This window comes from Polyodon spathula, chromosome 22 (genome assembly GCF_017654505.1).
Source record: "Polyodon spathula isolate WHYD16114869_AA chromosome 22, ASM1765450v1, whole genome shotgun sequence".
Classification (NCBI taxonomy): Eukaryota; Metazoa; Chordata; class Actinopteri; order Acipenseriformes; family Polyodontidae; genus Polyodon; species Polyodon spathula.
The window spans coordinates 2,511,568-2,583,656 of NC_054555.1; positions in this window are offsets into that span (position 1 = coordinate 2,511,568).

The window sequence follows — 72,089 nt, forward strand, 5'->3', positions numbered from 1 at the left end:
CATTGAATTACAATCCATTAACCCCCACTTCTCATGCTGCTTGCAAGGACATGTTGTCTTTTTCTGTCTTTCTGCTTTGTGACAGCAGCTATGCTATTCAAAGGTCAAAAGGATGAAAATGGATATTGTGAAAGACAGCAAAGTTGTTTTTCATTTTTTCTCTCAACGGGATATAGGGATCTCTCTGTGCCAGACAGCTTTTATCTCTGTGACAGAAACGTTTGACAAATATAATTCATCTGAATGCAAGTGGTCTCCAAGGCTATGACTTGGTGAAGCTGGAATATGAGCAGTGGAATGCAAAGCGCAGGCAGCACCGGAGTCCTTATACCTGAAGAACAAGGCTAGACCACAACTAGTCACGTTGCTTTCTGTCAAAACTCTCTGTCTGGTTTGAAAACGAACCTGTATAAAAGGGGGAAAAAAAAACATCATCTAATTTCTAGCCAAAAGCATTTCTGGAAAAAGAATCGTCAAGGCTAATCATGGGGAAGGATATGGGAGTTGCACTTTGCTCTTGTGCTCTGAAGCATGACATTCTTCCCCATTAGAAGTATTTAGTTTAGTTTAGTCTATTCACTTTGTGCCTGCAGGGGCAGCACAGGTACATCTCAGTAGTGCAGCATCAATACAAAGAGAGAGCTAAGTAAATCATACGCAATAAAATAACAGTACAAGAATAAAATAATTCCAAAACAATTACTATATATATATATATATATACACACACACACACACACACACACAAGCATACATATATATATATATATATATATATATATATATATATATATATATATATATATAGGATATACTATATATATATATATATATATATATATATATATATATATATATATATATATATTTATAGTTGAGGAGACATTCCTCCCCGTAATGTTTTGGCTACACAAACCGGGATTTTAATGTCATTCGTCCGTACAACCTATTATGTTATGTTTGTTTCTTGTTACACCCTTATGTGGGAAAAGGGTATAATGCCACGGTACTTTGTATTTGCAGTCATTTCTTGGAATAAGGAACTACAGTACCTCCATAAAGCAAGTAAAGGTGAAGAGTTAGCTTAATAACAGGATAATCGAAAGGAAATAATATCGGTATGTATATATATCATTTCCTCGTTACATACGAATATATATATATATATATATATATATATATATATATATATATATATATATATATATATATATATATATATATATATATATCCTGGTACATGTCATATATACTAATGTACGGTATACAGTTGCTTTTCATTTTCTTCCTTGCTTTTGTATTTCCGATTTGGCTCTCACATACTCCTCAAATAAGTTAAGGTGTGATAGATTGATCAGCATTGTTGGTACTGCAGTTATTCAATTTACTCCTTCGGCATCAATAACATGAATGATAAGGGCATCTTATTCTTGGCTTATCTATAAAATGCTCGGTAGTTCTAAAGTTAGAAAGGTTGAAAGAAAGATCTTTCGACGATAGTTTCTTTTCTATTGGAGACTTGTGTCATTGATGTAATTACGTTTTTGTTTCAGCGTTTCTTTGTTATGGGGCTGGTGCTTAGATTTTTAGAGTGGTGTCTTTGCATTTCTGGGTGCACGCTGCTGCCATGGAAAAGATGCTAACATTTTGGCAATACCATTTATGATCTGACAACCAACCGAGCAATGTGACTCCCTGCTGGTTATTTAGTTATTCCAAATATTTTACCGGTATTTACATTGGGTATCCTACTGCCTTGACAAACCACAACATTTAAAAATCTCAGTTAGCTCAGAAACACACACGCACACACAGATTCCGTCTGCCAGCATTGGGAGGCTAGTGTTGTCCAGTTGTTAAAGTCTAGGGCTTGTAACCAGAAGGCCACTGTTTCAAATCCCATCTCTGCCACTGACTCACTTACTGTGTGACCCTGAGCAAGTCACTTAACCTCCTTGAGCTCCATCCTGTGGAATAGATGTTAAATCAATGTCCTATTGTAAGTTACTCTGCATATAATGCACAGTTCACAGCCTACCTCTGTAAAGTGCTTTTTGATAGTGGTCTACTATGAAAGGCTCTATATAAAAATTAAGATATATTATATTTAAGATACTGAATTAAGATATTGGCTGGCTGTCTGAAATAATGAATCTCAATCTTAAAAAAAAAAACATTTTAAAAAACTTTTTTTTTTTTTTAAACAATCTCGTGCTTATTTTGTTGCTGCTTCTTCCTTGACTTACATGATCACCATAATTTTAAATAAACTTGAAATGTGTTTCCTTGGAGTGCAAATATATAAAAAGACAGATGCAACATATCTGCTGTAATATATACTATGCGTTGTAGTTGTTTATCAGGCTTATGCCATACAAAGGCGCCATGGAAAACACCTTGTAGGTTGAAGTAAAAGACTTGTTGACTGCATGTGCGTCTAAGCCAGCTGCATCTCAAGAAGCTGTACCATGACCTCCACTCCAGACTAGTGCCCAATCTCTCTCTGCATGATTGCTGAAAGGAGCTCGTAACTCATGCAGTCACTGAAGAAAGTATACAGCAGCTCATCATAACAGCTTGGCTTGAAACATAGCAGCTTGCCAGCTTTAAGAACCAGACACCTCACCAGGATGAGCATCATTCAAAACTGGCAGCTTTCGACGTTATCTCTAGGCAGCCATCATTCATTGTCAGTTTTCTTCTAGGGTAAAAAGTTCAGCTCTATATTGCAAGTCCAATAATTGTCCTTCTTGGTGTTTATTGCTGACAGAAAAACAGCTTTTTGAGCACACCCTACAGTTGGGTCCTTTCAACAGTCGCAAAGCAAGCCAGACTGAAAACCCATGCGGTCCCAGCGTCCTGTGATAGATCCATCTATTGTTGTTTACTTGGGCTTTCCTTTTTTGTTTAACTGTAGCTCAGAGGAGTGTCTGGGATATTGGGCTTTTTGGAGGAAATCCCCTGGCCGTATGGTATACTGTCAAAAACTGGTTCTCTCTCCTGGTCCCTGCATGGCTATACATAATAATAAACCTTACAGATTATCCAAGACAGATTTCATTCAGGAAACAACTAGCCAAAACCTTTACACTAACTCTAATCATTACCCTAACCCCAACCTTAGCCCTAACCCTAACCCTAACCCTAGCCATAGGCTTACTCGTAACTCTAACCCAACCCCAATTCCAACTCTAACCAACCAACACAAACTTCTACCCTAACTCAAAATAACTTGAACTCTAGCTTTAGGGTTATATCGTGCAAAACAATGTACATGTTAAGGACATTGTAACTATGCATAATAACATTGTAATTATGTGTGAGTAGATGTGTATTTACTAAGTAATTACTATGTAAATACACAGTAATTAGAGGCACTCCATGTAGTGTTACCGAAAACAGTCACAACCATTTTTGACAAAATCTTAATCAACAACCAGCACAATAAACCCCTGTATCCGAGGCGCAGGAAAATACATTTAAATAGAATGGGCATGCATGCTGCACTCATTTTCACTCAATATGGGATTCCTTTTAAATATCTTTATTGCATACTTCATAAGAGGCAAACAAAAGGACGATACAAAACACAGATGCATGTTTTCAAAAGCAGCTCAGTTTAGCTAACAGTAAAACTGATCTAAAATGTTGTGGCCTGCTGCTAAGATAAATTGAACAGACCCCAACTGAACACACTCCCCTCCCGTCTCATCAGCAACAGCATCTCTGGACACTAAATAAATTGGGAAATGTACCAAAGAAGAACAAGTTTGCCTCGTTTAACTACAAAGCAACTGTTGGCACACTGCGATCTGCGACAGTAGTTAAAATGGCTCTCTCAGCTATCCTTGGTGTCAGAACTCACCCCAGGAACATAGCTCAGAGATTGCGGAGAGAGCTGGCAGATGGCTACTTGAGATATTTACATCCAAATGTATTCTCCCAGTGGTATTCATTTTTTCCAATGAAAATTAAAATCTCAGCACTTACACATGTGATCAGGATGGTGAAAGAAAGCTAGCTGTAGGCTAAGGCTTTGACTTGAATCAAGGGTAAGGAAGTGAGTGCAGAGTGTATTGTTCAGTCCAGCATGAGTGTAGCTCGAGGCAGAATATCACACAGTGGAATAGGTGCCTGTCAGTGGCCAAGATACCCTCTTAACTCCAGCTCAACAAAGCTGAAGTGTTGAAATCTGCCCTTTCTGTCAAGATGAGATTTGATCACTTAAGATTGTACATTACCTACCTACAGCTCTTACAGTACAGGGTTTGATATATACAGTAGTCAATTATCTTTGACCTGTAATCAAGTGATGAATTGCATTTGGTGTATTACCCACACAGCTTCTGCTACTAAAATGTCTATGAGATTTAGCTGCCAGAAAAAACACCAGCAGACTGAGGCAAATGAAAGTTACAGAATTATTCAGACCACCAAAGCCTTAGATGGAGCATTGTGTGCTTTAAATTGTTGCAGTTAAGCAAATTAAAACAGCCACCTCGTTCTTGATTTTTCTTCTGTTTCATCAGTAAGGGCTGCAGATCATGTCTGTTATTGAACAGCTAGACCTTTTATTTTATTCATTTCAATTGCACGTTAGTACAATGTCTTAACAGCAACTCTCAAAGTATATAAACATTTTACTGAATTTTTCAAGATTAATAAAGTTCTGTAATGTATCAGTTGTACTGAATTACATTCTTTGGTATATGGTATGTTTAATTACAGTGTTTCATTACCTCAGCTGTAGGTGTTAAAGTTTTACTGAATTGCATGAATTTAATGATTTGTAATTTTGTATGCTTAATGTGATAGAACAGGTTATTAGCTATATATCATCTGTAGGTACTTGTGTATGTTAACTTTATTCTATACGTTATTAATAATAATCTTTATATAATGCCTTTCAAAGTGGACCACCATCACAAATACAAATGCAGTCAACTACAATAGGACATTGATTTATCATTTCATCTGTAGGATGGAGCACAAGGAGACTTGCTCAGGGTCACACAGTGAGTCAGTCAGTGACATAGGTGGGATTTAAATTTGTGACTTTCTAGTTACAAGTCCTGGACTTCAACCACTGGACCACACTGCCGCCTATTAAAGGATGCAGGATGCAGAATATGACAAATCTAATACTCGCACCATTAGCCCAGACAGCAACTCGTTCCATTGTGATCAAAATGGAGCTCATAGCACTCTCTAATAGAAATAATCCAGCTATGGGTTTGTGTTTTAGTTAGAAACGACAACCTTGAAGAGTTTATGCAGGAGCAGCACCTGGTGAATTCATTCTTATTGCTTCAACCCGGTGAACAAACACCCGGGCCCCTGCTAACCCCAATCTGGTGACGCATTAGAGAAGGCGGCGCATTGTTGTTTATGATACATGCTCACACATAAATATATCATTAAACCTACACTAGGACATGTATTAGGCAAACCATATTTCATGAACTGTAAGGAGTCATGGAACTGTAAATCTCTCTAAAGATCTGTTTCACATTTCCAATGCCTCCGTCATTCTGCATGCACATTATGAAAAGCAAACATATGGTGCTGTTCTAATTAGAAGCAGGAATCTGCTTCAATTATTTATTTAATGTTTGAGTACATGGCTTTAAATGTGTCATCTTGTTCAACTATCAATCAGACTAATAGATGAGAGACTACCCAACGAGAATGAATGCGAATGCTATAGCTGGACTGCTACAGCTGTGTTTGCTATGACCTTCTCTATCTTAAGAAATAAGAACATAAAACATTTTATGAATGAGTCAATTTGGCAGTGGTTGCCCGGTTCCTAGTAGCTGGTTAATGGTAGAATGAAATGATGAAATTGGGTTTTAAAGGATCCCAAGGATTCCTCATCATGGTCTACACCTACCTATTTATATTGCATGAAAATAAGAAGATGCACACTCTTTATAGATCCTGTTAGAAGAACACTACGGGATGGATCTATGATATATATGACAGCAGGCCACAGTCTGCCTGCATGTTAAAATCAACACTAACTCCAGATAGATTACTGTACAGTCTATGAAGTAGAATAGTTAATAGTCACAGCAACAATTTCCATGAGGTGTTTCTATCACACGCTGTTAATACAAAATGAATTAAACATGTTGTTGCATTGTAACCAACACAGCCATATGACAACTGCTGCGGTGCTACAGCACAGTCATGGTGTAGTGTTATTGTATTCACAATTATCATAAGATTTTCCAGCTTTTAATCAGTCTCTACTATGTAGCATTTTACCAGGGATGTTTAGACTTGATGTAAGGCTTTAATTTACATTGGGCTTCAATGATTTCATTTGCAAGTCAAAAAACATTACATAAGGAGTGAAAACACCTTTTCAAGGAAGGAGCTTTTTCAGGGATTTATTGCCCTGTATCACTAATGAACAAGGTAAAGCTTTATTGTTTTCTTTACCGGCAGAGGTGGGGTGGCTTATGCTCCATGATTAATGGGGGCGTGCGCATTGTGTGCCTGAGCACTTTGTCTTCTTCTACAATCTAACAAATCTACCTTTGTGAAATACTGAAATAGTATTATAAATCTATCAAATCCTTTTTTTTTAAATAAGTTGTTAAACTGTGTGAACAGCTTTCACATTTTGACAAAATAAATAAATAAATAAATAAATAAATAAATGACTAGGAATCTCACAGATAATATAAACAAAAGTATGAGTTCTGAGGCAGAGGACAGACCTCAGATTAAACAATCATTCAGCAAGCATGCTGGCTGCAGAGGCTATTAAGGCTCTAATGATCTTATTTATTTATTTATATTTGGATGTTTAGGCTGCTGGTAGAGACGAAAAGCTTAAATATATAAATTTATCTCCCATGAATAGCTGATCGACAGTTATCACCAAAGACAGGTGGCAAAGATGAGATAACAGTATAGGATTTACTACAAGAGGAGTTTTTGCCAGATGCGCCTGCTATTACCTTCTCCAAGAACAGCAGATAATGATAAATGGTTTACTCGAGTTTCAATAATGGAACATTAGTTAACTGATGGAAGGAGTCTTGTATGCTTTTAATGAAATGGTTACTGGGGTCAGTTAATTTTGAAGCGTCTGTACATTGCTGATATTCGTCTAATTTTGAATGCAGTGGAAGCTATTCATATGCAAAGCTTATAAATCAAGACCAGGAGTTAATGATGTTGCTGTGTACACTCAGGCAAGAACAGGCTTTCCTGGTTAATATTACTGTCCCTCGAGCATGCCCTTACGTGCAAGTTTTGTTAATTAGATTAGATCAGTTTTTTTTTCCTCTCAGATATGTTATTTTTGTATTTTGTTTGTGCTTTTTCAAATGCATTAATAAACACTTTCCAACTCAGAGGCGCTGCAGTCTGTCTGCTAAAACAAGCGATTATTCCAACCATATGCCAGTCCCCCTATTTATTTTCTGCATTTGTTCCAGCCTACTGACTTCTGACTCGATAAAACAGAGATGATTTACTTCTGTTGATTATTGAAAGCTGAAAACACATTAGGCTTGCCGATGTGCAGCAGCTGAGTTTTAATTAAGTTGAGACAGAAATTGGTCTACCCTCAGCCCATTTATAAAATTGACCTTCATAATAAATTACAGTAATGAAATATGAAGAGCCAGTGCTAGTTGCAAAGGTGCAGCTACAGGTAGGGGAACGCTTATCTGAGCTCTGGGGGAGTTTGACTTTGTCATTGCCGATGCTTGTTTAATTGGGGTGCAGATAAGAACCACACTGTGTCGAGCAGGTAAAAGCTTCACTGACGTGTTTGATCAATTCATCTTTGGAGCATTCGTTTCAGTCTAACAATCCAATAGAAGGATTCAGCACACCACTTTTAACACAGGGCTTTTGCTGATGAGGAGGCACATCTTAGGCAGTTGTTGTTGAAGCTATTTCTCTGCAAGATTTTGGAAAGATTTCTCCTGCAGAATCAGTCAAGTGTTTAATACATTACTAGACTAGTACAATTTCTTGCCACAGAATGTTTGCTAGCTACAGATCTGCATTTGATTCTTCGGCTGTGAAAAACGTGTTTGACTTATTTGATATAATTAGAACTTTTGCTCACAGGGGTAAATTCTGTTTAAATTTTCACTGCTGCTATTAGAACATTGTATTGAATTATTTTAACTGAAAAGCATGGCTTACTTTCAGCGAATGTTAGCATCTTAACTTTGAAGTCAACTCTGCGGCTGATGCATAGCTCACACACCCTAGTATCTATAAATCACCTTTTATAAAGGTGCCTGCTAAATAAACAAATAATAATAAATAATATATTTAATAAGAAAAGCCTTGATCATAACACTGCCATCCCATTGTTTTCTGTGTAATCTCCTTTGGATTATTACCAGCTTCAGGTTGACTTGAACTTGAATGTGAAGAGAGTAACACATCTCTAGTGTCTCTAATTACTATGTATTGACATAGTACTTACTGATATCTGTTTATTTATATAGCGCCTTTTATACAAAAGTATTGCAAAGCACTGAACAGTACATAGCAGAAAAAAAGAACAAACCACAATCCATTTGTATATCCATTTGTACACCATTTAAATAACAGTATACACATAATAATACAAAAGCAGCAATTTTAAAGTTACGGTAAAACCCACTAAGATAAGAAAGACATTTATAAAAGTGAGTTTTTAGTCTTGGCTTGAAAACTATAACGGTCACATCTTCCCTGACAAATGAAGGTACATTCCATAATTTACGAGTTTTAATAGGGGGTGTCAATACTAATGGGCACAGCTGAGTGCATTTTTCAATGGAGTGAAGGCTTAGAAAACCAGGACCTGAATGTTTTTCTGGGGATATGGATCTGTTCCCAGTATTACTTTTTGACCTTGGGCAACACAAGCATAGATAGATGAGTAGCCTTAATAAGTTGCACTGAATAAAACAGTAGCAGGTGCTTTGCATCTTTTGTTGATGTGTACACTGACCCTTGGCCAGGATCAACTAGATCAGGTTGATTGATAGCCTGGGCCCCATGTCCAATAAATAAAAATAACAAACTACCCCATACTGTGTAAACACACCTGCAATTTGAACACAGCAAAGAAGGGGCACACATTTCAACGAGACAGACTGTCCTTCATACCACTTCCAAGAAGACTGTAGGGTATAAAATCAGAAATAAAAATACTGTAGATAAAATAGATGTTATTAACTACAGGATTTTCCAGAACTGTTATACTTACTTTATAATCATTACCCCACTTTACCCCCTCTATTCATTAAACCCTTACATTATATAATATTCCATCATTTGTATTTTGAAAGCTTCATGTTAACATGTCTGCTGAACAAAATTGATTTCTGTGCAGCACAGTCCAGTATATCAGTGATATACAGTGCGTGTGTGCGTGTGTGTGCGTGTGTGTGTGTGTGTGTGTGTGTGTGTGTGTGTGTTGGCTGCTGGTGATATAAAAGGGCATTTCTTTGGGATTATTCTGTGCTTGGGACAGTGCAATACTCTAGAAACTGGTCCCTGGGGAGCTTTGTGTCTTCTTATCAGGAATCTCAGGATCTCTCCACCCTGCACACGTCAGTCTCCTGCTACAAGGATCTTTAACTGAGTGACTCATCCCTGGGACAAGATACATGAGCTGAAACATCAGCATGCAAGGGTCTAGATGGCCCTTTTTTACTTTTCCTGAATGGAATGCCTCTTGGCGTGTCGCAGCTGTATCTTTATTTTATTATTGACTAAGCTTCAGCCCTTGATTTATTTTAAAGGTAAATATTCATGGCAGTGCCCTAAACCGCTGTTGGACTTCACTGATAACAGTCAAGAACAGTTTCACAAATATTTTTTAAATAACTTGGAGACATGCTTGTCATTTGTCTGCTGTGGCTGCTGCAGATGGCTCGCAATACACAGCATGCTGACTTTGCGGGAACGGACAGTAAACACGCACAACGAGGTCCAGGTGGTTTCCGAGTATCGCAATTCATTTTTCACATTTTCACACAGCCTTATATTACACAGTCATTTATTCCTGGCTGTAGCTGACTCACCCGTCAGATACAATCGTTCAATCGTTGCTTTCTTCATAGATAAGCCTTTGTCAAGGTTAGCCAATGTCCAGGCATTCCTAAATTCATTTATTCCAAAAGGCTTGTTTAACCTGAAAGCTATTTTTGTATTCTGACCTTTCTTTCATTGCATTTACCTGGGGCATGCCCTGCCAAGTACCAGCTGTGCCTGATGCTTCATTGAACACCTTCCTGGAGGATCGTCAGCAGTCAACCCTGAAACATGCTCCTGCTGGCCATGCATAGCACTGTAATCCTTCTGCACAGTTCAAATTAGCAGCAGCCAGGCTCACCTCGTCCCACCATCTCGAATCATTAGACTCAAATCAAGCTCAAATTTGTTTCTTAAATCATACCATCTTCTCTCTGTTTTCCAGATTAATACAACCTGCACATTTAAGAGGTATGCAGGTTTTGTGGTTCTGTCATTAGAATATTTTATTGTAATTGTAAGGTGTAACTACAGGCTTTGTTATCAGAAGTTAAAACCGGATCCTAATTTTACCATTTTCAATCCATTCTTTCTCAGAAAGGTATTTTGCCTGAGAGTCAGTTGCACAGAGCGGTCATTATCACAGTATGAAAAGAAGGCACTGAATTATCTAGTGAATTTGCTTGATTTCTTTACTTTTACCCTCGACACTACCTAGATAATGCATGATCAACATTCTAATGCAACTACATTGTGCACTGTGAGTGACAGTGCAAAATATTTTTTGTTATTGAAAATCCTGTCGAGGGCTTAGAAAATCAACCCCTTTTTGTCCATTCATAATTAAATGTATTTTTTCCACTATTCACCCTTCCTACATTAAATTATTTGCAAACATCACATGCCTGAAACAGGGTTACGAATGAAGTTAATGACAACCACAAGTCTGTTGACGTGTGTGGATAATAAAACTTAATTTAGCAACATTTCCTTTCCAGTGTAGTTCTACTTATCATTTTATTTGTAGTTCATTTGATTTTAGACAACTATATTCCTTGGTTATATACAGACAGCATCTGTAAAATTTATATCTGTCTGCATGTGGCAAGGTGTATATTGTGAGATTTAAAAGCTTCTTGCCATCTTGTCTAAACACTGAATAACTTGACTAATTTCTGGTAAGATAAATAGTGTCTTAATTAAATGTGGTTAAATAAATAGCTGGCTGCAATTAGGAGGAAGTATTCAAGTTATCTTGATAAATGCTTTAATTAAACTGCAAAACATGCTTGGCGTAAGACCATCAATCTAATCTGAATTGGTTTGCTTTTAAAAAAAGGAAATGAAAAGGAATGTATGTGGAAAAGGAGCGAGACACAAAATTATCCTTTAGAGAAATATAGTATGGCATTCGGCACAATTGCAATTAAGTTTTCTGAATAAACATGTAGCCACTACCGCAGATTTGTTTAATTCTGAATCAAGTTACCAAATTTGTAATACCTTTACTGGCTTATTATATTTAGGGCTTCTGATAAAAACCGATAAAAACTGATAAAACAAAATACAAAAAAAAATGTATTCATTGGATAGCCAATAAACATTGGAAACCACCAGAAAAACAGTGGGAATCGTTAATCAATTCACACTGACCACTCCTTTCCCATTAAAAAATAAAACCTACTACAAATAATAAAAAAATACATTTCCCAGCGCAGTTGAGCAGTGTCCCGCGTTCCTGCACAATATATGTCTGTCTAGACATTTTTACATATAGCCAGACGTACACCGGTCCACATATAACACTCAAATTGTCGAGAACGGTAGAACAGATTTGTTACTTCTTTGAACCTTATAAAGACCATCTATTTATCACAGAATTATTTACACACTTATTTATCGACCACGTTAATCCCTCCTTCATAAGTGTCAAGTAGAACTATTACGAAATTAATTTACGTTTTGTACGCACCGCATTCCTGGTAGTTATATTAGACTTAACCAACTGAAAATTTTTTTCCTTTACCGTTTTTCCTTACAACTACCTTTCCTCGCTCTAGTGTTTTTAATAGGAATCTCTTTATATCATACCTTAAGCCGTGGTAACTGTTAATCAAAAGACTTATTTGTACATCTGTGGCGTCTAACAAATTAAGATTAGTTCAATGGTTTAACCATTATGGACATGACCAATAATATACACCCGAAGACGATTTTTTGCTATGTTTTGACTATTGTGTTATGTTTTTTTTTACATAAGTAAACCTATCTTTCTTGGTACCTTTGTGGGTCCTTTTGTTACCCTGAGCATTAGTGAAGGTGTTCTGGTGAGGAAAGGCAGAACATAAAGCTTGTATCTATCATTGATTTGTTCTGAGTAATTTAATCCCGCCCCTGCTACTGAGTGACAGCACATTCCTACATTTCTATTAGAGACTCTGCTTGCGAGATTTAAAATGAGATTACAATTAGGAATAAGGAGTTGTTAGCTGGATTTAAAGCTGTATTATAATTAAAATACAGAGGGTTTAAAACAGCATTGCAAATTGTGGCAAAATGTTCAAAAACAAAACCCCAGAAGAATGTGCCCGTGAAGGATTTTGTTGTGGAAGACAACAAAGTAAAGAAGGTTCAACTACTGTACTGTCGAGTTACTACTATACATATTTTGACAGAAAAAAAATAACCTCTCAAGAATTTTAGAAAGTAACCGAAAACACGAATTTCATGCAGTATATAAAAAATGAAAGTCCCCCCAAAAAACGATCTGCATAAAACTTAAAATTAGCTCAAAGTAAGCACTGAAAAATAAATTGTTATTATTATTATCTAGGAACATTCGACACATGATGTCAGAAGTGTCCTTGGAGACAGAGAGGCCAAAGCAAATTGACAAAACAATTTGAAAAGAACTGGACAATACATCAAAGACTTGAGTAGCATCCTCCAGTACCTTCCCCATATGGGTGTTCTACCTGATGGAGTTATTATACAATACTGTTTGCCTCTCTCTCTCTCTCTCTCTCTCTCTCTCTCTCTCTCTCTCTCTCTCTCTCTCTCTCTCTCTCTCTCTCTGCATGTATTGCATCTTTATCATTGTGTATGGTTCAGTACTGTATATATAAATGTAGCAGTTATGCTGTTATATTTAAATCTGAAACAAATGGTCCAAGTGCTGAAATGAGAAACACAGCATATATTCCTTATCAATTATGCTTGGTTTAATTATCAGTTTAATCATTTTTATAGTATAAATCCAGTCTGGTGTTATATGCCACCCATGTGTTTAAGACAGATTACCAAAGCACACTGACACAGTAGTTCAACTACATGCAGTTCTTTCTTACCATTTTTTGACTTTTTCTCCCATAGCTGCATAATGTTGTTGACAGAAATAAGGCTTTATGCTGTATTTGTGGTTTATCGTTTTATATTTAGGCAATTACAAATTCTAAGAATGTGGTAATATTTGCAATTTGGGAAAATGTTTTATTTGTAGATTTAAAAAAAAAAAAGACTAATGTGATTAAAAAAAAAAAAAAAACATAATTTTGTTTCGCCAGAAATTATTCCCTGACTCTGCAATTAGCCTGACACAATGTTAATGGTTACATTTAATAGGTGTTATTAGGACTTTCTAAATAGGTTTGCTTTAAAATGTTAGGTAAGGAAAATGAATTGCAATCGTTTGCATAAAAGCATTTCTGTAAAAGAAAGAAAGGGGGTGGCACTTGTTTGCTAAATAAATAACACTGAGTGCATATTATCCCATATTATCCCATGCGATCTTCAGTTTAATTCACACATTTATCAGCAGTTTACCAGTTTATTCCCAGTTTGCCCAGACGTTTTCTGTTGCTTCGTTCTTCTCACTGGATAATGTAAGCCACATCATAGACATATTTAGAAAGCAGCAGTTTGAACTTTGAATCCATATCAATGTATCTGAAAGTTAAAATCTAATGGTGTTAGGTACATTGTCGGGGGGAGGGGGGGAGTGATAAGGTTGAAAAGGCTATTACGAGGTATTGTAATATGAAGAGACAGAGATAGGCATCCAAGAAGAAAATAAATCAGACCCCGAGGCAAGTTTAAAGCATCTTAAATAGCTGCATGACCCAGTTAGGATATGCGGCAGGGTCTACAATAAAAATGATTTCACACATTCTCGAACTCCACTAAAATCTCATGTTTCAAAGCACTGTCTAAAAACACAGATTCTCAAATCTATTTACTCCAGAATGTCATTAGTGCACATGTATTTCTGGGGAAAAAAATCTCCATACACAAGTCTAAACCAAGTTAGTAACAATGTAAAACTACTTATAAACCCCTAACTGAAACTAACTGAAAGTTTGGTAACTTAAGTGTTTTTTTTCCATTCTGAAAAAAAAAAACAATTGTGCGCTTGATGATTTGAAGCAAAGCTTTCATAATCTAATCCCATACTTAAAAATGTTTCTACTCAAATATCGCTATGTTAAAATCTGTTCATTGAATGAATGAACATTATGTTCACTTTACTGTGAACTATGTTTATACATTACACAGGCTTGGGCAGCATTTCTTTCCAGAGTTTTGAAGTGCCTCCCAGCTATCATCCATAAAATGCCTTGAAACACAGCAGGACGCTGATTATAAATTTGTATGTATTCAGGTCACAGAACAGTCACATACCTAAAATCTCACCTGCAATTCCTCTGCCAGGATAGATGACATTCTTCTACGCTTAGCTGCACATGTCTTGCAGGAGTTCACATCACTGTTATTTGTTTGGAAAAGTTACTTTGGATTTAAATTCAGGTAGCTTGTGGATGCCAGCAGGAGATTTTGACTCAGCAGATAAAGAGTTGTTTTAATAGTTCTGACAAAACACTTCTGCAGTAGATTGTGGGTTGTTCTCGTTCCAGTGGAAGTTCGAATGTATTTATTTTTTTTAATGGTATGCGTAATTTTACCATTTACCTTGCTCACTGAAGCGACCTAATCTGTGAATCATCCTGCAAAAAATAACAGCTAAGTAATGAAAATGTTCACTAACTTATGACACTTTTCTGTATGTTGTGTCAAGAACATTTTGCTTTGAACTAATTATTTTTTAACATATCTGTGTAGTAGTATAATAGGGGTTCAAAAGAGCTGTTTAATACACTTCAACTTCAATTCAAGGCAAATTCTTTTTTTTATTTAAATGTTTTTTTTTCCTTTTTTTCTTATATATTGCTTCCTTAAATTGAACAAACCTTTTTTACTAGATAAATTTTAATAGCAGGTAAGCAGGGATACAACAATGACACTTTAGAGTTATAATCTAAGCAGGGAGCAAACTTGGCAAAGGGAGCAGTTCCCATACTGTCCTGCACCTGCAATATATACACATATTATACAGAATCTTCTTTAGAAAATCAATACAGATTCAAGGCTCAGGAATCATCACAGACACAGTTACAGTTTGGACGGAATTATTTTACAGCACGGACCTAAAAGCCTCTTGGAATTCAGAAAGGAGACATCCACTTATGAGTTGAATTGCGGGTTACTGAATTAACATGCTTAATAAATACAATGACATAATTTGGCCCGTGGCCTTGTCCATTGGGACTCGGTAGTTGTCCAACACTGGCCGACATAGACTGAGAGGCCAGCCAGCAGGCAGAGCAAGTGGTCTACTGGGCCACCTTCCCCCCTTGGACAAGGCACGCTGCAAGCTGCAAGGCGGGGAGGAGGAGGAAACAAGGATCAAAAACAAAGTGAAACTGAGGCATAGAATGCTATTTGTAGAATGTATGACAATTATGTAATTGGTAGGTAGAGTCTCCTATCAGAAAAACAATCAAGTTTCTAATTAAAGAGCACTTCTCTCCTTTTCTTTCTTTGTTATATAATCACTGTACAATTGAGCCACTTAAAGATGGTGTATAATTGGATTTTATGATGCTTCATTACTTTATTTCATTACTTAGACCAAATGCCTGAGGAGCCCATATCTGAAGGACATCCTAATTGTTCATTAAAGAAGTATTGAGGTGTTAAAGAACCCCCTGTGGTACGATGGCTCAGTGAGGACATGGTGAAAAAAGGTGTTATGTTGAGATCCTAAAATCATTTATTTTGTGATCTTGACATAACGGTTTAAAATGACGAGATCCTAAAATAATCTGTCTTGTGATCTCTTCATAAGAGTTTAAATTGACGAGATCCTGAGATAATCTATCTTGTGATCTTGACATAACACATTTCTAGATATTTTTTTTCCACTGTTCTTAATGAGCTGCTACACTGAGGTGTTATTTTGCTATTTTTAGCTATTTTTAATGGTACAATACAGTCTCTTTTAAGTATTTCAGTGTGTATGGATTGTAAGTATGTAAGTCAACGCACATACAATTTAGCCATATAAAAAAGTCAACTCAACCAAGAACTAAGCACAAAAGTGAAGAGATATGAACCAGAAGCACATTAAAGAATCAATGTAGATGAGTTTTTAGGAAAGTATGATAAAAGTATTTGCATTGTGTGTGATGGAAATGGATATCTAATTTTGGACAGAAGCCAGTTCCATTGACTTAGTTTAGCAGTAGACCAAATAGATTTTGTGGTTGCTCTAATTATTATTCAGCCCATTTCTTGGTCTTAACATTATAGTAAATATTGGCTCTGTCATGGATGAAAAAGCCATTGTATTTGCAAAGTGCCTGTTAGCTTGAGCAACACGCAAATGGACTTACTAGGCAATGGTTGGCATAGCTGTCTGCCTACCTATTAAATACGTTCCACATGTGTTGAATTGAATTAGTGACTTTTTCAGCTTGTTTAAGATCTTCAGAGTTATAAAGCAATGGGACAGCAGATACTATACCTTGACTGTAGAAAGACTCGAGCTTCTTGTCCTCAGGAATATGCTGACCATCACCACTATGAACTTAGCAGGGCTATTTTTTTTTTCCCCCACATCAATCAAAGTGATATTCATCTGCACTACGATTTGGATGTTAAGTAGCATTTTATCTCCCACTTCATGGACAGCCATGTGAATTCATTGTAATACCTGGGTTACTACCAATGGTTCCTGTTCTTACATGGTAACTACTGTGTAATTACATGGGAATAGTGAGCTGATGCACCAGAAACTATATCAGTGCAACAACGCCCTTGCTGGCTATTATCACAATAGCCTTGAAGCAACTTTAGAATATAAAGCATTTCAATAGCTGTGCCCCATTCAGTCTCTGAATCTTTTCACGGCAACAGCATTCTATGCTAATGCCACAGCCCCTCTCCCCACAGCACATCCACTATAACTGATAGCTCTATAAGGTCATTACACATCCTTTCTACGACAGCCTCCCTCTGTGCCTGAAATGACTGGCAATTCCATTAATATTACCTTTGTGAAGTGGAAATGTATGTTCTCAGATCATGATAATATACAAATTGGTATCTTAAGTAATATTAAATAAATAAACACATGCGTAGAAAATAAGTGATCAATTATCAAACCTAAGAACTGGTTTGGTACATATAAAAATCAAAATCAAATGCTTTTCATTACTCTCAGAGAGTCTTCTGGATGTTGTACATTGAAGTCTTAGTTATTTTAAGCAGGAACTAATACTGTTTGCAAATGCATGAACACTAACACCGGCACCCAAAAAAAACCCCAAAAATACATGAATGAAATGGGATGGCAATTGTACCCAAGACTAGTATTATCTTTAACTGTCCCACACTCAATTTGTAAACCATGCATTCACAGAATCGTTGACTGCAGATCGTGTTATGTCAACTGTCTCTGGTTACCGAACCACTGGTATGTTATTTATACACACAGTGTTAACTAATGCAAATCCTAAATGCATTATGCAAAAATTTGCTGGTAACCTTGGTTCCAGTCCGGAATTCATACTCCCAGATCATATTTTGTTAATGATTTTTTCCCTACAAAAATATGCATTTACTTGATGAGATCACAGTTTCTGCTCCACATTCCTTAGTGGGCTGAAATTCTATAGAGAGGCACTCCCATTAATAATATTAAAACACTAATAGTAATTGAAGGGATTTAATTCATAGTCCACTTTCCAAAACCCATTCATTATCTTACCAGTAATTGCCAGATGTTGATTAAAGAACACGATTTCAAACATTTCCTTTATCGCTTTAGTCATTAATGAGGGGGGATGGGGTTACTTTGCATTTGTAGATTAGCCTCAAGATAGTAAAGACACCGAAAAGCTGCACTTGACAAAATGTAATAGATTAAAAGGATAATCCTCAACCATTAAAAACTGAGAGAAGATGGAACGTGTAACAAGTGTTAATAATGAATATACATTCGACAAGGTTTTAAGATTAGAAGTGCAGTGTACAGGCAGGTTTATTTTAGTAGTTCAGTGCTTCAGATCATGAAGCTCCACAGTTCCATTCTATAGAAAAGCAAACTATGAAGGTATGAAACAGAGACTAACAGAAGTAGACTGGAGTAAAATAGAGAAAACACCCACAGAAGAAGGATGGTTGTTCTTCAAAAATGTAGTACTAGAGGTGCAAAACAATTACATCCCTAAAGTAGACAAATCTAAATGTAAAACTAAATTGCCAAAATGGTTTAATAGATCAATTAAAAAAAATATTCAGCGAAAAAAGACACTTTATAGAGCATTAAAAAAGGACCAAAAAGAAAGTAAGCAGAAAGAGTACACGGAACTGCAAACGCAAGTCAAAAAGGAAGTTAGAAAGGCCAAGAGAGAAATAGAAATGAACATTGCTAAGGGAGCTAAAACCAATTCCAAAATGTTTTTCCAATATTACAACAGCAATAGAACATTCAAAGAGGAGATTAAATGTTTAAGAGATACAAATGGCAAAATCGTAGATGAAGAAAAAAAAAATAGCAAATATATTAAATGATTACTTTTCACAAGTTTTTACAAAGGAAGATACTGACAACATGCCCCACATGTCATCCAGTTCCTATCCAGTTTTAAATAACTTTAGCATAACTGAGGCAGAAGTGTTAAAGGGACTAGGAGCGCTTAAAATAAACAAATCCCCTGGGCTGGATGAGATCCTCCCAGTAGTACTCAAAGAAATGAAAGCAGTAATTTACAAACCGCTAACCAAGATCATGCAGCAGTCTCTTGACAGAGGGGTGGTACCGACAGACTGGAAAATTGCAAACGTAATACCGATCCACAAAAAGGGAAACAAAACTGAACCAGGTAACTACAGACCAGTAAGCCTGACTTCTATTATATGCAAACTTATGGAAACTATAATAAGATCCAAAATGGAAAATTACCTATATGGTAACAGGGTCCTGGGAGACAGTCAACATGGTTTTAGGAAAGGGAGATCGTGTCTAACTAACTTGCTTGATTTTTTTGAGGATGCAACATCGATAATGGATAATTGCAAAGCATATGACATGGTTTATTTAGATTTCCAGAAAGCTTTTGACAAAGTCCCGCACAAAAGATTAATTCTCAAACTGAACGCAGTTGGGATTCAAGGAAACACATGTACATGGATTAGGGAGTGGTTAACATGTAGAAAACAGAAAGTACTGATTAGAGGAAAAACCTCAGAATGGAGTGTGGTAACCAGTGGTGTACCACAGGGATCAATATTAGGTCCTCTGCTATTCCTGATCTACATTAATGATTTAGATTCTGGTATAGTAAGCAAACTTGTTAAATTTGCAGACGACACAAAAGTAGGAGGAGTGGCAAACACTGTTGCAGCAGCAAAGGTCATTCAAAATGATCTAGACAAGATTCAGAACTGGGCAGACACATGGCAAATGACATTTAATAGAGAAAAGTGTAAGGTACTGCACGCAGGAAATAAAAATGTACATTATAAATATCATATGGGAGATACTGAAATTGGAGAAGGAATCTATGGAAAAGACCTAGGAGTTTTTATTGACTCAGAAATGTCTTCATTTAGACAATGTGGGGAAGCTATAAAAAAGGCTAACAAGATGCTCGGATACATTGTGAAAAGTGTTGAATTTAAATCAAGGGAAGTAATGTTAAAACTGTACAATGCACTAGTAAGACCTCATCTTGAATATTGTGTGCAGTTCTGGTCACCTCGCTATAAAAAAGATATTGCTGCTCTAGAAAGAGTGCAAAGAAGAGCGACCAGAATTATTCCGGGCTTAAAAGGCATGTCATATGCAGACAGGCTAAAAGAATTGAATCTGTTCAGTCTTGAACAAAGAAGACTACGTGGCGACCTAATTCAAGCATTCAAAATTCAAAAAGGTATTGACAGTGTCGACCCAAGGGTCTTTTTCAGCCTGAAAAAAGAAACAAGGACCAGGGGTCACAAATGGAGATTAGACAAAGGGGCATTCAGAACAGAAAAAAGGAGGCTCTTTTTGCACAGAGAATTGTGAGGGTCTGGAATCAACTCCCCAGTAATGTTGTTGAAGCTGACACCCTGGGATCCTTCAAGAAGCTGCTTGATGAGATTTTGGGATCAATAAGCTACTAACAACCAAACGAGCAAGATGGGCCGAATGGCCTCCTCTTGTTTGTAAACTTTCTTATGTTCTTATGTTCTTATATCATCCACTTCACAGTCACACACTAGTGTTACCCATCTATTAACCCATGGCACTCTGGATACACCTGATATACATCTACACAGCTCTCCATATCTGGGGGATGTTCAACACAGCGTATAGCTCAGTAGATGGTACTAAAAAACTGCCAACATTATTTAGAGCTTTGTTGAAGACTTAGATCTTCTTATTGCCATTTCAGTTGATCATTTATCTGCATTTACTTTTGTTACTGAGGCATGCTTGGTGTATATTTGTTTGAAAAAAAAGACACTTAAGAAACTCAGGTTGACAGTTTTTATTTATTTATTTAAACCAATAATAATTTGAGTAACAATATATTTCTTTACTAATTTAGATTGCTTATTTACAATGCTAACAAGTATTAACATGAAACAAATGAATACCCTGAAATAAGAATGAGAGTCAGTTTTAGTCCTTGTCACATTATTGAAAGAAGTATAACTTCAGTCAGCCAATGGTAATCATTACCACAGTAATATTTTGAAATCCATCACTTTGTTTGTGGTTGTGATGCAGGACGCCAAGGGCAACTTTCCAAACTCCCACCACGACACAGCACCACCTTAGATTAATCTGTTACTCTGGCTTTCCATCCATTAGACATCCAAGTCAGCATCACGATAGTCGCAATAAATCGAGTTATCATCATACCCTTGCGAGGCAATATATCACGTCCTCGTAAAAGAGAAAAATGGCACTGCCAAACTCCACGTCCAGTTTGAATATTATCACATTACTGCCAGACAGGTGTGTATTTGCAAAATTAATTTGCTTCAATCACATGATGGCTTCTGTATGGAACCTTTATGTGGGTGTACAGTGAGAAATATTTATTTATTTTTCTCTTACAAGGAAAAGTCAACTCTAGAGAGCATGCATGACAGACAGGCGGTAATCTAGGATCACAGTTAAGGAAACACATTGTGCTTTTGTTTCCCTTGATTGCCTCCCCAAAGACTGTGAATGAAGAACAACTTTGCCACTGAAGGAAATCTCTTTCAACAAGTTTGTGGTCTAAGCAGTGGCTCTATAGCAGAGTAATCCTAATTGTATACCCCTCTTTTTACATCCTTAAATACAGCATTGAAAAGAGGTTTAGAAATGCTAAAAGATAATCAACGTTTTCGCTAAAAGTCTTTCTCAATGTCCTCTAATTTAAATTTACCAAATAGACATGTGACAGGTCTCCATGGGCAGCACAGAGACCACAAAAAAGCTACTGCCCTCCAGTTCTAAACTTCTCCAGTTCTAAAGCTCCTGTATACAAACAGTCAGGCTAAATTAGACTATCAATTCTCCAGCTTAGCCTGGTTACCTGTTTTAAGGAGTTTTAACCCTATCCTTGCCAAATAAAGATCAGCTACGATGTTTCCATTTAACATGCAACACTTTTCAATGGGGTTCTGTAACCCAGGAAGTGAACAAGAAAAGAAACCAAGTATTTCCAGCAAACTCATAGTTATTTGGTAGGAATAACCCAAACAGAAAATAAACATTGACACAAATATAATATTGTTATGCTAATGAGATAAAAGCTGAGCATATAAAGACCATGTTGCTGGTCCCCAGATTGGTCATTAAAAGCAGGTACAAAGCAGTAAAGGTTTAATAGGAATTCACTTTGAATGGTTCATCATTTTCACATTTATTGACACTCAACGACAGCAGGCTGTTTTGCAGAAAAACTGAAAAACCTGGCAAAGAAATGAGGCAACAAAAAATTTATGATGAAGTATGCCACTCAAGGGATATTATAAGAACATAACAACTCAATGCCGGCTGTTTAAATGTACTGATGAAAAATCAATAAAGGAGATTTAGCTTTCTCCTGTGAAGACGAATTCTTATTTGATCCAAATTAAACTATCTGGGACACCCTTTCATCACCTTTTTGCAGTACAACAGGCAGGGATGCTATTATCCAGTCCATAAAATACAACTGCAAACCATTAATACAAATTGAGAATATAAGGACAAAATGTATGTAATGGTTTGGAGAGGCAGTGGTGGTCACCATGCTGTGCGTTGAACTGTGAAATTGAATCACGAATCTGCTGATCCAGGAAACTCGATCTGTGAATAATAACCTTAGTAAATTAGAAGAAATATAATCTCTATGTCACGTGTTGCTGTTTTATCATTCGTGTATATTAACACAACTGGTAACATATCTGACTGGCAGCACCAAATGTAACAAGAGCAACTACAGGATTTGAATACTTGATTTTGAGATTTGACATGTCATTGAACAATGTAATTGAACACAGTTTTCTACAAAATATTTAAACTCATGTTTAATTCATCTAATTAAAATAGCCCTTAGAATTTCATATTTTAAGTGTGACATAGTGACACCAACCAGAGGACAGCCATAGAACAGAAGAGTTACTGCACAATAACATTGGCTGAATTACTATGGGTTACAAAACCAGATGAGAAAGCATGAATTTAGTTTATCAAGGCTTGCATTTGTGATGAAATATGACAGGTCTCCTTGAAATAATAATTGTATTACTGCTTTGAACATTCTTGTAATAACTGCAGACAGCTGATTGAGAATGAAAGCCTCAGGGTGAGAAAAGCTTTTTTTTTTTTTTTAATTCACCTGAATTGCTAAGCTTGTGATGATTCAAGTTGATTTTGATATTTAAACCAATATTAATGCTTGAGGTTACCCTGTCATCTAAGTGCAAGGCTGACGGCTAGCAGGCTCATGTGGATTTGCTGTCACGCATTTCAAAGCATAGCAGGAAGAAATATTTAATACAAGGGTTGGATGTCAACTTGAGCTGAAGAACAAAGCTTTTCCTTCGTCATGGGGGATTAACAATCTATCCAATTCAGCTGAAAGAACTCGTTGAAAAAAACAAAAAAGGAATATAGTAGATCAGCATCTACTTGCATTCTATTTGAGGATGGCTTGTTGGTTGCATGCAGGACCGTGATACCTGCTGACTGACGGTTATTTCACTGAACACAGAAGCAGTAGCGTGCCGACACCATCCTCACCCTTCACAAAGCCTGTGAAGAGCAGCAGCATTCGGGTCGGACACACTGCTGAGCACATCCGCAGTTATGAAAGGACTCTGCCAGGATCACGGATGTGTCAAAACAGGTTCTCAGATAAGCCAGGGGTGACCGGATACCCTCACACAGCCTTTTGATAATATGCATGTTGTTCCCAGTAACTGAATATAAAACTCATCATTGAGCCATATGGTTATACTCCAGTGTTGGCTGATCGACTGGGTTACACTGAGACAAGCTAAATGTAGTCCCACAGTGATTGGCCACAGTGTTGATTTTGTTTTTATTTATCTGGCATTATTTCCTCTTGTGCCCTATACAGCATCAGCATTGTGTCCTGATTTGATGCAGTTATGACAGTTATCCCAGCAACATCTACCTTTGCTTTTCATTGTGCAGAGGCTGCAGCATGCATGTACAGTAATGATGCTGCCTCCGTGGGCATTGCTGGGGCAGGGCCCTGGAGAGGCATTTGATAGGTGTTTGGGATAATAATAACAGGACTTAGAAAGGGAATATTGTGGCTGAAGCAGAGTAGTGGATCTCAGCTACATCCCTTCATATTCCAGTCTTTGTTTCATGTGTTTTGATGGTTTCATTTTATATAAACAGGTTAGAAATTAGCAGTGATTTAATAATCTATAACTGTTAATAGCACAATTACAAACATGTTCATAGATTGTATCCCACTTTTAACATCCCCCTATTCTTGTTAACATCTTAGAACACTTGCAAATTCAATTCCATCTTAAAGGTTGCATAAGGACCTTTTTATTGTGTTGTGTTACATGTTCCCATGTGCTGCTGCAACTGTTCACATAAGGTGTGTGTATTGTTTTTTAATGATTTATTTATTGTAACATTTTGACCACTTTTTAAAACTTTTAAATTGTATTCCCTGCCTCAAGATGGCTTCCCATGTACCCGCATGGACCTCTCAGAACTACATTTCCCATCATCCTCCTGCTCGCTGGTAAATCTCAGTTGAGGAGGAGGATGATGGGAAATGTAGTTCTGAAAGGTGTAAAACAATAAAATAAAAAGGTCCTTATGTACCCTTTGAATCAAATTGCATTTTACATTTTTTTTATTGTAAATGCTTCAAGGTCTGCTGAGCCAGTGTACACAGCATCGACCAAGGATAATGACCTCACAGGATATTCAGATGCAGACTTCATTATGTAGTTTAAATTAAGGGACACGTCTGTTTGATCACGCCTCTCCATTGTACACTTCAGTGCAGTGCCAAAGCCCCTTGCCCCACATTAAAGGTGCTTTAGACATGTAAATTGCAATGGTTTGTATTGCATGCAAACCTCATATTTCACCTGGATGCATTCCTCTACTTGAATTTCAAACAGGCTTTAAACTGAAACATCTCTGCTTTGTAGACACAGAGAACCAATAATTTACATAATTAAAAAGAAACAGGATTCCGGTGTGATAAATACAATGTGATACAGGTCAATTCAGTTCTAGCCTGGTTTCAGTTAACTGTCGAGGAACTCTTTTATTATGGAAACAACAGTGGAAATGGAAGAAAGCAATCAGATATTCATGCAATCAAGAGCCCATATTTCCTTGTACTGTAAATCAGTAATACTACCCTGCTTCATATTTAATCAAAAACACATTTTCAGTCCCTGTGATATCTCTAACTTTAAAACTGTAAGCTTTTCACATGAATCTAATATTAATGAGTACTCTTTGGTGACAGGCAGCCATTTTGTTCAACACCATCTTTAGGGATTTTTTTAATTAAAAATTGAAAACAACGATGAGAGGAAAGCAGAGACTTGTTATATTAATAACAGTAAAGTTAATTGGATGAAGTCACATGAGTATTTCGTGTCCAATTTAAATAGTCATATCCGACACAGTGATGATTCAGTTTGTACAGGAATTGCAATACCCTTATTTTTAAATCACAGCACAGTATTCAAGGCAAGGTATAATCCTTGTTGCCAAGGCTACCATATAGGCTCATGATATTTAAATCATGACAGGGGTCATTAAACTAGTAAAAGCTGACAAAGTTTTAGCTAGGTTGAATGTTTTGAACTTATGGATAGGTCAGTTTCAGAAACCTAACCCTAACTCTACGTAACTCTAACCCTTACCCTAACTCTAACCCTTTTCTGATACAATTGTGTACTTACATATATCGTGCAAAAAGATTTACACTTTAAGAACAATGTAACTATGCATAATAACATTGCAATTATGTGTAAGTACACATGTATTTAGCATGTAACTATATCAATACACAGTCATCAGAGACACTTCATGTAAAATGTTACTAAGATGTATTCCCCTAAATCTGCAATTGTTTGTAGTTTTGCAGCAGGATTTGCAGTGGAGTATATTTACAGATCTATGAATTACAGAGCAATTGCAATAACATATGCAGCAAGTGGAATAAAACACAAGCAAGCAGACAAACTTATTTTCCTAATGTCACCGAACTAAAAAAATATGCTTCTCAAGGTGTTGTTTAAGGACAACCCTGGGTGTTAGTTATTATCTGTTTTTTGTGACACACACAAAAAAAAAATGTATTCAATTGCATTTTGTTGTAATTATATTGACAAATATAGTTTGTGTTAGTTACATTCTTAGGTTCTCTCAAGTTAATACAAATAAATAAATAAATACATTAAAAATACATTAAAAAATAAGACCAAAATTGATATATATATATATTTTATATATAAGAAAAGACAAATTAAGCTCCCATGTCAGGTTACTATACTTTACAAATCTCCTTACTGTTCATTCTGGAATTTCGCTTGACTATGCAGCTGACCTTATCAAGTAGAAGAATCCTCTCCATAATGCATATGTTACATCACAGATTCCCTACAGGACCACACAACTAAGTGGGTTGCATTTATCTTCAATCTACAAACCAGACAAGGTTATAGAATATGTGTGACCTATATTTCAGCTCACAGGATATCAAATCTTGATTCCACCTCCCTTTGAATTTAATATGCAAGCTTGTTTGTGATGTTTTTTTGTTGTTGCATTTTGTAGTCTTCTGATGTTTTGCTTTTGCTGCTCCAGTCTATGCAAGGATATTTACCAGCACAATTTTCAAATGAGCAAAAATAAGAAATAACAGGAGCATTTTGCAGTAAGCGGCTGTCATAAATGAGGTTTATATGCATCAATAATTGACTAATGAAACTGAAAATACAGCCATCGGATTGGGGTTCCAAAATGTTAATGCTGTCATTAATTATTGGTCACTTCATATGGTTTAAAGAGTTTAATTGTAATTACATTGCTATTACATTTAAAATAAACTGAACCCTTATTGGAAAGTTACTGAATTAATACAAAAATAAATAAATGCTGTAGTCCTTTGAGGTCTGTGCACGGGATCACTTTTAATATTCTGTTGTTTGCTGTTGCAGATGCACTTAACTTGAAGAGGAAATCTGCAAAACACATCGTATAAATTATTACGTTTTGCATGACAGAACCAGACTCATAGAATCCCAAGATCTTTTTTTTAACATTAATGGAAGCTGTAACAATGTGAAGTGGGAGGCTATTTGGAGCAATTAAGGGAGCACTGGAAGCCACATGATGCTGCCCAATGAGCCTTCCTTGCACGGAGCTGTCTAAGTGTGTTTTAATGCAAGCATGTTAATTAGGAAATGAATAAACCTCCATGGGAAAGTCAAGGGTTGGAATTGGTCATAGCTCTATTATAGGTTAAAAAGACCCAAATATATTATGCTTGTGTACCTGTTCTTCATGTAGTTGGTTGTCAGAATAATATATATTTTTTCTCACAAGGTGGCACTATACAGTGTCTAAAATATTTATTATGGTTACGAATCAATATTAGTGGAAAATGATGAGACAGATACTACTGTGGCAGAATCTGGTACTGCATGAAGAATGTTTCATGTTTCATCTCACAGAAAAGATTTAAGCAGGGGTTAGAAACTTATTCAAAATAGGTAAGAACTGTTTAAATAATTAACAATTTCACTGGTTGACCATCTGTATTGCTTTTCACTGGTGCCAGTCAGTCGCTAATTGATGCTACTGTAGATTGAAGATTTTTACATTCTGTAAAGACCAGATGCGGTAAATATTTATATTTAGTAGACACTCCATTATAAAATACCAATAGGCAATGTGTGCTTTGCAGTCAGTTTTAACCATGTAGAAACAGGCTCGGATACACAAAGCGCCTTAACAAAAAAATAAATAAAACAGCTTCAATCAGATCCCTGCACATTTTCATTTCCCAATGTCATTTCTTATCATACAGTACCTGCTAGTTGAAAGAAAATAGACAACACCTTTCTAAACCTAAAAAAGTCAGGCTGCTGAATCTAGCAGGTGTTGCGCATTCACAGCCCTTTCACTGTTGTTCAGACAGGAGCTAAGGGCTGTGCATCCATCCGTATCAAACAGTTTGAATAATGTATGGAGATTCCTAGTCCTTTATCAAAAACATTTCACTTTTTTGAATGCCTTCACATTCCAGGTCACTAAATCCAAATTACACTGGCTTCTTCTTCTTCTTCTTCTTCTTCTTCTTCTTCTTCTTCTTCTTCTTCTTCTTCTTATTTTATTTTTTTTGGTGGCTTTGAAAGTCTGTTCCTTTGTAAAGTCCAGACAGTTTCTCTACTGCATCCTGAAACCTGATTGTAAACTATAAACAAGCCCCTGCCACTGTGAGTCTTTCGCTAAGTATATGGAAAACTAGAAAACGGTATGTAATTCAGTTTGTTAATGTAACATTATTCAGCAGGCTTCATTTGACTTTATAATGAGTTCATTCTATAGAGTGATGCAAAACTTTTGGTCTGGATCACATGGAAAAATTGCTATGCAGAAAGGGATTTTAGTATCCATGTAGGCAATACACAAGTGCAGTAGGAAAAAATAAAGCTGCCTTTTAAAGTTTTTATTCAAAGCTGGTGAAATTCACAGTATGGCTTTCAGAAGATTCATGAATATTGCTGTTTTTTGTGTGTAATGCATGCTAAGGCAGCAGGGGGGTACAATTACAAAGAGAAATGAAGACGAGCAATGGCTGTGTTTGTGGATGCTGTGTAAAAAATAATTAAGTACTTCAGTATGTGTCTCACCAAATTGCTGTTGAGACTATGTCATTAAGAGACTATAAAGGCCATGCAACCTATAGGACAGGACTGTAATTTTCAGCTTCACAGGGAGTTTCTTGTTTAGCAAACAAACAAATCTTGCTTTTTTTCCCATAAACAGTTTCAGTGTTACAATTTTAAAGCTCAGCCAACAAAACACATGATTTTGATTCACATTTGTTCAGTTTTTAATAGATGTATTCTATATTACTGTTTCTACCTTTTTCTTGAGTTGGTTTGGAGACGGTGTTATTGTTTGGCCATTTGTTCGATGAAATCATGCAGTTCTGTGATGTTTCACAAGGGTAAGAAAGTGGAGTTTGAATATGTACCTATGAACAGCCAATTCAATAGACACCAATACATTTTATCTACTGTTGTCTAATAGATCATTTTGACTTGCTGTGTTCTTATGAAACATTTGTTTAATTTAGGTTGTAAGGAGTTGATGACGTTATGCTTGATCTAAACAGAACAAAGAGGCATCCTTAATAGTTTCAATGAAAAATATTGTACTGCAAAGCAGTCTCGTTCCTCTCATTATCTTCAAGATAAATGAGAGGAAACGCTGACAACAGACCATAATAGAACCAATCAATATTGCAGAGGTTAAACAAAAACAGATTAATACCTCAAGGGGATAAAGCATCATTCCAATATTGACTCCAACAATAAATATATTTATGTCTGTCTTGATTGAAAAAACAAGGTACATGTAATTTGGCTGTGTGTGTGTGTGTGTGTGTGTGTGTGTGTGAGTGTGTGTGTGTGTGTGTGTGTGTGTGTGTGTGTGTGTGTGTGTGTGTGTGGTGTGCGTATGTGTGCTAATGCATATAAATCTGTTAGTTTGTGTCTGCGTGCCCCAAAGCAGGGTGTCAATTTTTTCTGTGCTAATTGCTGCAGGAGCATACACAGTTTAGATCCAGGACTGTGAAACGAGCTGATAGTCTTAAATAGCCACAGACTTGAACTTGGGAAGTCTGGTGGAGAAACAGAAATGCTTTTCCAATGTAACTTTTTAAAATAATTTTATCGGGAGTTGTCTAACTGTTCAGAAACACTAGACTGCTGTTCTGTGCGATATTTTGTAATTAAGTCAGGCACCTCATTCATGCTTTACAACATGAGAAAAGCTAACACACTTTTAAAAAAATAAAAGGTGTTGTTAATACATGCTAAATTGCCCCTTCATCCAGTTTCCAGGAAAGCACCGCAGTATAAAACATAACTCCTTGATTTCTCAGTTTAATGGATGATCCTTCCTTGTTACATGGCAGGAGAACAGACTCTACAATTCCATATTGTTTAATGATGTAAGTTTACTGTGTGTACCATTTAGCATCACTGTCATTCTGGCAATACAGGTTGCTTAAACAACAGCGACTCAGAAACCTGCCAACAAATGAATTATTAAATGCATTTTCTTACTTAAGTAACCCCTTGTTTAATTATCAAATACAGATGGTTTTATGCTTTCCTTACAAGCCTATTGCATTATCAATGCCCTTCCAGGTTTAAACATCAGGTTATAAAACATTAAGAAACCAGAATAACTCTATTGAGTAGTGCTTTAAATTATTAACATCACTACTAAGAGGTTGTTAAGTCATTACATTTGCTTTAATTAAGGTTTCTTTAAAAGTTGATGGACTATTGAATGAAAAACATGCACAGTTCTCCTCTGCTGAATACCAGGGATATTCCTTGTGGTTGTCAAGAAGAAAACAAACTTAGCTTAACAGGCTTGGTCAAAAGAATTGTCTCTAAGCTTTACTAAGAATAAAGAATTAAACCTAGCTTTCTTTTCAAGCAGGTAGAATAAAGAGCATTGGCAGGCTGCACAGTCCTGTATAACAGTCTAGAACGCAGACATCAGGAAGATAAACATCAATGAAATCAAAATGATTTTAGAGGCCTGAAGGACAATTGCATTTCCCCAAATCTTTTTCAACAGCAGCAGACATCATCAATACCCCTCTGGATTGTACAAAGCTGCTAACCAAAGCTATATATCTGTCCTAGCTGGGTTTACTCAAATATTAGATCGCTGTAGCATTTGGAAAAGCTACAGTATACAGTTACTGTCACATTAAACAATGCCAGCAATCCTATCTCTGTGAGCCAATCTTCTTAGACTTTCCTCTGCTTCATCTCTGGGAATGCATCAGTCTCTGTGCTCATATTCCAATCCTGGTGTAACCTCGCTGTTGACAGCTGCTGTGCTTTTCTTTTCTTTTCTTTCTTGTTTCTTTTTTTCTGCTACCACTTTTAGGTACAACACAAATATTGCAATAACACGTATCTCGTATTTTGGTAAATGCAGGTTAAGTGACTATTTGGTATTTATTTGTTCTACAGTAACCACAGTGATTGGTGCTTTCAAGAGAAGTAACTATATGCTTGCTGGTGCCACAGGAAATAAGTTAGCTGGGAAATAAGTTAGCCTTTGCCTTTGCCTTTTTGAGCCTTTCTTTGCATGCGCGGATATTAAAACTTAAAGGCAAAGTTAAGCTGTCGCTATTTTCTATTATCTGTGAACTTTAATTCAGAACCTTGCCTTTAAGTTCTAGGATTCACGCATGGGTAGAAAGGCTCAAAAGGGGCAATGCGAACTTATTTCGCAGCTAACTTACTTCCTGTGACACCGGTGCTAGATGATTCCACTTTGTGAGTATAATCCTTTTAGGGGAGGTTTGTGTGCAGATTCTAAGCAATAACAATGAGTTTTCTGCTGCTTTTCCATTAGAAAACAATGATCGGTGCACACACATAGTGCTCTATTTTATACAGGGCTCAATGTAAAACTCCACTTGCTCAGGCTTGCTCGTGGTAAAATAGGCTCTTCTTGTTTTGTGAAGAATGGTACAAAAGCAAGGCAGTGTGGAATATGACAAGCAGATGGACGATTAGTGCACAGTGGCCCCATTTTTTTTTTAACCAGAGCCTATAGATGCAATAAAAATGAGGCCAGTGGAAATGTAGTTTTATTTCCTGGTTTAAGAGCAAACCCTCCTTATTTGGATCAGTTGCATACTGTTGCGGAAAGGCAAATACTCAGCAATTCAATTCTTACAGCTGGGCTGATCTTCTGCCCTTGCCTCATTAATTTGTCATAAAGCTGGAGGGAAATGCAATGAAGGGAACATCTTGATATGAAACACCTGCGGCAATGTTTGAAACAGTTAATTCAACAGGGCTCAATATTGTACATCAGAAATAGTTTGTAGTTTGTAATTTAATAAGATTCTCTCATCCTGTCTTGGCACTGAAGCATTGTTGGTAAATTTTTATTAACACTTATATTCCGATTTTTACCATCTGTCGTCTCGAGAGACCTGCACGTATAAGAACATAAATAAATTTATTCTTATTATTATAATATGTCCATATACAGTAATATAATATATATATATATATATATATATATATATATATATATATATATATATATATATATATATATATATATATATATATATATATATATATATATATATATATTTACACACACACAGTATATAGTAAGTTCATAGTGCTTACTAACACAGCACAGGCAACTAGAACTGAAGAGCAAAGCCACAAACAAAAAACCAACTGAAAACAAAAAATACAGTACTTCAGTAATGCTTGCAAACCTGAAATAAAGGGAAGGGAACAATGAAACAAGCTATGGAAATCGTATTTGAAGCTACTTACTGTTTAAGTGAACCATAGGGAAATGAATGGGCTATTTCTCTCATTGACGTGTAAGGTGCAGAGTGTTCTCATGGCAACATGTTACATGGGAACAAGTCAGAGAAGCAATTTTTAAGGATGGTGGTATTTTTGTATAGTGCTGAGAAAGTCCAATGATGAAAGACATGCCAAAGATAATGAAATGTGGCAAAGCAAACACGATCAAAAACACTTTATTCCTGTTCTGCACACACTGTGTCTACAAATTGTCTACAATTTTACACCTACTGAGGCTGAAAAAACAAACAAACACAACACTTTTATGTAAATGATCCGTTCCTCGCATGACTCTTTCATCTGTTATGCAAGAGAACATCCTTTTCATTAGGGGTGTCCTGAAGGGCCATCCCACTTCAGGTTTAACAGGTGATATAATTAACTACTCTGGATGCAGGTTTAAAATGGGTCAATTAAACAATTTAAAACAGGGCTGGAAAAAAGACCAGGAGTGGAAGGGCCCACTTTGGTCACCCCTGCATTGCACGACCACAGTGGAAATCTCTGGTGTTATAGACTTGGTTCTGATTTGGCACCAAACCGATCCATAATCACTAGCATTTCCTCAGGCCAGGTCTTATTACTTAAGTGGGGACTCTGTTGTATGGTTTCCCAGCAATGAAAGAGGTGTTCACTGACCACAGCGAGATGGAAGAGGGTTGTAATAACGCTAACCTTCAGTAACCACTGTTTTGCTCTCTTGCAGAAATGAATGCCACAGTTCTTTATGCCTTTAAGAATATACTAGTCTAAAGCTGAATCTCCCCTGTTTCAGGTAGCTAATTCAGCACATTGAGAGGTGTCTGAAAGTTATCAATTCAAATTAGTGAGTTCCTGACTTCCCAGCATAGCCCTGTACCTGATTAGTAGTGTTATGACAGGTGTATCAAACCCTGTATAATTCACTGTCTCTCTCTGGACTGTTGTGTTTTGCCTTGAAAGCTGTATAGCCTGTGACTAAGGAGCTCTCAGAGAAGGGAAAGGGTGCCAAAGGAGCCTTGAGGGCTCAAGAAAGCCTGCTTATACTATATAAAATTGCAACCCCACAACATTTTAGAGTTTACATCAGCCCAAAGTGACTGCTTTTTTGTTTGTTTATTTTATGTTGTAGGGTCTTTTTGCAACACAATCCAAAATGAATGATGTCATAGGGTCACCCACTTTATTTCCACATTAAAATAGATGTTTAAAAAATGACTTATTTTTATCATCCCATTTATAATTCAAAGGACAACACTTTACATTAAGTGTCTCTAAATGCTGTGTATTTACACAATAGTTAGTGAACACATGTGTGCTTACATATAATTACAACGTTATTATGCATAGTTACAATGTACTTAATGTGTAAATCGTTTTGCATGGTATAACTCTAACCCTTTTCTGGTACTTACATATATTGTCCAAAAAGATTTACACGTTAAGTACATTGTAGCTATCTACAAAGATGTCCAATAATATTTACATAAGTACATAATAATCTATAATAATAATAATAATAATAATAATAATAATAATAATAATAATAATAATAATAATAATAATAAAATAATAATAATAATACAAAGATGAATTAATTATTAATAGAACAAAAAGGTGTGTATTACAGATGATATAATAACTGTGCTTATAGGATGGATCCAAGTATCTAGTTGCTAATTGGTGGAGAATGAGTCCAGTCATTATAGCTTGTGATATATAGTGCTGTAGTTTAATTTCCTCAAAGGTGCAATGATATTAAAACAGAGTAGAAAATTAAGAGTGTTACAATACTGTTGTCATAAAACTCTGTAGCCTAAATGTGTTTCTCTGCCAAATGTACTGTAGCTAGAGCCATTACTTTGCAATCAGAGAAAATGTGTTGCAAAGTTGTCTGTACTGTCATTTAATGAGCAAAGGAGACAATAAGCATAACTGTGGGAAAAAAGAAAAGAAAATTCACAGTGGGTAGCAGATGTGGAAAAGCTTTGTCTTTTGAGAGAAACAAAACAACAGAAACTTGTGTTCACTGTTAATGTTACAAAGTAGTTTTATACATGGGAATTGCATTTGATTATTTTGTTCCAAAGACATGTCACTCTCATTGGATAGAGGCTTTATGAGTTTAGCAACACAGCTGCAATACAGTTTAAATCCTGTAGTCGTTTTGAATTGTAGTGCAATCACTCTTAGGACAATAATGGAATGCGAGGACCACACATTATGCAATGGTATTTTAACAGGAACTGGACAAAATCACAAAGAAACACATGTGCTGTGCATCACAACAAAAGCTCTGTTAAGGTCTGCCACTGTTAGTCCATTAAATTAGACCCTGTGGCAGAGCAAAGCTCTGCCCTTTAAATTGGCAGGGATGGGGTTAACTTCCCCTGCCTGCCTGGGTTTATTATGTTCAGGTGGCTGGGGTTGATTAGTTGATTAGGTTGATTAACGATCAATCAGCGCCCAGCCACCTGATATAAAAGGAGGCCTCTGCTTCTCATTTGGAGAGAGGGAGCTGAGGAAGCAGGTTGGGTTTTTTGGGTTGTTTAGAAAGTTGAATCCAGTGAAGGCATTGCCCAGCCTGGAAACTGTTATTTTTGTAAGTTTTGCTTTTTATCTTTTTTGTGTTTAAATTGCTTTGTTTTGGCCCTTGTGCCCTTTCATTTTGTGTTTATTTATAATAAAATAGTTATTTTTTTGAACTGCAGTCTGTCTCTGGGCCTCTATCCACTCGCCAGCCTGCCACAGACCCCATTTTTCATTTTCTATTTTTACAATACCTGGGGGCTGAGCAAGCAGTAGAAGACTACTTAAGCACTGAATCAATGTAAGTTTCACATCATTGCATGTCATATTGACCGTCAGAGTGAAATACACTGCTGACCACCACACCTCTTGATTTGTGAATATAAGACAGTTGTTTCTGTACTTTCCACACAAAGTGCTTGGAGATAATACATTCAACCTTTGAAGAGAGCAATGTGAGCAATGCTAATTCATTCTGCAAGATAATTGCCTCTGCACATTTGCATAATTTATGACAAAAATAACCATTAGGGACTTAAAATCTACCATCTCCATGCTCTCAAAGGATACCAAACATGAAAATGAGTGGATTTGTTTTGTCGTTAGCATTGTTTCAATGGCACTTCTGTTTTCAAACTAGTGTGCTTTCCCCTTAAATGCAAGAATGCAGAAAAGACACACCAGCCTTGGTAAGGTTCGAAGAAACAACCCATCCTTTGTGAATGTACAATATGTGCTGATGCATTCTGTGGAATGTACAGTACCCGTGTGGGATATCAAAGACAGCTTCATTTGTTTAGTTTATTTTCTAACAAGACCAGCATTTTGAACCACGCAGAGACTCTGAGGCTGACATAAACAAGTGCTTCAAACAAATTCAAAATAGGCATTACAATTACATTGTGATACTCATGAGAATAACTCAAAGGCAGATCACACTTGCTTCTAAACAATAGCATAGAGCAGGGTTTCTATTTACAAAAGTAAAGAAGTATTTACAAAACCTTACTTGGAAAGGGGGCAGGCACCTCTCCCTAATTGATAAAACAATTCCACTGCATCGGGTTTGAATCATTATAGTGATACACTAGCTGAAATGTTGACTTTTTCCAACTTAGTTTCTAATTTTCATTATGATATGTAAGCATTAGCACTCAGCACTAATCTTATGTAATATATACCTTGAGAAATGTGTATAATATCCAAATGGATGGAAAAACCTAGTTAGTGTTATTGTGCTTATAAAGAGGCTACGAGATGGCTAAGAAATGGAAAAGAGGTCGAAAGAGTCAGACAGTGTGGTGGAGATGTTAAATGGGAAGGTTCTTGGCCAATCAGAGCTCTCAGTTTGTCCTTGCCCTTGAAATCTCTGGTGTCCACAAGCACACTATCAATTCATTGATTGCTGTCAAAACATATTGTTAGCAAACCAAGTTGCCTCTCAGCATTTCTGCTTATAGAAAACTCAGGCTATTATCAACATTCATCTTTTTTACCACTTCCACAACACCTGGAGTTGTTTAAACTAATGTATTTTCCAACAAAAATAATAAAATGTGTGTGTGTGTGAGAGAGAGAGAGAGAGAGAGAGAGAGAGAGAGAGAGAGAGAGAGAGAGAGAGAGAGAGACATTAAAAAAAAAATCTTCCTGTCTTCAACTTATTCCCTGGTCCAGTATAGTATGCTCGCTTCTCCCACAGCTATTGAGTCAGGCTTTTAAACATATTGTATGGTTATTGCACAAACAGAACTATACTAAAAAGCACATTATTATACACGGTAATCATACAAAATCGCTTGAGCCTTAAATATTGGATCCATTAACAATGCATCTAAAATGAATACATTCTTAGACACATTCTGTAAGCGAACAGGAAGTGCTTAATAATGACAAGCTGTGAATTCATTTAGCGAGGCTTGTGATTCTCATGTTTTTTAATAACTCAATTGATTTTATAACGTTAGTATCAGCACACATTATAAACCGCATGACTCATCTCAGACAACCAAGTACCGGATAGATACCCACTGAAAGTTAACAGGACTTTACAATCTTAAAAACTTGCTTGCATTTCAAGCAGCCAAAGCAACTCAGGCTATAACTTGAAGGCTCATTTAAAAAATGTTTTCATGCACAAAAACAATTGTGCGCATTAATATCCTGTAGATAACTGAACCTGTCTTTAGTTAAATGCCTTTGTCTTTGGCTCAGGACATGAAACTGTTGCTGCAGCTCAATTATCGAACAGGCAACGACACATAAGTGCTTAATTATAAACAGGAATGACTTTGTATACCCTACTGTTGATTTAACTTATACTGCCCTGCAATCATATTCAAATATAGGGATGACTGAACTGGAATGTGACCTTAGTGCAGCAGCCCACCAGGTACAAACCTAGAGAACCTGTATGTGAACAGATAACTCTACCAAATTTTGAAATCCATTCTCACTTTTAAGGTTGTATTCAGAACACACAGGATCAGACAACCAAAACAAATCTATTCACTTGAAGCCACACAAATTAATGTGAAAGGTGAATGAAGCCAATGCTTTTGAAATGCCATGCCAAATCACAAATCAACTGAAACTCCACACTTTAAATTGCATGACCATTCACAATTCAAGAAGGAATACCAATACACAGTGTTCATATAAGATTATTGCTAATATTTTTTTGTGCTCAACACGTTTACCAAATTTAGCTTCAAGACGCAAACAGGGGTAAACATATGATCATTTCCTCAAGTCAAACATTGTGTACAAATTGAGTAATCTCGTTACCTTTCCCCAAAGTCCCATTATGAAAACTTCTATGACAGTCAAGACAATTTGCATAGCAATTATGCTTCTCATGAAATAGCTTCAAAACAATGACCATTGTTGCTTACAGCATCAACATATTCAAGACTGATTTTGCATTTACATAATGAGAAGCATCTTAATATTATTGCTGCTGTATATCTAATGATTATTATAGAATATTGGATAGAATATTGAATAGTTATCGGTTATCCACTCATACAAAAAGTTGCAGCAATGTGATTTTGTCCAAATATGCATTAGACTACCAGAACTATCATTTGAAACTCAGAACAAGGCTGTTGATCTTCAGAGCTACAGAGCTACAGTAATAGAGATCTCCAACAAAATAAGATTTGAGTAAACGAAATTGGTTATCCATTTCAATGATGTGTGTATTTCTCTGACTATGCACCCTGATTACTTAAACAAGCATCTATGTGTTGTTTTGTAAAGTTTGCAGCATACCCATAGTGCAACGGTTTGGCATTTCAATCCATTTAACTGAACGTAGAGGCAAAGGCTGGACACAAAAACGAGATCAGTTAAAAGTTTAAGTGGATGCAAATGGATGTGTTTGTTTAACCATTGATATTCAGCAACAAACACGGTGAAAGTGAGACTTTGCTAACTGTCTTCAGTTTTAGTGATTTTTCCCCCATGAATGTACTTCTTTATGTAATCAGTAATCACATGTTGCCTTGCAATGGATGACTCAATTCCTTACTGTGTTGCTCTTGTTTAGTTTAAATCCAATGGATGAAAGAATGACTGGCCTGTTCATATTCTGATGCACACCTACACGAAAACATGATATATGTTTTAAATAAATAAAAACATAAACAGCAGAGATGACTCACGTCTTTCTGTTGAATTGCAAATGAATGGCAGAAAAGGGCTCTGCAAGAATACTTTCCCTCCCAGATGTTGATTAAACCAAAAAGAAATGGTGTTGTCCTCAGACTGCCAATAATACAATGCCTTCAGGGTGGATCAGCCAGTGGATGTACATTTCAGAAGCTTGCAGAGGATTATCTAACTGTTGGTCTGAGACCTACAACGAACAAATGTGATTAAATATGCCCTTTAGTTTGTGTGAAGTGCAGCACAACACATGACAATTATTGTTCCCATATATTATCTGACAGCAAATTGAGAGCGCTGCGTGTTAATGTGGACAGTAAAAAGAGACAAGCATATTGTTCTTCTCTGATACGAAATCATATGTTGCATGACATTGCAATCCAGTAGTGTATCATTATACAGCACAAGCATGTTCAATGCAACCCTGATAATTCACAACACTTGACAATCAGACCAGAGAAATAGTACATTCGCTCAACAAGGTATAAACTATCAACCTGCAGTAAGATGTGCAGACTTCTCTAAAGAAGGTACAGCTTGGCAGAGCAGAACTCTCCCCCATGCTGGTTCAGCAGCATCAAGCTGCACAATGCACGCTAGTGTCAGCACATCATGTGTCACAGGAAATGTATTACAATATAGACCAAAAGAATCAATTGCACAAGAATTGTATGGAGCAGTCTAATTGTTACCGAGGATGAGAACATACAGCATGACGTAAATCAGTTTCCCCTTGATGCAATACTGTTCCCAATCACAAGATGGCAGTGCGGGGCATCTGTTTCACTCATACACTCGTGTGTGTGTGTGTGTGTGTGTGTGTGTGTGTGTGTGTGTGTGTGTGTGTGTGTATATACATACACACACACACACACACACACACACACACACACACACACACATATATATATATATATATATATATATATAGAGGATGTTTGCTACTGAGCCAGATGTAATAAATAAATGAATGAATAAATAAATACACAAATAACTTAATAAATAAATGCAATACAATACCAATGACCAACACCAATTTGGACTTCATGCTTCCGTTTTCCAGTAGCAGAATAAAGAAAAGCCACAGCTGTTGTCTATGCTTCACTTTACTTTTACAACTACAACTTTAAAGGCTTTTCAATAGACTGTTCACCTATTGTACAAGTTCTGTGATACTGATGAAGACCTTGGAAACAAAAGGTTATGACAACAACAACAATGTCTATGAAGTGCCATGTAGGATTGTGCTTGAGTGGTTTTGTACCTGAGTGGTTTGTATTAATTGGCAACAAACAAAAAAGAATCAGGGCTTGGCTATCCTAGCAATTCTATTGAAGATTGGATGGAAGAAGATACCTAGCCCCCGCCCACTAAGTGACACAATGTTGACAATTCTGCATTTCAAGTAGTAATGTTTTGTATGGGCATAATTATTCAAGTTTCTGGTGACACCCATACAGAAGAAATTAGATCTTAACTAAAATCATCTCTACCTTCTATACCTTTCATCACAATTATAGCATATCACAAGAGAAACACCTACGCAATTGTTACAGCATGTCATCTCATTCAGCACAATTGTGGAAAATCAGGAATGAGATTGCCTGCTGATCAAAGAGGGCACAAACAAACTGTATCCTGCACACAAGGATTACCTCCTTCAGCATTTCACAATTGGCAGAGGCTTTATGCAGAGAGAAGCACAGTTCCCCTCAATGACAGCTCCTGCCTGTGGTCCAAAATGATGGATGCTGTTTCATGCTGTTAAAGGCAGGAAATCAGAGCATAAGTTTTTTTTTTTTTTTTTTTTTTTTTTTTTAATGAAACACATAGCTTAAAACGCTTTCAGCTGTGTGTCCTATGCATTCTTAATGCATCTGTTCCTTTTGCATTTGCGCAGGACACCTGTGATATTCTATACAGTATCAGGATCTATTCTGTTCCCCAAAACAGTGGTGGATATCTCTGTCATTTAAATCATTAAAATATTAAATATTGACCATTTCTAAAAATATTGAATTTTAGTATATAAATATATATATATATTTCTATATAAAAAAAAATATATATATATATATATTTCTACAGACAGAAACAGCTGAATTGCAGTGAATATTGGATGCTTGACCTTGGTTCATTATAGATGATTAATTGAAGTCATGGTAGTATATAGAGCAGTTGATTGATTGGTTAATCGGGTAATTGACTATACTCTATTACGAAGGGGCAGGACTGTTTTGTTGCTGACTTACAGATATTTAGCTACCACAAGTGCCACAATCAAAGTCATCAACAGGTCATTACGTGACAGTCCAGACATGCTTTACAGACCCTTTTATTCCTGGTCCTGCCACTTGATTAATTTAAAGCATTTGAAAAAGTGTCAGTGTGACCTAACCTAACACAGACCACCCAATCGATCCACGTTTCACGTGGCAATTGATAAATCTATAGAATTTCCATAATTATCATTGGGGTTTACAAACTTTTTCTCGGCACTGTGCGTACACACTCCAATCATTGATGGGGTCTTAATTCAAGATGGAAATTTTAAAATAATTTAGGTCAGATCATTATCCAACAATACCTTGAACCCCCCTCCCACCAGTTTATGAAACTTGGGACCTCTGTCACATGACCTGGAACACCGCCCTGAGAACCTTCTGATAGACTGTGATTGTTATAGACAGCACTCTCATGGCACTGTGAGACTGACAAGCCTTCACGCTGACAAGTGTTATTTTTGTACACATCCCAAATAATACCCTACAAAAAGATTAAAAGATAACTTTGAATCATATCCACAAGGGATCTGCTATACAGTATGTCCACAAGGCTCTTTGCTTAGTCTGACATCTCATTGAGTTAGCAGGCATTATCCTGCATTGGCAAAGAAAAGAAGCAATACAACGTAAATGAAATGTAAAATTAAATACTACAAAAGGTCAAATTGTTTCCCCCTTTTGTGAATATACGTAATTGAAAATATTCAGACTGGATGACCATTCAGGTAATATTGGTGCAGCAAACACAAGTTTCGCTTTACAGAAGTCGATTCTTCATCCCCCCTTGTCTCTCATAGTAAAGTCATTCATTTGCAAACAGGCTGTACCCTGATGCATGGGGATGGGTTGTGACAGTTCATGGGGATAATTTGAACAAGGCACTGTGATGGAGCCATACTTTCCTTGGACAATCACCATGGGATCATCCATGTCCACAAACAGTTTCTCTGTTTTTTTTGTTTGTTTTTCAGCAGTTTTTTTGGTAACACTTTATATTACAGTGCTGCTTATTAATGTTTTATAAATATTTTATAAATATAGATGCTTAATAACTAGGTTATAAAGTATTAATAAAGCATCATATATTATTTATAACCATGCAATAGCCATATACAGAATTATAGTTTTATAAAGGGGACGGTTTTTAGATCCCTATTCTACTTTGGGATTTTTAATCGTAATATAACATAATTATTACACATATATGATATATTTATAAAACTGGTATACATCATTAATAAGCAGCACCTTAATATAAAGTGTTGTCTTTTAAAGAATAAATAAATAAAACCTGTAAAATCAAAGCTGTAAAAAGTGATATGTTTCTTCCTCTGGATGGATTATGTTCATAGTAAAACATCCAGACATGAAATCACGGTATTCTTTCCTAGGTTTTCAACAGGTAACTGTATTTAGATGTAATCTGTCTCTTGCAGTATTTCAATGCATTATTTAAGCATGAATGTCGACACAGCTGTCATTACCTGCAAGATAATTACCACAGTCATGTTTACTGAGCAGCAGGCATGGGCACTTAATAAAAGACAAGATCAATTATACACTGGAAACCGAACAAATGTATTTTCAGTCCAGTCAACAGACCATTTAACTAGTCTACTGTACACAATTGCAGAGACAAAAGAAGCACATTAGTTTGGGGTATGGGACACCAGCAGCAGTGGTCACATAACAGCGGTTACATTTGTCAGTGTCCAATTTTTTTTTTTTTTTTTTAATTATGGCCTGTCTCGTGAACAGTGACAGTAACTGGGTTTAAAACTGTATCAACAAACTCTAATTTGATTTCCAAAGCCATATTAATCAGATCTGAGATGTTACATCTTCCAGCAAACAGCATGCTATTAGAAATAATGGTGTAAGACTTGCATCCTTAGGCAACACTATATTGCATTCATTACATGCACCTTCAGTTCAGCAGCAATGTATGGTTAGCAGCAGAGTATGGTTATTAGGGTGGAATCTACTGTACATGGAAACACTTCAAAATGTATGGTAAAGCACAGTAAAATCACATTAAAAGCATGACCAAGCACAGACAAGCTTGGTAATTAAGACTAATAAGACTCATTAATGCTTTTCACCAGAGGGGTTACTTTTTTGTATGTGAAATTGTATTTGGTGCTCTGTTGTTCATTTTTCCCTGCTGTTAAAAAAATTAAATTGGACGATACAAAAAGAAAATTAAATAAAAACAGCATTTAATTCATAAAGCATAATGCATGTTGTTGCTAGAGTCTACCTATACCTTGCTGTATACAATCTTTAATATACAGGTTCATACTGAACTTTTGGTAGTTTCTAGGAGCCAGTGGCTGTATTTATTTTATAGATATTGTATTGTAAAGTGTCCTGAGATGCTCCGCACCAAGAGACACAAATCAAAGCGAATTGTATGGTATTTGTATTATGGACTGTTCGATGTGTGTTCTGCCCACATGCTGCTCTGCAAAGGGTACACTCGGGTGGAATTGTCAGTCCACATGTAATTCGATTTGTTAAATAAAGTGATCAAATGCAGTGAATTGCTGTAGGAGGTAGCACGCAAGACTCTTCCTCCTGCAGGACATGAAGGACTATGTTTGCTAAAAATCTTTTAGTAAGACTTTACGATGAAATGTCAGTAACACTTTAAGTGTTAACTACATAGTAATTACAGAGAAGACTGTGCAGTTACAATGCAATAAAATGTTTAATTACAAATTGAAAAATGTGACAGTTGCTCGTTTTGTAAATACACTGTATTCGCGGATGTACTCATGTAGTCACTATGTGTATTTATTATATCATATATGGATCAGTACTATAAATGCCTCTCAGCCATAATTAAGCGATATTACTGTAAGCCAAAAAGTCATAATTAAGACATTCTTACTTTTCTGGCAATGTTTCTTGAAATGTTTTTGTATGTCTTTTATTTTAAAAGATTCCAAGCATTGAAAATGTGAATCATTACTGTGTCTTAAAATGGAATGGAATCTGTATATCAGAAAACAAATAGCACATGGGACTGAAGTGAATTATTTTAGGTTATAATTGCACCTTGTCGCTCTGGTAAATTCATCATATATTCATCAATGTCACCAGGACCCTTTGGTACAATAAAGAGCTTGTAATTCACCCTTCTATAATTCTGTATGTAACTGCACCATGTAATTACTGTAAACCATCATTACAGTGCAGTTAAGGGACACATAAAATGTCAACCAAAGTTTTAGCATGCAAGTTACTGTATCTTCAAAATGCACACTTTACTGTATGTCACTCTTGAAATCTTTGAAATTTCTATCTTCACATACAGTGCATGGAACATAAAACAACTTTTGTATCTCTGTAAATGAGTGGATTCTTCTTTGGGGGATATTTCAATCAGGGCAAAAATTACAACAAAATTATAACATAATGATGAAAAATGGGGCGGTGTGGATGGGGGTCTTTGAAGCCATTTCTTCTGGTCCTCCAGGGAATTTAGTAAACTCCTCGGAGAGACTTGGAAGTCAAGGTTATGTAAGAAAGTAGAAGTATCTCTCTGTGTGCTGCATTAGCCCTCATTAAGCAACAGTGAGCTGCCATCATTAAGAGGCAGACAATCTATTCAAGCCTCAAAGCACAATTAAGAATAATTAGGGAGCTGATAAAGGAACTGTCTGAAAACAAAGGATAAACATTCTTTTTTATCTACTAAACCAGGATGACAGTACCTTTAAATTGTATGCATATATGTATGAAAAATAACAATCTCTGATTGGTTAAACAGCATCACATGACCATGCTGCAAAAATAACATATATGCACAGCTTGCATACTAATGAGTTGCTTCACACTGTACAAATCAAAATGCACTACATTATAATTCCATCACAACAATCCATGACAAACGGACATTTTATTTATTTGTTATGAAACCACTGCCACAAAATGAGTGACATTCAACCCATTTTCTTTATTATATTTGGAGATGAAACTCCAGAGAGCTGGTACAGCACCAACTTTCAGAGCGATGACAGTAGTCCGCATGAAAAAAAAAGTTCTACAGCAACCAACTGTCAGCAGTAGACACAAAAGAGTAAATGAGGCACAGCTAAATAAAATAGAAGAAAACAAATATTTAAAAACAAACTACAGCATGGGTTGCTTATATATTTAAATAAAACAAGCTATGGACATTAATTTTAAGGAAAGAAGTCCAGTAAACCTCAGATGCATTCTGGGAAAATGTTATGCCAGTGCAAGAAGTTCAACTGGCAGCTAGAATAATTCCCTCTCCACTTTTTTTCAACACTGAGAGCTGAACTAAATAGATTTTATAACAGTATAAGTTTTAAAATCTCTGTTGACAGTGAGTTTAATACCAGCAATAAATTCTTCCTATCAGTCATGAAAACTTTCAGAAAAGCCGATAAAGACAAGACCAAACTTAATGTCAAGTGTTACCAAGCTAATAATAGCATGGGGCATATGAAATCAAATTACTGTCAAACACGTTTTTGTATCTGTGGATACACAGACTGCTTTCATTAACTTCATTAACTAACACACCTGCACATTGTTTTTGTTTTAAATATCTACCGCAAGCTTATACATTCTTTCACGTATAAACGTTGGCACAGTCACACATCTACTCTCTGTTTATATTTGATCTCGATTTTCGCACACGTCTGCTCTCATGCTATCTACAAGCTCAAAATCATGTCATTGGTTTATATTTTATTAATGTGCAAACCAATGATTTGTAAATGTTCCAGTTTTCATTGAAATGAATGTATTAATGTATCTTTCGGGGGAGCTTATGAGACATAATGAGAGTGAAAGCAAACTGCTGATAAAAATTCCAATCCATTTTACAAAAGTTAAAGAAAGACAGTCCATTTTACAAAAGTTGTCCTCTTTTGTTTATGTGCCGATTCTTGATCATTGACATTTGTACACAGGCTAAGATGCACTGGAATTATGATTAGTACTTCACTGTGATTGGTTGGTTTCTGATATGTGGTTTTTAATTCTCACTATTATGCCAGTGGCCTCCAAGGTGGGGCGAGAGTCAAAAAAAAGGTTGAGAACCATTTTTTTAAACGCATGTCGTAGAAAGTAAGTTTAGCACATCTCTACCTGGACCCACTAAGCCCACAGTTTTCTTGTATAGATAAAAATAAAAAAACAACAACAGGGATAAATATTATGCCAGAGGCCATATGGCATATCCCTTCTCAATAAGATCATATTCCAGTGGAAAGCTCTTACTGAGCTAGAGAACTTCGAGGTACTGTACTATCTAACTGTACTGTACTATCTAGCCACATAGAAGAGCTAATGTTCTAAACGAGTGAACCCCTTGATATGTGATATATCAATTTACCACTTCCCGTCAGCAAACAAACCTGTCAGGTTAAGGAACCGACTGCAACAGAAGTGCACTTGTAGCAAAGACAAGAGTCTGTTTTTAAATGCAGTCACTGAGAGAAATGCAACGTTGCCTTTAGGTACATGTAAACTGACTTGCTGGCTTGTTGTAACGATTCTCCTTAGAATGTGTGGTTTTATATCCTAAAGGTATAATTTTGCTAGAAGCCGTGCTTTCTCTTAGGATGTTGTATATATCTATTTCTACTGCCAGCAACACACTTTTATATTGTACTTTAAGAGCTTCCTGCAGGCTTAAATGTTGCTAAACAGCTTATTTGGTTTATTCTTGTTAGATGTTACAATGAAAGAGATACCTGGCTTGCACACAGTACAACAACATATATTATATCTTCTTATTATGCCGGCACTGCACTAAAGGTCTGTGGGTCTTCAGCATTCTCCAATCCATTATAAATATTATCAGCAGTGCCGCCTCCATTAATAAGTAGAGAAAATCAATAATATCTACTTTCCTGAACGACAAATAGCAAATGCAAAGGGTACTGCATTGTTGCTTTCTCTCTCTCTCTGTCTCTCGCTCTCATATTTTCAGGCTCTCCAGAAGTATTTGGGGGCAATTGATTACTCTCATGTTACATTTAGACTGCCTAAAGAAAAAATCAATATACACATCTTTTCATTGATTAAATACTGTATGCTGGTGTTCAGCAAAGCATCACAGTTTTGCATCATATAACCCAAATCCTAACCCTAACCCTAGCCCTAGTCCTGACCCTAACCCGAACCATAACCCTAACCCTAAACCTTTTATGATACAACTGTGTACGTACGTATGTCATGCAATGACATGTACATGTTAAATACAAGTGAACTGCTTTTTGTGTATGCAGTTTTGCACGGTGTGTCTCCTACATACAGTGCATGGGATTACATAAGAATGACAAAAATAAAATACAAAAATGGAGAAGCAAAAATTGGGTAATGACCATTATAAGCTTAATAAAATGTATCCAACGGGCCCACTCTAAATGACTCAGCCATTACTCACAGCAGACATGAACATCAGCAAACATCAATAATAAGGTCTGAATCACTTAAGATGATAAAGGTTACCTTTTTAAGGTAACTTGAATCTTTTAAGGTTACCTTGAATAACGTTGTCCGGGTACAATAATACATACTGTATATACCACATCCAACCAGCAATACTCAACAAAACAAAACACTTGTTTTAATTATTTTAAGAAGATATTAGCCAAAAAAAAAATAAGTGCATGCATTTTGTTTGATTCAGTTTCGATTGCATGCAGTATGAATTATTTTATATGACAGTTATGCAATAACACTGTCACACACTACATCAACATTTCATAATACAGTCCTGTAGTGTCTTCAAAGCGCATCACGCTGCAACAGATTTACTCATTCTTAATGAACCACTCATGAGGTGAGAAATATGACAACCCAAATCAAGCACGGCTCTGGATAGTTTGAGGTTCACAGTCTCCATCATGCGTTTCTTAACATTTTACACCAGAGCTGTTGATGGTCTAAATGTGAATTGACAGAGTGGTCTGTATCAAAAGATATATCCTATTTAATTGACACACATGGTGGCACCAATGACCAGTAATATTCCTGGTGCTATTATTAAAATGCTTTTTTAAAATGTGTTATAATTAGTAAGACAATACTGTACAGTATGATTCAAAGCCATGCTGCTGTAGTGAATGTAAATAAACACTTTACTTAGCTTTAGAGTCTCACTCAGCTGGAAAGATTATATATTTTATGAATACCAAGTGTTTGTTTTAGTTTTGGTGATAAATAATTCAGACAACGCTGCAACTGAATTCCTGTCTATCACATTTACGTATACATTATTCATCTTTGTCTTCTGTAATATTAATGTCAAAATGAAATACTGTGTTTCAAGTCAGACACATCTATCTCTCCTCTAGGGCGAGGTGGGGAAAGTAAAGATATATTTTACAAGCTGTCATTAGACATTTTGCAGAGTAGCATAATGGAATGACACCTTTTCATCTCTCTTGCCTTTCTTATAGATAAGAATGACTAATTAAGAAAAAAGGCTCATAAATTATATATCTATCTATCTATATATATATATATATATATATATATCGATATATCTATCTATCTATTCTATCACTATCATCTAGCTAATCCTATCTATCTATCCCTAGATACTATTATCTATATATATATATATATATATCTATATATTATATATATATATATATATAGAGAAGTTTTCAAAAGGAAGCAAGTGTGTTTCTCTGCAGTGAAACAGACTGGCGCTTTGGTTGCTCTGGTAACCATGGTATTCTGATCACACCATACAGCAAAGGCAGTTCAATAAGTCCTACTGTAGCTCAAATCGTTCAGAAGAAAAGACTGTAAATGAATATACAAATACAGCCCAGGTGTTTCCAATTTAGAGAAACATTCAGATAGATGGCCAGGGCAAACTAACAAAAGCGTTGCAGTGATTTACTTTATATCATCTGGTAAAGTAGAAAACACTGAGCAGTGGTTACTTTAGAAATTCTAAACGGTAGTTAGTAAAATTCAATGCCAAACATTTCGACTGTAAGTGTGTCTCAGTGTCCTCTTGATTTTGTTTGGACAAGGTTGTTCTCTGTAGATGTTCACATACCTTTTAAAAAGCTGTAAACACCAATGAGCTTAATAACAGCAGCATCTTAAAATGAGTGAACCTGCCTTTTACATTCCAGGACCTTCGTAAGCACCTCATTTACTACTTACTGTCTTTCTCACCTTTCTTATTAAACAAAGAAATACGAATACAATGTCAGCATCAGAGCTCGTCCAGCAGCCAATATAACTGCTGTACTTAGTTATACACAAAATACATATTTCCTCTGCAGCTGGAATTCAATTCAACTTTAGTCAAATGATTCAACAGTATATGAGAGTCGAGCCTGAACAATATATTACTGTGCTGATCCCTTCAGACGACTGGCAAGATTGAAAGTCTGAGACACAGGTTTTTTAGTTTTTAATTAATTAATCAATGAATCAATTAATCAATCAATCAATTAATTAATTAATTAATTAATTAATTAATTAATTAATTAATTAATTAATTAATTAATTATTAGTTTCCCAAAGGAGCCTTGTTTGCTTTGCTTTCGATTCTTAAGCTAAATAGGAAAATCACGTTTCTGACGGATCATTGACTCAGATGTTGATTACATGTCTGTCCTCGTGACCACTTTAAGAGACAGAGTCATTTTAAATGGTTGAATCTATTTCCGGTACAGTAATTATCCCGCACTGTTATGCCCTGGAGGTTAAAAGTGCCACAGGGACAAAGGCTGCAAAAGACCTGAAAGAGTCACTGGCTTGGAAAAGTAAAATTAGCCTTGGAGCCATTCAACTTACAGGACATGCACATTTACATGACTTTTAAATAATACAGTAACAGGTCGTGTTGGTTAAAATCTCAACTCTGGGTACTAGTCTTTGAAGAAAAGCTGAAAACCAGAGACAGACATTGGATCCTTGGAGTGCGTGTTATATTCCCTGTGGAGGTTTTACATAAGCTCCGCTAAAGGGTGAGATCGGTGATGTTTCAGTGGGGAAGTGTATCAGTGCTGCATAGGCTTCAGTACCACATATAATACAAAACTGTTAGCTGCTACTGTACAGTTATTATAACTGGCTATCCAGTAATTAATTACACTTCCCTGCCTCCTCTGCATACAATGCCCCCCCCCCAAAAAAATTTACATAACAAAACATTTATGTATTTAGCTAAATCTGGACTTTTTGTGTTAAATCTAGGAAAAAAAAAAAAAAACTTGATTTACATTAAATCCAGGAAAAAAAATCTGAGTGCTTTTTTTAATTTCACCCGGTTCCCCACACATGAGTGTCACTGTCAGCTGTGTTCACTGCAGTTTCACTGACATTCCCCTTTTGAAACATAATTTCTCTGGTTCTACAAGTCCTAGCGTGATCTACAGTGGCTCATTTGAAAGGGAAGAACTTTGACTAATTAGCAGTCATATATGAAAAGATTGTCACCCTGAAAAGATTTCATGCATTTTATTTTCTATGCTGCTGGACAGACCTGATGTTTTTTTTTGTTTGACACCACATTAATATTGCATGGAGCGGTGCTGCTGTTGCAGTACACAGTCAGTCAGTCTGCAAGATCATTTTTAATTATGTAAAAAGGGGCAATCTTAATTTGACCACCATAAAGTTTATAAATGTGTATGTGTGTGCATGTGTGTATGTGTGTATGTATGTATATGTGTGTATGTGTATATATATATATATATATATATATAATATATATATATATATATATATATATATATATATATATATATATACTATATAAGGATATAAGGATGTGAGGGCAATAGTTAAATCTATTTTTAATGATAATAAGGTGTGGTCACAGAATCACCCATGTGGGGATGGGAGACAAGATGCACACAGTGGGAAGGTGACAACAACGTTTTCAAAGAAACATATTTTAGCACAGAGCTGCACACTTTTTTGTGATTCTCAATGTCCACACATAATATTCTGACATTTTCTTAAATTTTAAAATAGTTTGTGTGAAACCCTGTAGGAAAGATATTATCAGTTTTGAAGTGAAAAATCAACAGTGTTCCGTAATGAGCTGGTGTCTGTTTTATAAACTGAAGCATTAATTAAACCAGACAAGGACTCCCTGTCTTTTTCAGACTCTCGTTTGTCATTACTTTGACACCCCCCCCCCCCTTTCCACACAGCTTTATGCACAGGGAATACAGTTGGAATAGTCAGTAATAATTCTGAGTAATAACGCCAGAGCTTCAGCAAAGCACAATGAATGCAATTGCCTCTCTGTGTTGATTTGCTCTTTAGTGATTTGGGGCTGTGAACGCTGTTGCATTTTAAACACATGTCTAATACAAGAATACAGGTCCTTAATAACTACCCCTTATTCAGGAGGAAGAGACTAATCAAGTTTAAACATTGAGGCTGTGGATTGCCGAGGTAGAAAATAAGATACAGTACAGTGACTGCTGTGTGCTTTTTTTTATAAAATAATTATTCATTTTTTTTCTTATAACCCAGAAGAAAATATGATTTCTTAAGGTCATCTAGGTTAAGCTGCCGTGGCTCAGAGTTCTTTATCACTTGAATATACACAATCACCTGCAGTAGTAGGACCAGGGCCTTGGAACAGACGCACATTGATACGAAATCAACCTGTTGTGTGGAGTGGAATAACTAATACAGTATTATATGCTTGGTTTAAATTTTGAATCCTACTAGATTACTCAGTTTAATTGTATGACTGTCTAACTTAGGGTTTGATTACCAGCCGTTGCATTGCTGTTTTCTGTTTAGGTGAAGCATTGATTTTGACCTTTTCTTCTGTTATCTATTTTTTATGAGTGTAGTTTTTCTGCTACTAAAAAAACAAAACAAAAACAGGATAGGTATTGGTAGCTGTGTGATAGATTGATTTTATGTTGTGCACTTTGGGGATCAGGGAAGAAGTTCAATCAAAAAAGGGTTCAAGACGTGTAAGGTATATGAATTAAGGCACACAAGGCATTAACTACTTTGTTGAGCACAAGGATGAGACCAGACCATGTTTCAAATTTGAACATTTATTAGTTCCAAATACCTGCATTACATTTTACATTGAAAGCTATTGTGCAGATATATTATTTGCCACTAGTATTAACAGAGATAGGCGATTGATCAGATTACCTGAACCCCTGGGGACAGCCCTCAGACTGATACACCAATGGTCCACAATGATCCTGGAGGCAGTGGAGGCTTCTCTGTCTGTATATGCTTCTATGCCTTTTATTTATATATAGTATGATCAAAACAGACTACAAATTGTTTTGTTATCTCACTAATTATCAATAGAAATTAGTTATTCAGCTGTTACTCCATTCAAGTGCAACCACTAACTACCTTCTTTTTTTTTCAAGGTTACTGTGGTTAACTGTTTACCATATGTTCCTTTCCCATACATGTCTGCACATGCTTTATCTCTCCAATCATTTTAAACCTGTTAATGTAGCAACTCTGCTTATGCCAAAGTCACCGCCAGCAAACTGGTTTATCACTCATTGTGTTTTATACTAAAATCAACACTTTTTGCACTGCATCTGTACCTGAACAATTGCATGAGAAAAGGGATTGGGTTAGGTTTAGAGTTAGGGTTAGGGTTAGGTTTAGAGTTACTGTATAAAATTTAAAACAAAATAACATATTGAGTACATTGTCACAATGCATAATACCATTGTACTTACCATGTAACTACTATGTAAATACACAGTAATTAGAGGCACTTCATGCAACATGTCAACAAAGAGCTATTGCCGAAGAGTCAGTTCTTAAAGACAAACAAACCAATAAAAAACGAATTTACTAAAACCTAAAAGCTGATTAAATAGTAAAATACGAAGCTTAACAAGACTAGACTAAAAAACAGCTTCAGTGTTTTTGTGATCATTGAATAGAGAAAAATGCATGGGGTAGCATGTGATAAATGAGAATTGAATGCCCAGCCAAGGGCTGGGATGCTACAGTACATTTATCCAAGCATTCCACCTCAAGGCTGGGCATTCAATTTTCATTTATCACACACTGCCCCATGCAGTATTTTTTATAAGCTCTGGTGACTAGTTTTCTTTTGCCCGTTCTTTTATTCTTCCCCCATCTGAGAAGCGAGCAAGAGAAGACAGCAACTATGTGATGCAGTGTTGGAATTTTTTTCAGTTTGGCAGCTCACGCTAGGAGTCGCGCTCTGTTGTTGGTGTTAATGAATGCGTGTTTCCCAGCTGGTTTTTATGGGAAAAATCAACTGGATAAGCCCATTGGAAAAAACATTCTCACCAGTTATTATGTATGTGTAAGACACTGTTTAAATGTTTAAACATAACATCATTTTTGATGCATTTCGGCTGAACTGTATTTGCTACCAAACCCTACCAATAGCTCTGCATTCTTTACAAACCCCATTGTTTTTTTATTTTTTTTTGCAGTGGCAAGTTAGTTTTCTAGGTAGGCCCTACCGTAACCTTCACTGAAAAATCCATATCGTAACGAAAATGAGGACATTTAAAAACAACTTGTGTACGGTGCAGTCATCTTTGAACAAAATCGAATCCATTTGCTTATTAGATCCAGCATTTTTTTCTCATTTCAAGGTCTCACTTTAGAGAAAGAGTCAGTAATATCATTTTAGAGCAGACACTTGGCGCTACAAAAAAAAAAAAAAAAAAAACTCACTAGGTAAAAAGGCCAGCTGGTATCAAATAACGGCAATCAATCAATCAGTCAAGCTTTAAATGCAACAAAACAGCTGCCTGCCATTTTAATAGCATTGGTAAGCTGTGCTGCATGGTCAGGCACTCCTCAACTTGTAATTGATTGCACTTCGCATGCTTGCATACAATGATTCTCTTATATCAATAACAATAGGAAAAACAACCCCCCCAAATCATGTTGGTTTAATTCAATTGGTGTCAGAACTGACATGATGAACTGGCACACGGGTACTGTAGCTGCAGGAGAGCTTTGCTATGTAGAGCTGTTGATTCTCAAAGGTCAAATACCTACTTTATGTAACCCCTTCAAAGACCCTAGGCCTGTGTCACACAGCCTTTTCCTTTCTTCTCCATTATACAAAGTGAAGTCATAGTGTTTTGCAGCTTCCCTGCTTTGTCTAGGTATTAAATCACTACGGATTCTACATTAGGTGGATTTGTGAAGTATGACCCTGCTGACCATGAGAGGCCAATTCACTGCATCCACCTGTGTGATGAATAGAGGAAGGACAAGAATGTTTTTATTACAGATTGCTGAACATTTCTATAATACAATGATTGTACAATTAAGGAGCTCCGTGAACAGGGGTGGGGGCACAATCCAGTCATTAAGGTTACATGGATAACAAAATATTTCAAGCAAACAAACTTTCGGCTTGTGCAAGTTAATCATTGTAACGAAGGCACTAGCCAAAACCTTTGTTTCTAAGAGGTTTTATCTTTTAATCTACTGTTCAGATTTGTCTTTCAAGTTTTATAGTATTATCCTACAGCATGCAAACAAATCCATATATTGTATATAAAGCTGTGTATTACAGATTTATTTTGTAGACTTGTAGTATTTTGTGGTAGTCGAGTTTGCACAGATGCAATCACTTAACTCTTATTGTAATAATATCTTACTGCAACTCTCCTGCACCTGCCCTGCTTCCTCTCGCATCATTGATTTGTTGATTTAGACAAGACTGTATGCTTGTGTTTGCAAGAAAAGATATGCACACACATGAGCATTTTGCCCACATGCTCACTTAAACTACCACAGGCTTGTGTACCTCAGCTTGTGCAATATCTACTATCAAGGCCAATAGACTTCCTGCAAGTGGAACAAAGTGTTTACAGCTTCTACGAGATGTTATTGAGCAGCGGGTAGGAGAAGGTCAACTTCACTACAATCGATTGGGCCTCCCAGAGCAGAACATTTACAGCAGCTTTGTGGAGTTTTTGTTTATAGTTTTTTGTAGCTGAAGGTGTTTTTCAAGCAGGACTTTAATTACCCATTATTCACTTTATTTTTCTATTGCTAGAAACATCTTGTTTTGCATCTTCCTACAAAATATCAGGGGCGAGAGCTATAACAGAATTTAGGAGTTTTGAATGTTTAATGAACATAATTACAACCCTCTATCTAGATAGAACTATATATATATATATATAAATATATATGGGATATTATATATATATATATATACCCGTCTTTATATGCCGGGCAGAACTGATTGATTTTAAATATAATTTTTACTCACACAGGGACACTGTTAATATACTTGGCACGAGTCCAAATCTGAACTCTGTATGAACAAAGAAATACTGATGCAACACTGCAGACAGTATTTTCAACACTAAGCGATTCCTACAGATATCATACCCAATCATAAGCAGCAAGAGTACTATGAGCACCAGCAGGAACAATATATCTGTATTGTACTTCTTTACATTGCTTCCACCCGCACTTATTTATAAATAAACCAATAAGCTTTAAAATCATCCTCTCTACTTAAATATGAGGCAGAAGGGGGCAGATTTATCAAGATATTTAAGCCACAATTCAATTAGCACTATTGTATTGTCCAGTTTCCAAACGCTGTGGGCATACATCTACCTGGTTGCATGGAAAATCTAAATAGAGCTCTGCTGCATATAACAATATATAATGAACTGTATGGTGGAACTCAGAACATGCTAGATCTGGTAAGCATGCTATCAGGTAAATCTTAATACAAACACTCAACCACAATGATGACTGAAGCGTGGAAAGTGCTGGCTGTTTACAGCAGGAGCCGTGACACTCAGGGTTATTGTTGTTGACAATGCCATCCTGTCCCTCTGCTCATGTAGACTAGCCTCCAGTACTAGTCCTTGGCTATGGGTAGAGACAGCATGTTGGCATCCAGCCTCTTGGATCAATTAAATATTCATCATGGTCTGTCTTGGCAGGATTGGTATCAGCTTTGAGCCAGCCCACTTGTTTAGTTACATCTGCTAGGTTTAGGTCATGCTCCGACACAAGCATACACACAAACCCACTTACAAATCCTCAGATAAAGGGCACTGCTATGGCAGTTGGCGATCCAGCATTCCTAATAGATGATTGCAATGAATTTATATATGGGAACCCTGGATATTTGTTATCAAACCCTTCCTATGAGTAACAGCTTTAACACAGAGGCGCATATCAAGTTTTGCCGTAGTGAATAGGATTTATAAGTAATGAACAAATAATGCATCCATCCATATCATGGTGCTAGAACGTCTTCTGGTGCTGATAAATAGCCACACCAAACTTCTATTGACTTGACTAAAGGTTCAAACTTTTAGTCATAGTCTAATAGAAGCAAGAGGAGTCAACATAAATGCATTAGAATAGGATTTCTTGACGAACCAGGAAACATCAAACAGAAAGGGCAACATAGCTGTCTGCAAGAAAGATGACAGCCAATTACAAAATAAAAATGAAAAAGTGGAAGACTCTACAGTAAGCGCCTGGTACAATGGAACCACATTGTATTAACACAGACTGTGTTGTTGATAGTTGCTAGTCTGTTGTTATTATAATGTATTTACACATGGAATTGGGGACTCATAGTTTAATAGATATGTAATTACATTTGCAATTACAGTATAACTACAGTGTAGTTGGAGGCACTTAAAGTAAAGTATTACCATTTCATCATTTCAGGCAGACTGCAAACAGCTTAAAAAGTTAAGGTGTAAAACATAGCAAAAACCAAGACAAAATATAGTACACTGAAAACGAAATAATATTTAGAATAGAAAGATGAAGTTCCCATGCTTGTAAGAATCAGGTTAATATTAAGAGAGTATTGGATCTGTGCTTTGGGTTTGACTGCATTGGTTGGTATTTGAATGTGTGCTTCAGTTATTATGTGCACCGTCTATGTTAAGGGAGTTGGAGATTTGAATTATCACCATGAACCGAGCAACGTGTTTGATAAATAACAACACAGTGTGCTGAAAGCATGTACATCATAAAAAAAACTAAACAAAAAAACAACCCAGACAATTACAGTAAACACCTGTCCCAGCCTTGACATGATCTGTATTGTTTTTTTGTTTTTTTAATTTTATTTTGTTCATTGCTATGGTTACCTAGTTTTGTCCTTCCTGTTAAGAAATACAACCCTCTGGAGTGTTACATTTTTTTTATTTTTTAAACCAGGGTTTAGAATAAACGAATGCTACCCTCTGCGCAACAACTTTTATTTTATAATCACGTTTTTTATTTATTATTTTTACCATATACAATGCAATATAAATGTTTTGTGCCCCTCACGCTAGCATGGCATCCCAGAGCATGCACAAAGATACAAACAAAACAAGAGAGCTCATATGCACAATACACTCCAGCTACAAGTAATTATATAAAATCACATTAAACAAAGTACGTTTTCAATTTAGACTTAAAATAATCCAGTGTTTCAACCTGCCTGATTTCCACCTGAATGGAGTTCCGCAAACGAGGAGCACAGCAGCAACTGTGGCTTCAGTTGTTTGTTTTTTTTTCTGTTTTTTTTTTTTTAATAACTAAGAATTCTGCATCTACTCTGTTCCACTGTGAAATTGAAGGGAGTGGTTCAACCAGAACCATGGGGCAGAGCATGATTACCTGTATGTGTGAATTCAGAACAACTGGCCAGCTAACTCTTAAATGCTGGCTACAAAACTCCTGGAAAATATTTTAGACTAGCCTCCTGAAATACTGATAAATAATATATAGATAAAACTGTCATTGTAAAACTTGAAAATAAAAGCCTTTAATATGTCATTAATGGCGGTTGTGGTTGTGGTTGTGGTTGTGTTGGTTGTGGTTGTGGTTGTGGTTGTGGTAGTGGGGGGGGGTGGGGGTGCTTCAGGCCAAAATGTAATTGATCTTAGAATTTGCAATTCAAATCTATAATTTAAATTCCATCCATTATACACTGTGGGATATGTTATAAAGATGACAAACTGTTTTACTGAATATTATGTAGATTAGCAAGCTTCCAACAGTGTTCTGTCTAGTTTTCTTGCTTGGTAACTAAACTAATAGTAATTTGAGTGATTACCATTTCAATTCCAATGTTTCTCATCCTTAAACATGTCTTGATACACAGTTTTTGTATGACTTTAAATGTACACACAAACACACACACAAAAAGTGCCAATAATAATTGTGATATTCTTAATAAACTATGGATTTTGTGGGGTATTAAATATTAATTAAGTCAATAAGAAAAGGCAAGATAAGATAAGGATTGTACTTCAAGGTAGCTTTGGCAACCACATTTTTAATAACTGCAAGATTACTGTCATTATATTTGTATTATCTTTCGGGTGGAGCTTTGTGAGTTTTTAATTTGCAAAGTAATTAGTGAAATCTAGCAATATATCTTGTTATGTAGTTTGATAAATAACAACACAATGTGCAGTTTGAAGCTAATAAAAACCACGATTGCCTTTTGGGCGAGCTGTTATGGTATTGCGAGGTCCTTAAATACTGAGTTTTTATATGTGTATGCCACACAAAATAAAGCATTTCCACTTACTGACAACTTGGAAAGACATGCTGTTGCCATGATTGCTTCAGTTATTAGTCTGCACAGCCATATTAAGAAGAGCTAATAGATTCAGATGCACACTGTACAGCTCAGAGACTGCAAAAACAACCACAGGGTTATCATTTTACTAATACTATGGTTTCTAATCGCCTGGGGCCGTTCCAGTCAGGGGTACTTAATCCAAAGAGCAATTACAGGTTAATCACACTGCATTCTGGTTTATGTGTTGAAATAAAAAAGAAACTGCATGTTGTCTGAGGCAAACATAGACTCACTTCTCCCTTCTGAATATTCAGGTTGTTTGCATGACCTGTAGGGTACTTATCAATAGCAGTCACTAATTACAGTGGCTCCAGTAATAAATCATGCTCATTAAGAAACTCTTGAATTTGTTTACAGTTTGAGAGGCAGCAGCGTTATTTTAAAGCCAGGTTTATTAGCAAAGCCCTTGTTCTATTTCAACAGCAAGCATGAATACAAATTCTTAAACAATTATTTTTAAGACATGCTTAAGAAACATGCACAGTGTTCATTTATAAAAGGCTTTCTAAGCCTTGCGGTTTAAGCCTTTCATTTTCGTTACATTAATAGTTTGCCAATATACTCTACCTATGTTTACACTCTATTCCCAGTGCAGTGTGTGTTCCAAATGTAAGCAGTCTTCCACAATTACAGTATGTGCTGCGTGTTTACCATTTATTTCTATACCAGGACTTAGCAGTTATTATTTTTTTTTAATATAAGGAAAATAGAGTTACACTTTATTTGCGTGGCATAAATACATTTTTAATTGATTGAAATTTCCCAAGTTTAGTTTCATGTTAAAAAAAGAAAACAGTCAACAGTTAATATATGCAATGGTTGTGTACACATTGTCATACAGTATATGGCATTGCAATGCTGTACTCATGTTCCATGTGTATGCTTGGTATGTTTATTAATAGTTTCCTGTCCAAGAAAAGACACACAAAGACTCTACTGTCTGTAAAACACATAAAGTTATCTTGCCATTGTCATATGGTTACGTTTCCCTTCTGCATATTGAGTGTTTATTAACATGTACCAAAACTTTAATAAATGTGTAATTACACATCAATGAGATACTTATCGATGCCCCACAAAATAAAATGTTAACTGCAACACAGAGCCTTGCATCTACTGGGTGTGATGTTCTGCAAGCCACTCCAGGAATGTGCTGCAGTATATTCTACCCGATACTCTGTCACAAATGAATTATCGCCTTGTGAATTTGCTTCAAGCAAATCTGAAGAAAAAAATGCAACTAGACAGAATACAGTTTTCTCCATCCCCAGATGGAAACCCTGACGATGTGACATCCTGTGGTTGTGTCGGAGATCCTGTTCATCCAGAAACTGCGACAAAGGTTCTAACATGTTTGAGCATAGTGCCAACTGAAGTAACATTACCTGGGATAAACAACGTCTTAACCCCCAAGCATTCACTAGAATACTAGAATAATGTTAGCTAATACAAATCACATATGCCATGAGAGGCTGTGAATGTGTGCTGTACCTTTTGAGTGTTCACGTTCAAGGCAATACGCAATGTGACACAAAGCATCATCGCGATTGTCAGATTATTTACAGTACATGATTGGTTACTGATTTCTTAGCAAATGTAATCTAATAATTTCCAGTATTTATTAATCAATTTACTTCCTTTTTTCTCTTGACAGTGGCTTAAAAACAAACAAACAAAAAGACCCGCCACTGCACAGTTCCAGATGCCTCTCTTTAGAAGTGGTGTTTGAGGAATCCTGCATGGCAGAAACAAATTAAAAAAAAAAAACAACTCAGAAGCCAGGAGAGAAAGTGTTGATTTTCTGTTAGCAAAGATGTGAAAGCTATAAGTAGCAGCATGCTACCTGCGGTGATCTTTTAATTCGTAATTCAAACAGATGGATGGGTGTACAACGCTGCAGAGATTATCTTGTAATCTTATCTGCTGTATCCAAGACATCCTATTTATTAAGCTCTCACCATTAATGCAACAGGGTTACTGCTCTTGCTATACCCCTCTGGGTAAAACAAAAGTGACTGGCTTTTGACAATGAATAAAGCAATTTAATCATCTGAATGATGCCAAACAGAACCATTATAATCCCATCCATCTGGGTCAGTATGTGCCTACTAGCCTACGAACAGGTATTTATCAAAGATTCAGAAGAGGTGATTAAAGATGCACTCAGTCACAATGGCTTTATTCTGCTGTTTGAATGTGCTTTGTGTTACAAATGTGCCCATTTTTTGGTGAGAAGATGATTCGTGAAGGAGAATAGAAGTGGGAGTCATATGGGAGAGAGAATACTGCTCAGCTGGGATTAAAGACTATTCTGATGCTGTAATCACATGTATTGATTTACATGTTGTGTCAGCCATACGAATTATTGATAAAGATCTACTGCCCATGGTGAAAGGTTAGAAGTTTTTTAGTGGCTTATACTGTATGCCTCTGATGATAATCCTTGATGATATAGATATGTCACCTATATGTATAGCTCATGTCCAAATTCTAGCAATTCTGTATAGGTTTGCTTGAATTGTCTTATTAAACCACTCCTTTGCATTCTGCTTGGGAGCTCGTTTCAAATCAATTGCTGAATACTTAGGCTTAAGATGCATCACGTTCTGAGAGCTAGAAGCTTTGATCAATATTAATGCTATGGGTGTTGTATCTCTGCAAATAAAGTGACACAGCACCATGTTCAAGGGTAATGTTTTCTGTCAGCCTACTGCCACTTCATATGGTTCAAACCATCACTGTGCTTTGGATTTGATCTGATCCATCATACTGCCTATCCTTGAAGTGTGACAATTGTGTAGTGCGATTATTACTAGCAGGCTCTGTGCCAGCTGACTTTTCCAATACATTTTGTTATCAGTAATGCTGGAACAGAATCCATGCCAATTTTTGGTGCTTCATGCTTGCATCCTTCAGGGCTGCATCTCTGTAATGAGTGTCAATAGGGAGTCTGCAGACAGGGAAAGAAAATGTCATGCACTATTATCAACAGAGAGCATGCATTTACTGTTGTCTCCAATTGTATCACTGATAAATACCATAAGACCTTCATACAAGTTGGCATTCATAATGACCAGGGATGATATGACTTGCTTATTGTTATCTGCTGCAGCATACGCAAAGTCTGTGTAAGACATTAATTTCATCTAATTGAAAATTATTTTGATCTTCTCCTTCTTTTATTGTTTGTCCCAGCATGAAGCAAGTGAAAAAAAAAAATTCTGATGCAGAAACAGTACGTACAACCCTGTAAATTAATTAGTCTTGTGAAATTAAAACACTTCTCATCAAAAGCTATTAATCGCTTAATATTATGCACATAAGTTATATGCTAATGAAAATGCATGTATGAAATTAAACCAGGCTATTTAACTACTATAAATAATGAATAGTACAGGCATGCTGTGAATGCATACATTCATACATACTGCACACAGAGGATTTACCAGGAACATTTACTGTACTGTAATTATTCCATAAAGGAGGATAGCTGAAGAGTGACAAAACCACAGCATTCCGTGAACATCCATGGAGTATCCTGTTTATATAACAGTAGAATATATTGAAAAGAAACACAAATCAAGCAACTCCATTTGGAGATTCACTTCTATAGCTGCTCATAGATAAAACACATTCAGATGTTCCCAAGAAAACATACAATGGTGCTAAAATATTTTACATTTCAATGCTTTATTTATTTCTTTATTGTTTTTCATAGGTACAGATACAAACCAGTGTTATAAATCAAATCCACCTCCAAATATATCCACTGCATGGACCAGATTTCTGGTTTGAGGTTTGAATAGAAATCTATTATTTAAAATTTCTATTAAAACAGCTTGCTGGTTTTATTATTCGGGTCTTTTACTTGTCTTGCTGCAGACAGATTCGTGTCTGTTCCCCAAAAATAACATTTAAAAATCCAGATGGTGTGGAGCATATTACAGAGATCAGTCCTGGAATCAGAGTTTAGAATAAATCTTTCTAATGCATTTAAAGAATATCTAATTCACGTAACATCTGACAAATGAAATAAACAGCCATGTGTGCAGAAGGAAATAGTTTTAATTTGATGAGTGTAACTTTCTTTATCCTTGGAGCGCTACTGACTAAGTAGGTGGCATCTGTTGCACTGCCTACCCAAGCAGAAGTTAATTATTATTGTGCCTTTAAAATCAAATGTTTTAGAGATCACATACAATATTCTACTTTTAATAATTTAAATGAGCTTGCTGTAACTCATCTAATTGCATGTTAATAATAATAATAATAATAATAATAATAATAATAATAATAATAATAATAAATAATAATAATAATAATAATAATAATAATAATGTTTTTTTTTAAAGGATTCATTTTCAGAACTCATAAAACAAGGCACATTTCAAGTCTGACATTATTCAAGTACCTGCCGTTTGACATGTCATTGTTAGATGATGTTTCCCCCACTTAAAACAGACATCAGGTCGAGCCCAGATACACAATTACAGGCATTATAAAAAGTAGTGATAAAGTTAAGTTATTATGCTTAAAAATACATACTCAACAACAGAAGCCTGGCAGCACTGTTTCATTAAAAAACATTGGGTCTTTAGTCCTATTTAAATTATGTGCAAGACAAGGCAATTTATCAAAGCTGATCAGAGACCTACTTAGCTGAGTCAGCATTTTCAGCAGATGAGTATTTTAGATGTATACAAATGAGAGGATAGACTGGCTTTAGAAACCTGTTAGAAAACACATTTGTCACTGTAAATGAAATGTATCTTTCTGATGACCTTGCAATATCAGAAATGAAGAAAAATATGTCATTTTTGTTATTCTTTTAAATTAACGCCACACAATATGGAAGACAGAGGGAGTCATTGTTTGTAAACATGCCTCTGCCATGTTTAATACAGAATGCCGTTTCCTGCTCCAACACATATTTAACACATCTATGAAACTTTTTTTTTTTGTTGTTATTTTTAAAGAGTACTGACATATTTGGATTTCCATATTGTTACATTCCCCTATTACATATCTATTGACTGGGTAACAATTTATATTAAGGTGCTGCTTATATCTGCTTTATAAATATATAGTAGATGCTTAATAACTATGTTATAGAGTGTTAATAAATCTGTATGTGACTATTGCATGGTTAAACATCCCAAAGTAGAATAGGTGGCTAAAAGCTGCCCCCTTTATAACTGTAAATCTCTGTATGGCTTGTGCATGGTTATAAACCATATATAATGTGTTATTGACACTCTATAACATAGTTATTAAGCATCTACTATATATTTATAAGCATTTATGAAACACTAATAAGCAGCACCTTAATATAAAGTGTTATCTTTGACTGTTAGCATGAGACTGAACTTCAACAAACAGGTCATGAAAATACATATGTTTTCCATCAAGCCTGTGGCTTTTACAAACACTGCTACTGTATAATGTAATTGCCCTGCTTAATGGTGTTTACTAGTTGCATCTCCAAATAGTTGCATCCATTTGCTATTTCCTTTCATGATGGAATGGGCCGGTTAGTTCTGGATGACATTTATGTGTTGGATTTACAGTCACTGCTATCTGAACTTGTGATCCATTAGTGCTGCTGTGTTAGTAGCTGCAGGGAATCTCTTACTGAATTTCTCTTACCCCTTATGGCCACTGATGAATGAATGCATAAGAGAGTTTGCTTCCGGGGAAATGTAGACCTGATCATGCGGTTCATGATGCAGAAAATATTTAAGGTCGAGTGTCCTTTTATTAAAGTGCCCAATTATTTTAAACCCCGATTTTCCCCTCAATTTGGAATGTGCAATTATTATTTTTTCCCCCTCACAACAGCAATTCTACGCACAGCTCAGGAGAACTGAAGGTTCAGTGGGTATCCTCACATCCCACAACTGAGCCAGCTTCCTCTTCTACACCCGAGAGTGCATGTCAGTGAGGTACCAGCCTCTGGACGGCAAAGGCACACTGGGCGCCTGGTCAGCAGGGTGCACTGTAGCACGATGAGGAGAATCAATCCAGAAGTTTTCCCTCTCTCACCCATGAGAGCACCAGAGCCAATGCAATGCTCCACTGGGGAAGCCCAGAGTGTCACTTTTTAAATTGATTTTGCTCACAGGCACCAGATAATATGCAATTACACGGCTAGTTTGCTGACCTCACTTTTCTTCTATGCTGCCACTGAACTCTAAAAAGCTTTCTATTGAAAATAACATTTTTTTTTAAAATTATTCTTAATCTATGGCTCCATTATACTCATAAAAACACTTTCTTCTTTGTGTTTTTATAGAAACTAATCTGTTCCAACCCAAGTGTGTTTAATATGTAAAGGGTAAAATGGTAATTAGTTATACGCACAACAAAAACAATGTCTTTCAGTGTGTGACTGTATCAGGGGTACACATTGAACATTAAGCATTACATAAAAGCCTGTATTCTCTATCTCTGAACTGCTCAGATACATCTGATTAAATGTGGAAACAAGTATTACAATGTGGCCCTATTAGGATCAAACATTCTCATCTTGTTAATATGTCATTAAGCCCTTCCAGGTATATTCAATGTCAAATGAAATTTATTTAATTGGGTTTTTATGTGAATATGGTGGCTTCTAAATCAAAGATGGGGTTTTAGGAGGATATGCCAGATTTCTCCACCAGCTCATTAATATCCTGAGCTCTAGCAAAATGATGCATCTAATGCCTTAATCTGCAAGTTCAAGTATAGGGGAATGGGGGGAGAATGAAGTGAGGAGCAGTCTATTCTGCACTGAATGACAGTCATGCCCTTAATCCGAATTTGAGGGTCTGAGGGGTGCCGACCAGCATTTCTGAGTCCTATTGTTTTAACCGACAGGAGCTATATATTTAAATGGAAATTAAACAATTGACATGTATTTTGCTTTTATAATTACGTCGATGTATGTATTAATGTAAGCGTCTATTTATGCAAGTTAAGCATGAAGCAAAACAAATGCTGCACCAATATTTATTTTCCATTGCATTGTCTTAAGAAGCAGCAAGTGGCTTTTAAATATGCCTGGAATCTGCAGCATGCCATGTGCTCCCTACTGCAAGCCATTGCTGGTCCAGGCTCTTCTGACTTCTGCTATTCCCAATAAAAAAATATGGTATTATACAGTAACTATGACATGCAAAGTTTCATCCAGATGTAAAGTTTTTATTTCAAGTAGCTCAGGCAGGCCTACCAAGCTAAACCTGTCAGTTCGTTTTTAATCACTTTGCTTCAAGTGTATCTATGTACTGTGTATTCACACAGTAGTTACTAAGTAAATACACATGCACCTGCATTGTTACAATGCGCTTAATGTGTAAATCTTCTTGCACCATCTATCCATAACCCTAACCCTAACACAACCGTGTACTTGTATATATTGTGAAAAAAAACAATCTGACTCCTTCGAAAATGCTTTCCACTTGGTAATTTTTGGCAAGACAAAATGATGACTGCTAAAAAAAGAGCACATTTATTTTTGCACTTGTTATGGACAGAGCAATAAATACTGCCCCACACAAACTTTGACACTAATCTAATTTGCACAGCCATTTTCAATGTAAAACATATTGCACTAGAATAGAGGCATCTTCGCAGTGCTGCCAGCTTCTAATTACACTTGTACTACCCTCACAAGATTAATAATGACAGTTTCACACCACCCTACATATTTCATTGAAATCGGATGAATCTTGACAACATAAAAACAAGTGAGGCTGACAGGAATCTGCTTCATTTATCTGATAAAAGAAATGTATTTACACTATAGATTGATTTCTCTTGTTTTTTTTTGGTGACATCCATTTACAAATAGATACAGTAGATAGATAAAATAAACTAGACAAAGGACATTTCATTGTTTTGTCCCCAGGGTTGATCTTGACAATGACTAATGTGTGTTTCACTACACTGGAGCAATCACTGTGTAGGAATCCAAAGTGTGTTTTTCTTTGGCCTGGAGCTCACCCTCTGGCATGATAGAAGAGCTCTTGAGGAACCAAATCGCCAAGAGTTGATCTTAGCCTGCCCCCAAAGGGAAACGCCATTGCAGAGACAGTGAAGAGAGCAAGACCTCAATTCCCTTTCAATTACACTTTACAGCAGTGTTCCCAGCATGAGTTCCCATTGTCTACAGAAACATGATGTATTCTCAAGATAAAGATACATATCATATATTTATCGTATTTATCATAGGGGTAGTTTTGACTAGTTAAATTCCCTTTGCTCTGGCTCATTTCAGTTCCATTTCCACAGATTTAAACAAATTAAGATTAAGGGATAATACAGTAAGCAGCTGAGCACATTAATTCTCATTAATTGCTCTAGTTTAATAATGTCAGCTGAACAATAACTTGAATTTCTTTCACATCACTGATTTGGAAAACAAGGAAAGAACTTTATGTGTTTCAAAAGTTAAGAGAGCGTTCAATCTCTTGTCACTTACAGATTTCCAATCTGAATCGCTAAGTACCACACAGAAGTTTGAAACAGCAAGGTGGCATTTCAGTTTCATGATTGATTTAAACGTCAGCTCTTGTTATGTTCTTAAAGGCAATTTCCAAATCAACAGTTGCTTTTTCACCTACCTTCCTGTGAGAGTACGGTAAAAAAAAAGAAATGCTTTAAAAATGTTAGAAGTTTGTTTTAAATAAATGTGCACTGTCCACATAAATGACAGCCACTTTCACGGTATTCACATTTAAATGACTGGCTTTTCTAAAAGTACACATTTAACAGTTAATAACATTTCACACATGTTATCTGTGTATGGATAACTGCCAACATCTGTTCTATCTTTTCTAACTATAAGATTACTGAAACAAACGCATGTTAAGTAAGACATGCAAACTAAAAGTCTTCATTAAAAAAAAACAAAAAACAAAAAACTGCTATTCTTTCAAAACCGCACATTTGAGATGGGCATAGCAGATAGAAGTTCAAGAGAGTCGGGATTATTATATCAAATGGGTTATTACCTATAATCCATTTAATAGCTGCAAATTGACATGTCGTATCTCTTACTACTGTGTATTTAATTAGTAGTAACTTAGAATGTAAATTACAATGTTACTGTGCATAGTTACAATATACTTAATATACTCAAAATATTTTACATGATATTACCTTAACACTAACCTTAACTCTAACCCTAACCCAAACCCACCTAACCCTTACATCTATCATTCAAAAACATTTACACATTAAGTACATTGTGTAACTATGCATCACAACAATACAATTCTGTGTCAGTACACATGTATTTTCTAAGTAACTACTATGTAAATACACAGTCATTAGAGACTCTTCATGTAAATACCGTAAGCAGGTGTGCGGGGACTCAACAGCTGAACACAAATACAACTTTTAAGTTTTAAAAACTTTGGCCAAAGGGTGCTTTTAACTTCTCCAAACAACTTAAGGCATACGATTGTTAATTTAATCAATTCGATTGCTGTTAATCAATTCGCTTTGGATGTAAAAAAGAAAAATAGAAAAGGTCTCGCTCTTTGTAATTGAATTTATTAAGGTCATCAACATAAAAGTCAAGTTAGCGAATAACTAATATGACAATGGTGGTTCACAGGCAGGCACATTACAGTGACACATGATTTCAGGTCAAATTGCAATAAAGTGGCTTTGTTATTTCACACAGATCCTTACAAATGTGATTACTGATACATAAACCGGTGGCCGTCTGTCATTTCTGAAAGGCCATTTTAATAAAGTGCCTGTTTCTCTTTTAAACAATGTTCCCGCTGTTTACTTATTGGAATTTAAAAAAAAGACATAATAATAATAAAGCAAAGCTACAGTTAAGTAGAACCTGTTATTAATATGCTTTTCCTATTAGAATTCATTTAGATTCATCCACATATTAAACCGAAGAGCCAGGAATACATACCAATCTATTTCTCTTGTGTTAACCTGCCTTTTTTTCACTCATTAATGACATCACTCAGCCCTTTAGCGAGTGGCACATACCTCTTTATCATTCCACTTAATCAATGTAAGCAGCCAGTCAAAGCTTATTTATTCATCTGTTGTCAAGGACACTGGGTTAGATTTTAGAAGCCTGACTTTCAGTCTAGAAAGGGGGACTTGCTGTATGTTATAAACATTTACTTAACGTGTCACACAGCAGATGTTTAATAGACTAAGTATCAGAGTAAGGCATTGTGGTTGATAATGCCAATGATGATGTAGCTACAGTACATTAATAAAGATAAACCCCATGTCAACTTTGTTTATCAGGGCTTGCAAAGCTCAAAGGCAGATATAGCCTCCACAAAGCTGCTGTAAATGTTCTGCTCTGGGAGGCCCAATCGATTGCAGTGAGGTTGACCTTCTCCTACCCGCTGCTCAATAACATCTCGTAGATGCTGTAAACACTTTGAGCATGTGGGCAAACTGCTCATGTGTGTGCAGATCTTTTCTTGCAAACACAAGCATACAGTTTTGTCTAAATCAACAAATCAAGAGAGGCAGCAGGGAAGGTGCAGGAGAGTAGATCAGCTCATTATTGAAGCATATAGATCAAAGTTTTGTGAAAAAATATGTAACAAAGTAAGTTTGAGTTCATATGTGTTAAAACCATGTGCTTTTCTGGAACAAGACTGTACATGCTTGTTATAACTTATACTTAAATACACATTTGGATCTACTGTATGATTTTTGGGAGAAGCAACCCTAATACTTTGTTATAGGAGTGTTTTCATGACTAGGCACAGTAGATTTCCTCAAAGCATTTAGCTTAATGCATTCCTTATGTCTGTGAATATATGGATGTGCAAGGTAATCAGACATGAATAATAGATTTCACTTAGCAGATGTATTCTTTATTTTTTTGTCAGTTCTAAGGATAAGGTCACCATAACAATCAGTTATATGATCCTATCTGTATTCTACTGAGAACTGTAGTTAACATGATTCATCAGCAGGATCAATAAGTGGAAGAGACAGGTTTCTCATTGTGTGCTTGCTTTGGAATAAAGAGCCTTCTCTGGTAAAGAGCTGTGCTCATTTTAACTTGCTATTGTCCCACAGAAAGGCGGAGATGTGTCGGGTACTTTTTGTAACAAATACACATTTTTGTAATTAATTCTGGTACTTGGACCTTCTTGTATATTCAGAAACCAGATCACAAGTGTGTGTGTGTGTGTGTGTGTGTGTGTGTGTGTGTGTGTGTGTGTGTGTGTGTGTGTGTGTGTGTGTGTTTTGTGCTCAAAAGAGAAAACTTCCCAACATCTTGTATCTGATCATGCCCAGTCAGAGCCTCAACCTAAATCCAATTAAAAATTTGTGGCATGACTTGAAGATTGCTGTCCATCAACTCTCCCCAAGGAACTTGACAGAGCTTGAACAATTTTGTAAAGAAGAATGGTCAGATATTGTCAAATCTAGGTGTGCAAAGTTGGAGAGACCTATACCAACAGACTCACAGCTGAAATTGTACCACTATTGTATACTACCACTACAACACAATGGGGAAGACAGAACCCATGCAGCCTTCAAAGAGACCAAAACATTCGGAATTGCTGTAGACGTCAATTAAAAATTAATCTTTAACATTTACTTCATATTCAGTTGCAGGAGAGAAAAAGGGTCTCAAGTCTAATTGATCAATTTGATGAAAACAATCATGGATATGGATATGAAGACATTTAATTGTGCAAGAACACCCTGAAGGATGCAACCACTATGTTTTGAATTAATACATAGCTCTTAAAGGACTGCCCCTCAATATGGGAATTAATTATTATGCCTTTGTGTCTATAATTGCTTAAAGAGTTATCAATACTTTGCATAAGCCAAATTAACTTACTTTCTAATGCATTAGTTGTTGGAAACAGCGTAACAGTTGTCCCTTGTTTGTTGGTGTATTCAAAATGTCCCTCAACTACACACGTTGCAAGCTGAAATCATGTTCAAATCCACATCATTGTGTGTTTTCCTTAGGGCACTGAGTATAATTTCAAATATTGGACTATATTGAATAATAAATAATATAATGTACCTTTAAAATTGAAACATGCAAACATTTGTAAACCTTTAATTAAGAGACATGAGATGAGATGATTGCTTGGGGACTTTGTTTTGCCCTGTTAACGCCTAATAGATCAAGACATACTGAAATGTAGCTTTTTCTGTTTTCATGCTCTCTGTCCACTACAAAAATTCACCAAAATTCATTCACAAAACTCCTTGAATATTTGATCAAAGATATACTGCTGACAAGAAGATTAGTACTCCATCAGGTTTGGAATTAACCTTGTCTTGCTCATCATCCTGTTGGGAAAGGTATTGATAAACTCCTCATTGGTATTTCAAGCCCTTAACGCCCAGAGTGTGAGAAGGCCATTAGATCGGGGGTAAAATATATTCTTCAATCAGCTAGACACATTTCGATTCAACTCACATCCCATCAGAGGTGATACTGGAACATAACTGCTTGAAATAGGTATTCAATGTGATGTGTACAGTTTTGTGTCAAAACAGTACAGATTCATAGCTTTCTGAAAGGTTTACTTGACAAATAACAATTTAGCAACTGTATCAGAATATCCATTTATGTATCTTTAGCTCTTTATGTTCATATCTACATTTTGTCTTGTACAACTGTATACGGTGTGATTGATCTATGACTCCCACTGTCGTACATGAGTCTGCGTTCGTTTTTTTTTTTTTTTTTTTTTTTTTTTTTTGCAACCTGTTCTTGGAACTTATGTAGCATTGTCCAGTCTGTGCTCTCATGTGTGAGCTTGTAATCCTGACCTGTCATCAATTGGGCCTGTGGCTTTGTTCTTTAATGTCAGGTGAGAGTTCTTTCTCAAATCAATGCACAAGCTGGTGCTCCCTTTGCTTGTTAATAGTATTGCCTGTACTGATACCACACTGACATATGAAGAAATAAAGGAGTTATTTATTATTAATATTACTATTTTTTGTTTTGAGGTAGCCTTCCTTCACATCAAACCCACCCCCAAACTTTTATGACTGTTATCTGGAAACAATATGATTAAATTAACTTGACCATATCTACTTATGTGACCCCACTAAAAATCTGACTCCTACTGCTGAATATAATACAAAACATTATGTCTTTTTGTCAGATGGATTCCGTTAATGTATATCTTAATACAGCTTGGTAGACTGTCTATTTTATAAAGTGTATCAGTCAACATCAATATAGGAAAATATGTTTTAGTGTAGGAGTCTTAACTTGTGTTACTCACACACCCTGCAACCAAGTTCAATAAAATACATTTAAGTCAAGACTACTGATTACAACTGCTCAAGAGTGCATTGTGATGTGAGTTGAAAAGCCTGAACTGTTCCAAACTGTCCAGGCGTATATGGAGTCATGTGGTAACCTTATGTATACACGTATTTGACCAACCTTCCTTCCTTTCTCGCCTCCAACAACATCTTGATTCATCATGATGAATGGAGAGAGCGGTACTGTGATCATGTTCTGAGAAACAGGCAGAACAATGCACATGCTGTATAAACCGCTTGTA